The sequence below is a fragment of the Schistocerca gregaria genome, chromosome 7 (assembly GCF_023897955.1).
Source record: "Schistocerca gregaria isolate iqSchGreg1 chromosome 7, iqSchGreg1.2, whole genome shotgun sequence".
NCBI lineage: Eukaryota > Metazoa > Arthropoda > Insecta > Orthoptera > Acrididae > Schistocerca > Schistocerca gregaria.
Window position 1 is genome coordinate 459,754,404 of NC_064926.1, and position 72,089 is coordinate 459,826,492.

General features: G+C 43.7%; 1 non-coding gene across 1 annotated transcript; it reads left to right on the top strand.

The window, feature by feature from the left end:
• The first annotated feature begins 32,710 nt into the window (after positions 1-32,710).
• Positions 32,711-32,785, top strand: Trnat-ugu (transfer RNA threonine (anticodon UGU)). The gene has a single exon. It is a non-coding gene; the product is annotated as a tRNA-Thr (tRNA).
• The last annotated feature ends 39,304 nt before the right edge of the window (positions 32,786-72,089 follow it).

Here is a 72,089-nt window from a genome sequence, read left to right on the forward strand (position 1 = left end):
AGGATTTCTAGCAGCCCTCGTCTTTGTACCTACTTTATCCTCTGCTGCCTTCACTACTACATCCCTCAGAGCTACCCATTCTTCTTCTACTGTACTTCTTTCCCCTATTCCAGTCAATTGTTCCCTTATGCTCTCTCTGAAACTCTGTACAACCTCTGGTTCTTTCAGTTTATCCAGGTCCCATCTCCTTAATTTCCCACATTTTTGCAGTTTCTTCAGTTTTAATCTACAGGTCATAACCAATAGATTGTGGTCAGAGTCCACATCTGCCCCTGGAAATGTCTTACAACTTAAAACCTGGTTCCTAAATCTCTGTCTTACCATTATATAATCTATCTGATACCTTTTAGTATCTCCAGGGTTCTTCCACGTATACAACCTTCTTTCATGATTCTTAAACCAAGTGTTAGCTATGATTAAGTTGTGCTCCGTGCAAAATTCTACTAGGCGGCTTCCTCTTTCATTTCTTAGCCCCAATCCATATTCACCTACTATGTTTCCTTCTCTCCCTTTTCCTACACTCGAATTCCAGTCACCCATTACTATTAAATTTTCGTCTCCCTTCACTATCTGAATAATTTCTTTTATTTCATCATACATTTCTTCAATTTCTTCATCATCTGCAGAGCTAGTTGGCATATAAACTTGTACTACTGTAGTAGGTGTGGGCTTCGTATCTATCTTGGCCACAATAATGCGTTCACTATGCTGTTTGTAGTAGCTTACCCGCATTCCTATTTTCCTATTCATTATTAAACCTACTCCTGCATTACCCCTATTTGATTTTGTGTTTATAACCCTGTAGTCACCTGACCAGAAGTCTTGTTCCTCCTGCCACCGAACTTCACTAATTCCCACTATATCTAACTTTAACCTATTCATTTCCCTTTTTAAATTTTCTAACCTACCTGCTCGATTAAGGGATCTGACATTCCACGCTCCGATCCGTAGAACGCCAGTTTTCTTTCTCCTGATAACGACATCCTCCTGAGTAGTCCCCGCCCGGAGATCCGAATGGGGGACTATTTTACCTCCGGAATATTTTACCCAAGAGGATGCCATCATCATTTAATCATACAGTAAAGCTGCATGTCCTCGGGAAAAATTACGGCTGTAGTTTCCCCTTGCTTTCAGCCGTTCGCAGTACCAGCACAGCAAGGCCGTTTTGGTTAATGTTGCAAGGCCAGATCAGTCAATCATCCAGACTGTTGCCCCTGCAACTACTGAAAAGGCTGCTGCCCCTCTTCAGGAACCACACGTTTGTCTGGCCTCTCAACAGATACCCCTCCGTTGTGGTTGCACCTACGGTACGGCCATCTGTATCGCTGAGGCACGCAAGCCTCCCCACCAACGGCAAGGTCCATGGTTCATGGGGGGGTCGGTTATCGTATGACGATTAAAAGATTATAATTAGTGTTAGTCTGGTTGGGAATTTGGTAAATCTGGTTGGGAATTTGGTAAGTTAGACTGGATACCTGGTGAAACAGTTGCGCAGTAATGCAAGGTTAACTTCCCCACATAGCTCACAGCTTTTAACCCGCTTTTATTGTCTATCAGCACCGCCTTCATAACAAATTAATGCAACAACGTTACAGCATCTCTGTTGTTTAGGCGGCATGCGCAGACTTCTGACTTCGCTGCATTTAGTTAGTCTCCATACTTTTGATATCTACTGAGAGTAAGGCTGGTAATTGCGTCTAAGTTGGCGCTAGCAAATGCTGTAGAGTGCAAGGGCTGCACCTCGGGCAATTTAAAACATCATTCACTATTAAAAGGAACAACACCTTTATTTCAAAATCAAAATTTAAAAGGATTGACAATAACCATTTCGGACTTCAACAAACTTAAGGAAAAAATTTTTTTACCTTACTGTCCAAGAAAACAGTGAGAAGAATCAAACTCTACAGTCCTGAAATTACATGAGCCAACTTTTAACTGTCCAAGTGAACAACAGACGGCCTCAAATACACAGCAACTCTAAATTACATAAAACAATACCAGCTCACAAAGTAAAACCACAGTGAAATAAATTAATAGTATTAAACAATTAAAATACGAATCCATGAAGAAAAGCCGGCTTTACGATTGAAACAAATGAAAGAACCACAGAAACAGTCGTAAACTTACAATCAGAAAAACACTCAACTCCTATTGTGGTCGTGACAGCAGGGCAGCCAAAAAATACTAATTTGGAGAATACAAGCAGCACAAGACACCTGAAATGATGGCTGACTCTTCTGATACATTTGCTGACTGTGCCCAAACATCAAGCTGTTCGACCAAACTGGCCAGCAGCAGTGAACGTCTGCCATGATTGCAAATCAAAATCCAGTATTCAGACTGGTCAAAACACAGCAACACTATACACTATACCAAGCCTGCAAGAAACCAGAGTATGCCTGGAGGCATCTGAATGCAGAAAACAGATTCGATACTAAACAGAGAGTGGAATGGGTAGGTTTCAAAAAAAGTCAGATAAAGCTACAAATAATGGAAATAAAGCAGCTTTAAAATTTACTTCCTACCGTTGATCATTACTGTGACAATAGTTTATTAACAACACTTATGGTGGAATTAAGTGAAAATGTATCAACTAGAGTTGGCCTAAGTGCAATCTGCACCTTGAATTACCTGTTACTGATACTTTCCAGCAGATAACATAGATAACAGTATCATACTTCAAAAACTTCTTTCCTTAGGGACACAATAAATCAATGAGAGCGGTTTCACATAATAGATAGTTATGTGCCCTGTGAAGAATTCCTAATCAAAAGGCAGTTGCTCAAACACCTCTAATAATATTAGCGCTATGAACTAGTATTAGTCTTCAGAGGAGCTTAAACTTCGAAACTTTAATAAGAGGCATTTAAATATCCAAAGGCACACAGAAGTGTGCTCCTTTTTATACCAAAACTGTTTACTGTCTCCAACTTGCTTTCCTTCACCTAATACACGGGAGGGTACAAACATGCTTAAAGCGTCAGACGCTGCAAATAGGCCGTGTTCCAGCACGCAAAGAACCCTAGCGGTGCTCGAAGGAAAACAATTAAAACACACTAAAGTTTTAAAATTAGAAAAAAAAGTAACAGACCGTTTACTCTCATTGTCGAAGAAAGAGCCCCTGTCTTTACTCTCATTGTCGAAGAAAGAGCCCCTGTCTTACCAAGTTTACGCCAGCTCAACATGCAGCTTAAACAACACTCACAAGGAAATCAGCTGCGTCGGCCTCTGTGACGGAGCGGTTCTAGGCGCTTCAGTCCGGAACCGCGCTGCTGCCGCGGTCGCAGGTTCGAATCCTGCCTCGGGCAAGGATGTGTGTGCGGTCCTTAGGTTAGTTAGGTTTCAGTAGTTCTAAGTCTAGGGGATGGATGGTCTCATATGTTAAGTCCCATAGTGCTTAGAGCCATGAAATCAGCTGCAATTGGCCGGCCGGTATGGCCGTGCGGCTCTAGGCGCTTCAGTCTGGAACCGAGTGACCGTTACGGTCGCAGGTTCGAATCCTGCCTCGGGCATGGATGTGTGTGACGTCCTTAGGTTAGTTAGGTTTAAGTAGTTCTACGTTCTAGGGGACTGATGACCACAGATGTTAAGTCCCACAGTGCTCAGAGCCATTTGAACCATTTTCACCTGCAATTGTTTTCCTTTACGTTTAAAAAGAACAGGAATTAACATAGAACATATCTAGTTTCAAACCTCATGTAACAGCTTAAAAGGCACATTTAAAATAACACAGTGAACAGCGCCACGAGTAAAAGTAGAAGCAATTGCAAAGCATGGAGTGAGAGATTATCCACGTACAGTATGCCAACTTCCTAATACGAAGCATTTGACTGTCCAGCTAGCCAAGAAGTAAATCATTGACGTCGACGAAGGCGGAACCAAACTATCTTCTACAACATGGCAACACTCAAGAAGGCGCTGCAGCAGGACCCGTACGAATCCGAGCACTTCACACTGTGGCCAAGCAAATACCAAATCCCACTGTCCGGTTGTACGACGAAGTTCTCCGTGTCTCCATTCACTTCACGTCCACCCTTACACCAGGACTCGCCACCACTCTCCTGACACCTCGAGCAGCCGTAAACCAAAGAAAGCAACTCCTATCGAAAATAGAATCGATACGAGCCGCAACGGCTCAGAGAGTTTCTAAGTCTCTAGCAACATATTTTCTCCTTCCTCGTGTGTTCAAATGATTCAAATGAACTATTTAAATCTAACTAATCTAAGGACGTCACACACATCCATGTCAGAGGCTGGATTTGAACCTACGACCGTAGCAGCCGCGTGATTCCGGACTGAAGCGCCTAGAACCACTCGGTCACAACAGCCATCTTTCTCATGTGTGCTGGTTTGTATGACTATGTCATAGTCACCGCCATAGCAAAACGATTTGCTAGTAGAGTTTTGAATGCCGTTTTGCTATGCTGATGACGCTTGAGGAAAGAGAAAGTATATTCTTCAGTCATAGGAATTATCAGCCAACCGGTTGCAAATAACTGTTTGGTACAATGACGTAGGTTTAGACACCTACTAAGGGCGTCTTCATCAGAATGAAATTTTGGGAAACCGTAAAATTACATTGCGAGAAAGCAATGGTCAGAATTTAGAACAGCTATGATCAAGGCAAAAACAAAATAAAACACGGTCCAGTCTGTCGTTGTTCCCAGCTAGGCATACGTCTCAAAGGCTGGAACGTTGTTTCATTTTGTTTTTGACCTGAGCATAGCTGCTCTAAATTCCGACCATTGCTTTCTCGCAATGCAATTTTACGGTTTCTCAAAATTTCATTCTGATGAAGAAACGCTTAGTTGGTATCGAAACATAGCCAGCGTAACAAACAGTTATTTTCAACCGGTTAGCTGTATAATTCCTATGTTTGAAAATTATGTACGGTTGCTGAGAAACAGCCATGTTTAAAACTGTAGGAAAATATACTGCCAAGAGATCTAGAAACTTTTAACAAAAGCATGGAGTCTCAGACTAAACGCAGTTAAAGCATTGAAGAAATAGTGTGACAGACTTTCTGAAATTGAAACAGGAGAGAGACTGTTTGCCACACATATCTAAGACTTGATAATGAAGACACTAGAAGTGAAGAGCAGGCATATAAGGCTGGAATATAAATTGCATCACATTTGCTGATGATGAAGATGACATGGTATAAACCTAAAACTTTTCCGTGACGTTTCATATGTGCTTGGAGAAGCCTCAGCAGCTGTACAGTCCAGCCCCCTAAAAAGAAACAGTGTTTAATTACGTGACAATCACGTTTTCAACCACTGTGTAATACAGTATAATTAATTACGATTCCAGTGATACTAATCATAGGCCTTCTGCACAGTTAATTCACAAGTCGATAAACTTTAACAGCAAATTCATACATTAATATCAATTTTCCTCGACCACGTGGATCCACCAATGTGTTTCCTGGACACATGAGCATTCGATGACGAGATTAATAATTTTATTACTTGTTTATCAGCTAGATTCAAAAAAGCCACAAGCAGGCTTAAATCAGTACACTTCGGAACCTCTGCATTCATGTTTGGACTGCAGATATGCCGTTGCGGACTTACGGTTTCTTGTGTGGTCGTTCTCCTGGTGCCATGACAGGCACACGAGCCAAAAGCAGCGGGAAACCTTTTCCGCTGCCCTACACCCCCTTCCCTTCCCACCCATCCTCATATTCTCTCGGAACTCTGCTGTCTCCGACTTTATAAAACCAAGGAGAGCTGCCGAGCTTAGGTAGTATGACTTCGTTACCGATCTTACGGCAACACTGCAGAAGTTGCCGCCATCTTTATTTGACATGGACACGCTCCCGTCATCTTGGAAACAGTCTTGTATAAATACAGATCAGCATAAGATATGTCGTGTCACGATTGTACGGTCGTGCACATTTCGCCCGCCTTTATAACACGAGTAAATAGGTTGCGCCATGAACTGCCGGTTCCACACAATCATCTATGCTGAAGTGTAACAACTGTCGCGCTTCTCCCCTTTGTATCCGTTATTCTCATGGCCAGCCACGTTCTCTCTTATTAGTTATTCCCAATAATTCATCTCGTTTCACTTAATATTACTCGTTAGGGACTGGACAAGCTAATATTTTTTGGTTTATGTGTAGTGTTCCTGTATTATCTTTTCGCACAGAAGAACGGCTTACGGACGAGTAATCTAGAATTGTGGGTTGACGTCATTGCACAATGTAACTCAATTACCTGGCACTTATCCTGTTCTTGATTATCAATTTACACTGAATCATTTAACTGTTTATCTGTTAATTGTTGTTATCTTACCCTCTGTCCCTTTTTACTACCATTTATTCTGGTAACGGAAGTACAGGTAGTACGAAAATGAGTCCGATGTCTCAATGGTCAGCGAAGGCACGTATGAATTCTTTTACTCGCTAGCAGAGAAATTGTAACAGTCAGGACACCTGATTCGTTTACTCAGTTTCCATTTCCTTGGAAAAAAACTATATCTCTTCAAAGAACACCGTCCAGGCTTTAAGAGGAACTGCAATGGCACGGAATGAAAATCAACACAAACAAAACTAAGGTGATGAGAGTAACCGGCAAATAAGATATGAAAATGAAAACAACAAAAGGTCAAAATGAACAGGTTGAACAGCACAGACATTAGGGGGGACATGCTAACAAGTAACTCGACGAATAAAAAAGATATAGGATCAAGGTTTTCAACGACAAATCAAGTTTACCAGAAAATTAGGCTGAAGTTAAGTAAAAGGTTGGTTAAATGCTTCGTACGCTACGTTTCTCTGTACGGCTACGAAAGAAGAAGAGAGATACAGATGAAAGTGAAGAATTCGAGATCAGGTTTTGGAAGAGAATGGAGAAAATAAAACTGGAGGATAAAGTGAAAAACAGTGAAGTAAGGATCAAAGAACTCTTCCGAACATGGCTAAGAAAAAGAAAGCAAATTGGGTGGGACGTGTACTGTGAGGGAAGCTGTCGTACAGTGGAAGCACAAAAAAAAAGAGGGATGATTAAGAGTAAAAATGCTGAATGAAGTTAAAAATGAAAAATTGCGAAGCAGGAGACCTGGACCGGAATCAGATGGAGACAATAACGGTGTCATGAGCCTGACAATAGGCGGAATATGGTGATGATGAAATATCCCGAGTAGAATGTAACAGACCCGCGCCACATCTTCCAGGAGACAAAACAGAGATCTTTTACTGCTCTAGCAGTACGTAATTATCTTCATAGGATCAATTTGGTCCCTAGGATTCCATAACCAACAACAGTATAGACCCTCGAACATTGTGGTACGCGTGAGAACACTTGAAATGGAACCAGGGCCAGTGGCGTCGAGGTCTTTTCATCGCCGAGTTCTGGATTTGTCAGAGACCAGGCTGGAATAGGCGACAGTTACCAAAGTACACCTCAGACATGACGGCCCACTTCTTTATTAGCGATGCGCTGTGATCAACGCTTTCTGTCAGTATCAAGTGGCGAAGTCGGCCATCCCTCATCGCTATCGACGGTAATTGTACAGTGTAGGGATTTGACCCTCCAACCTATTTTGCAGCCGGCCGCTGTGGCCATGCTGTTCTAGGCGCTACAGTCTGGAACCGCGTGACCGCTACGGTAGCAGGTTCGAATCCTGCCTCGGGCATGGATGTGTGTGATGTCCTTAGGTTAGTTAGGCTTAATTAGTTCTAAGTTCTAGGGGACTGATGACCTCAGAAGTTAAGTCCCATAGTGCTCAGAGCCATTTGAACCTATTTTGCAGCACTAGAATAAGGATTTTGAAGATGCATTTGTCTTTTAAGATTTTATACGTCAGCACACAATGACCAATTTGTAAGCAGGAGATAGGGATCTGCAGAAGGAAGTGGTTTGGAGTATGTGACAACGTGAACCCTTTTGATCAAGTTAGCGACAAACCAAAACTTGCAGAATGTCGTTGCAGGTTTGCTCCTCACACAGTGGATGTCTTCAGGAGGGGCGTCGCCGAAGAGTGAAACAGGCTTGATGAACAAAATCTCGACCACCTTGTGACAACATGCCAAAGAATATCCAAGTAAGTAATAATAAGCTGTGTAGAGAAACACAAAATAGAAAGTTATGTACCCAGCGGCAGATTTGGATTTTTCACATGTGCAAAGATGCGAACTTTCGAACCGACTGCCCAAATATTTATTATTGTTTTGTTTGTTTGTTTGGTTGGTTCGGGGGAGGGGCCACACAGTGACGTCATCGGTTCCATCGTGTTAGGAAAGGATTCGAGAGGATGTCGGTTGTGCCCTTTCAGAAGAACCATCCCGGCATTTAACTGAAGCGACTTAGGGAAATCACGGAATATCTGTATTAAGCAAAACATTAGATCACAATCTTTCATTTATTATCGCCTTCATTTTTCCTGTTCCCCAATGTTTTAGATGAGTTTCCTTGGAAACTGTTAAGAACAGGACACATATTCAGATGTCGTTTCTTGTTCAGAATCACTAATACTATCTGCCCTCAAAGCATGTACTTGTCCTCCTGACTCACCCTTTACACTAAAGGTGATATACTTGTTAATTACTACTCCTTCTGTAACGAGTTACACGTAAGGAAGAAAGGGATACCAACACAAAGGAGTCAAGTTTGTTTTCAGGCTGATGTTTATTTTAATGACCTTAAAACTAGTTTGTTAAACATTATACCCAAAACAACAGAATAACCAAACAAAACTTTACAACGAGCCAGATAAAGCGATAATCTAGTTGAGTGCCTAAAACTGCAACTGACATACAACTTTTTTGTTGTATATCTGCCATATACATATTTGAACTTTGGCGAATTAACAAATGGCTCAAATGGCTCTAAGCACTACGGGACTTAACATCTGAGGTCATCAGTCCTCTAGACTTAGAACTACTTAAAGCTAACTAACCTAAGGGCATGCTCGAGGCAGGATTCGAACCTGCGACCGTAGCAGCAGCTAAGTTCCGGACTGAAGCGCTTAGATCCACTCGGCCACAGCGGCCGGCAGCGAACAACAGTTTTCGGCAATAATCACACATACACATTCAAATTTTGCCAATAATCTGTAAAATAATGTTATATTTAACCATGAATTCTGTTAGCCTCAGCAATACAAAATTTTACTTTTAAAACGTAGGCCAAACAACTGGATACTATCGCACAGACTCCATGAGCACAACAAAGACAGTTCACAATTCAGCACATTGGCACCAATCCTTATCGTCTGTAATTCTTCCTGCCTTTTACGGAATTTTCCTACTTAATGAACTTTATGTATCTTAGAGTTGTCTGTGAACAGTATCAGTCAGCTAACAGCGCTAACTACAAGTGTGTCGTGAAGCGCAACAGACGCTAGTTTCCGTTGAGCACATCGTATTGAGTTCTATACACAAGAAGGTTCACTACAATCGCACACTTGTGTGGTGTTACGTCTTTTGTTACTAAGTTATTGTGTGGAAGCGTATCGGGAGCTTTCCAGAGGTCAACATTGAAAGTATTGACCTGAGAGAAGCAACCTGCGGCCTTATGTATACGTTGAACTAGTGGTGCCAGCAGAATCTCCCACAACCTCAGATAGCCGAATCCATCCTGGAGAATCTTCATCTTCAGAAAGTGTAAAATGTGTTTCATTGTTGTACAACGTATCGCTTCCACGGTTTTACGTCTACTGGTATAAGAAGCTCTAACTGTGTTACGCAGTCAGTACAGAATCCGATAGACATTCCACAACGTCCAATGAGCTCCGGCCTCAGTACACTTTAGAAGACATTGACTCTGAAATCTTCAGTCTCTACATTTGTTACCTCTGCGTCTGAGCTTAAGTAAAGCAACGACCTTGCTGAAGTATTCTTCCTTTACACAGTTTGGGAAGAATGAATCATGAACTACGCCTTTACATAATAATTTTCCGTTCCAGTTTCTTTATCATGAATAAGTTATTGGGAAGTTGATTTCGCCCTGTTAGCTGATTGTTTTGTGTACTCGACAGAGAAAACACTGCTTTAGAGTTTACGGAATACTTGTCTCATTGCTATATTTATGCATTTATCGTTTTAATGCCTATAATGTTCGAATACATCACTAGTAGCGTGCTGCTTGAAACAGTCACATCAATTAAATATCCAGGTGTACCGTCGCCAAGCAGTATGAAGTGGAATGAGGACGTTAGGTTCGAACATTACGCAAGTATTGCGGATACGCTTAAGGAACTCAAACGGGAATCACTAGAGGGAATGCGACATTCTTTTCGAGGAGCGCTATTGAGAAAATTTAGAGAAGCGGCATTTGAGGCTGACTGCAGAACGATCCTACTGCTGCCAAAGTGTATTTTGCTCAAGGACCGGGAAGATAAGATAGCAGAGGTAAGGGCTTGTACCGAGAGATATAAGCATATAGACAGTCGTTTTGTCCTCGCTCTGTTTGGAACAGGGAAGAAAATGGTTGGCAGTCTTACAGGGTACCCTCTCCGCCACGCGGGATTAGCCGAGCGGTCTTAGGCGCTGCAGTCATGGACAGTGCGGCTGGTCCCGGCGGAGATTCGAGTCCTCCCTCGGGCATGGGCGTGTGTGTTTGTCCTTAGGATAATTTAGGTTAAGTAGTGTGTAAGTTTAGGGACTGCTGACCTTAGCAGTTAAGTCCCATAAGATTTCACACACATTTGAACTTTTTTTTTTTTTTTACCCTCTTCCAGGCAGCATACAGTGGTTTGTAGAACCGCATTGTTTAGTAAATATGCGATGACGCACTTACTATACCTCCTAAATAATCTACTCATGCCCTTATTACACTAAAGTTTTGGTAATTTTAAATGTACAAAGTTTCTCTATTGTGTATCTCACAGTACTGGGTGATTCCAAAGACTGAGAACGAATTGGAGCAGCTGATAGAGGAGACGAAATACAACAAGTGTAGCATGGGAAACTATGCTCTTAGAAGTAATCTGGAACAAGTGAAAGCTTTTGACTGTCAGGAACAGCGAGGGCAGTGATTCGTCATTAAATGTTTCCTAAAACACATTCAGTTCCGGAACATATTTTTCGAGAAAATTTGGACAATAAACTTACGACCCAGTGGTAATGAGGTCAACGAATATTTGAATGGGAATATTGAGAAACCATACGTGTTAATTTTTTGACAATACTGAGTTACCTACGATTTTGGATTTCAAGCATATAGGCCGATCACGATGTAGTGAAACATATGTTCTGGCATTTTCTGTGTTGTTATACAGCCATTGTATCAACTAAATCGAAGAGAAACCTCCACATTTACAAAAGATATGAGCTTTCTCAAAATTTTATTTTGCCATCAATGTTTTAAACACAGAGAATAATCGATATGAACCTGTAAATGACAAGAGAATGGACGACCATGGTGATTTCTACAATGCCTTCCAAAGGAAGAAACCGTCCACAACTTCTATATTGACGTATACTATTGGTCAACGTGAGTCAAGGAATGAACCATGTGTGGTGTATAATTCCAAACAGAATGGAAAATAGTCATAATTTGAAGGTTTCTAACACGGCTGTCAATCAGCGATTGTTGTATAACACAAAATTTTGAAAAAGACAGCCCTCAGTCGCGAACACAAATAATTTGTAACCTAGGTTTCGGTGTCACAAGGGACACCTTCTTCGGACGAAATTAAAACTAAATGTTACAGCATAACGTACCAAAAAATACGAAAAGTGCGGTCACACCTTACAGCGTCAGAACTTCATGATGTTTCACTTTAGTGTTGACTGTAGCAGAGGAAACATAGCAGCCCCTAATAGCTTGCACCTCTGTTGCATTTTATTTTAATTCCATCTGTCGCTGTAAGGTATGACCGCAGCTTTCGTATTTTTTGGTACGTTATGCTGTAACATTTAGTTTTAATTTTGTCCGAAGAAGGTGTCCTTTGTGACACCGAAACCAAGGTTACAAACTTATTATGTTCGCGACTGAGGGCTGTGTTTTTTCAAAATTTTGAGTCATAATTTGGTTTATTTTTGTTTATATTAACAGTAAAATATGAGTTAAGTAACGATTTACGGTTGTTGTTGTTGTTGTCTTCAGTCCTGAGTCTGGTTTGATGCAGCTCTCGATGCTACTCTATCCTGTGCAAGCTGCTTCATCTCCCAGTACCTACTGCAACCTACATCCTTCTGAATCTGCTTAGTGTACTCATCTCTCGGTCTCCCTCTACGATTTTTACCCTCCACGCTGCCCTCCAATGCTAAATTTGTGATCCCTTGATGCCTCAAAACATGTCCTACCAACCGATCCCTTCTTCTAGTCAAGTTGTGCCACAAACTTCTCTTCTCCCCAATCCTATTCAATACCTCCTCATTAGTTACGTGCTCTATCCACCTTATCTTCAGTATTCTTCTGTAGCACCACATTTCGAAAGCTTCTATTCTCTTCTTGTCCAAAGTAGTTATCGTCCATGTTTCACTTCCATACATGGCTACACTCCAAACAAATACTTTCAGAAACGACTTCCTGATACATAAATCTATATTCGATGTTAACAAATTTCTCTTCTTCAGAAACGCTTTCCTTGCCATTGCCAGTCTACATTTTATATCCGTTCTACTTCGACCATCATCAGTTATTTTACTTTCTAAATAGCAAAACTCCTTTACTACTTTAAGTGTCTCATTTCCTAATCTAATTCCCTCAGCATCACCCGATTTAATTTGACTACATTCCATTATCCTCGTTTTGCTTTTGTTAATGTTCATCTTATATCCTCCTTTCAAGACACTGTCCATTCCGTTCAACTGCTCTTCCAAGTCCTTTGCCGTCTCTGACAGAATTACAATGTCATCGGCGAACCTCAAAGTTTTTACTTCGTCTCCATGAATTTTAATACCTACTCCAAATTTTTCTTTTGTTTCCTTTACTGCTTGCTCAATATAAAGATTGAATAATATCGGGGAGAGGCTACAACCCTGTCTCACTCCTTTCCCAACCACTGCTTCCCTTTCATGCCCCTCGACTCTTATGACTGCCATCTGGTTTCTGTACAAATTATAATTTACGGTTATGTACTACAAAATATGTTTACGAAATGAATTTTGACTTAACGTCAAGAAAATGCGTTGTGGTTGTCTACAGTGCATTGGCAGTCCTCTCTCTACATTCATTTCAACGAAAAATAAGAAAGCAGGAATTTGACTCGATACTTTTTACGTACCTACATGAAGTTTTACAGATGCGAAATAAGATTACTGTCTAGAAAAAGATAAATCTTGAGACCAGTTTGCGCACAGGTCGCGCACGAATATCCGTCCAGTGAATTCGACATGACGCACATTGTTCTTCGCAGAAGGCCCTGCGATGCTGGAGCCGTCTATGACGTCACCAGCTGTATACATGACGGTTACTCACGGAAATGCGGACGTTAAGTTATCCGCGGATTTGTGTGAAGACCAGCGGGCGAGCAACGGCTGAGCAACGCTACGCTAATCGCTGTGGAGGAGTTGCCTGGTGAAGGGATGGGGGGGGGGGGGGGGGGGGGGGAGGCGGGGGGCAGCGGCCGGGTTAATTAATCAAGACCGGCCCGACAGCTATTGTGCAGTTAGGACCTGCTCGGCCGGCCGCGGACGGCGGGAAACAAAAATGGCGAAAGAGAGAAATAATCCCCTGTACCTGTGGCGCGCCACGGCTCATTGTCCATATCTTAGCCTCAACAGATTGTCCGTGTTGAGATATATATAAAAACTTTAGTAATCCTCCTGCCCGCTTCACTTTTTCTGTATTTTTTGTATGCGTGCGTGAGTGAGCGTGTGTGTGTGTGTGTGTGTGTGTGTGAAGTAACAACTGGAGGACCGGTTGGCCGGGGACGAACGCGCGTTGAATAATATGAAGGACGCAATAATATTCATACGGCGGCGCTGCGCTGCGCTTGGCGATCGCCAGAGGTGACCGTGTAAAATGCAAATCCGCGGTGCCACAGTGCGGATGCATTGTCCAGGGAGCCGGACACTGCAACGCGTCCGTAGTCCGTGGATTCGGTGGCGCCAATCGTTCCTCTTTCAAAAACTTCCATTATCGTCATAATTCCTTCAACCGTCACCATTTGCGTTTCCCATAAGTCTCTTCCAGTCAGTGGAGTCCGACTGCAGCTTAATCCTTCACAAATACAGTCCACTCCACATTACGTTACCGCGTAGTTCTTCGCATAATATCCTTCGATTGCAGCCATAATCTTGACATCCTTCAGTCCTCTTTCGTGTTTTTCTCCTTTATTTCAATTGGTATACTTCAGTCACCCCTTTATCGTATCTAAATTACGGATTCTTCTAAGTTCTAATTCTATTTATAATTCTTACCTTTCCTTTTATAATTTATTTGTAAAAGGCAGGCACATAATCCGTTTCACTTTAGTCGTCTCGTCTGGTATTCTTCAGTCATCCGTTTCTCGCCTGCAGCCTACGTGAACCTCCTGCGATCTACTTTGGCCTACAATTCCCAATTCCATCACCCCTCTGACGTACGGGTGAAGAGCTCTAGTATTCCACTATTAACGATTCCCGTGCATAGTCCCAGTGACCGTAGTGACTATTCAAATCTCCAACATAAATCGATGAGTGCGCCGTAATTGTGAGAACATCCAGTGGCCACAGCTCATTTGGTAGGTTGTAAATATTATTTATAATGGTCCCCTCCACCTGTGTGGAGACATAATGGATCTCATTTTCTGTATTTGTCGAAATGAGACGAACAAGCACGATATTGTTCCTTACATAGGTGGCAACACCATACACTCTGTGATATGTAGCACCCATAAGATCACAGCGATGAACCATACCTTCCTTACGCAAGTCTTCCACAGTTAGAGATGTGTTTTCTGGAGTAGAACTACTTCAGTATCGTTGTCTACAAAGAGTTTAGAAAGGTACTCGCTTTTAGCTCGGCTAACGTCTTCTACGAGGGTCACTCCAAAAGAAATGCACACTTTTTTTTTTAATCCATCTTTTATTCTACATGTTTCAACGTTTTACGGTGTGTAGATACATCGTTTAGGAACAATATTTTCATTTCTCCACATAATTTCCATCCCTCTCAACTGCCTTACGCCATCTTGGAACCAGCGCCTGTATACCCGCACGGTAAAATTCTGAACCAACCTGCTGGAGCCACTGTTTGGTAGCGTGCCCAATCTTCAAACCTTGTTCCACGAAGAGAGTCTTTCAGTTTCCCAAAGAGATGATAGTCACATGAAGCCAGATCAGGACTGTAAGGCGGGTTCAGTGTTGACCATCCGAGTTTTGTGATCGCTTCCGTGGTTTTTTGACTGACATGTGGCCGTGCACTGTCGTGCAACAGCAAAACATCCTGCTTTTGCCGATGTGGTCGAACACGACTCAGTCGAACTCGAAGTTTCTTCAGTGTCGTCACATATGCATCAGAATTTATGGTGGTTCCACCTGGGATGATGTACACAAGCAAGAGTCCTTCGAAATCGATAAACACCGTAGCCATAACTTGTTCAGCAGAAGGTCTGCTTTTGAATTTTTTTTTTCCTTGGGTGAATTTGCATGATGCCACGCCATTGATTGCCTCTTTGTCTCTGAAGAAAAATGATGGAGCCATGTTTCATTACCTGTCACAATTCTTCCAAGGAATTCATCTCCACCATTCTCATACTGTTCCAAAACTTCGCTGCATACCGTTTTTCTTGTTTCTTTGTGAGCCACTGTCAACATCCTGGGAACCAACCTGGCACAAACCTTTCTTAACGCCAACACTTTCAGTATTCTACAAACACTTCCTTTTCCTATCCCAACGTAGCGTGACAATTCATTCACTGCGATGCGTCTGTTAGCAGTCACCAATTCGTTAATTCTCTGCACATTGCCAGGAGTGTGTGCAGTACGAGACCTGCCGTTGCAAGGACAATCCTCAATATTGCCGTTCCCGCTTTCATCATGCTTGCCCACCGACTAACTGTACTGCGATCGACAGCAGCATCTCCTTACACCTTTTTCAACCTCTTGTGGACGTTTCCCACTGTCTCACTTTCACAGCACAGGAATTCTATGACAGCACATTGCTTCTGACGAACATCAAGTGTAGCAGCCATCTTGATGTCATGCTGTGAGGGCGCCACTCACGGGAACAGGTTGAACTAAGTTTGAAAACAGGCAGGAAGGATGCATCTACACAATGCAAAACTTTCACACATGCATTATGAAAACTGTATTTTTACAAAAAAAAGTGTGCATTTCTTTTGGAGTGACCCTTGTATGTTTAGATGGCATACTCAGATTGATTGGCCTCGTCTTTTAATCAGTTGGTCCTGGAAAGGTTCATTTTTTAAAGCTTTTTGATTTTGATTTGTCTCCATATTTGTAGCCAGGAAATCCAATATATGGTCTGGCTGCCCATTCGTTCTAGCTCTTGCATGTAGAACAAAGGATCTCGGGCGAGCGGAGACAATTCCCACAGAAGACGTAGCCGTTATGAGCGCCTATTTTAGAAATAGGAGACTTAAACCCAGTACAAGTAAAACTGAAGTATGTACATTACATCTGATAAACAAATAAGCTAACGCGTAGTTCAGAGTGAAACTTAGTGGAAACACTCTTTGTATATCAAGTACCCTAAGTACTTTGGAGTCACCCTTGACCGCACCCTTTCATATAGAAAACATCTTGAAAATACTGCTGCCAAGATAGAAACTCATAACAATACTATTCAAAAATTGTATGGAATGACATGAACGGGTCCAGCAGATACCTTGCGCGCATCATCCATTGCGCTGGTCTTCCCAGTAGCCGTTTATTGTACCCACGTATGGCTAAACAACTGCCACGCCAACTTCATCGACGTCCAGTTGAACGTCACTATGCGATTAATAAATGGGGCAATCCGACCAACACCGATTTATTAGCTTCCTCTGCTGAGCCAACTTCTATCCATCCACAGTGCGCAGCACCGAGACCTTGCTTAGGGAATACCGCAAGCTACACGAGAACCTCGAATTACCCATACAGGAAGACAAACCTAGTTAACGACGATATAGATTCCGTTCAAGAAACCCACCATTACGGCAAGCAGATCAGCTAGATGCCAGTCATACCGGGATGAGAGATCTGTGGGACAAAGTTGTCAACTTACTGAAAATCATGTAGAGCGTCTGTGGTTCCGAAAGTATAACAGTGATACTGCTGGCACAGAACTCGACAGGAAACTGTGGGTCAAACTGAACAGAGCTCGCACTGGGCATGGACGATGCGCAGATTCTCTTTACATATGGGGCGCTACAGATCTCCGGTTTGTATCTGTGGGGCTGCAAAAGCGACAATCAAGCACATTAGCGATGAATGCTCCTTGAATACTTACCAGGGGGATTTGAGCGACCTCGGGACAGCTGTTGATATGACTTTTATATTGATTAGGAACCTAGATACTGACATTTAGTTAGTCTTATATCTAGTCTCCTAATTTCATATTCTTGTTATATACGGTATTACTAATATTATATACCTGCAATTTTAAACTGCATATTAGCCATACAAATAAATAAATAAAATAAAATGATTCCCGTGTAATGTGTTGTGTCCAGAAAAGAGCACTGTGTAGTTGTGAGTGCATTATGTCGGCAGTACGTGAACTCCAACATGGGTCAATTGTTACTGCTCGTATGATGGGCATGTATTCGAGAGAGTCGAAATGTTCGGTGTTTCAAGAGGCAACGTATCTAAGATTTATACCGCATATAGTGAAAGCGGAAAAACATAATCCGCTAATTCACAACTTGGGCGAATGTGTATGTTGAGTGACGGTCATTGAAGAGGGCTGTGACGAAAAGTAAGAGGACGGCAGCTGCAAAAGTCTGCACAACTAAATGTCGCACTCGCGCACCCTGTCAGCACCAAAGCAACAAGAAGGGAGCTCCATAAGCAGGGAATTGCAGTGCCATCTGGAAATCCAAAGACACTCATCAGTGACGCAAGTGCTCCCATCAGGAAAACTGGTTGCCGAACCCATAAAATCTGGACTGTGGAGCTATGGAAGAAAGTCATTTTGTCGGACGAGTTCTTGTTTCATACTGTTTCCAATTTCCGGTTGAGTTAACGTTGCAAGAATGAAACATGGCGGGCTTTCGGTGAATATTTGGGCAACCATATCGTGGTGTTCCATGAGCGCCGTGAATGCGCTGCACGGTCGCATTGTTACTAAGGGTTATATGACCATTTTATCTGACCTGGTCCATCCCACAGTACAATGTTTGTTCCCCTGTGGTGTTGCTGTGTTCCGAGACGACAGGGCCCCCACTCACACAGCACGCATCATCCACGGCTGGTGTTGTGAGTACGACAATGAGTTTTCGCGGTTCTCCTGGCCACCAGTCAGCAGATCTCAATATTATTGAGCCTTTGTGATCTACATTGGAGAGATGGGTGCATGGCCGCTACACCTCCGTCATTGTTACCTTAACGTGCCACTACTCGTATTTTGCAGGAAGAATGATATAAGATTCCCCTTAAAACCATACAGGACCTGTATTTATTCATTCCGAGACAACTGAAAACAATTTTAAAAGCCAACATTTGTCCTACACCTTATTAGATATGGTAATATACCAAGTTTTTGCTGTTTCCTTTTTTTTAACCCTCTGTGCGTCAAACATAAATTTCCTCAACTCGATTTCTTTACTGACAGAAGGGGCCGAAAGTAACCTTACTCGATTTCTTCTATGAAATGCACATTTTTCTTGAACTGAGACAACACAGGAGCAGAATTCACACAAACGCAAACAACACTGCTTCGAAATACACTTTCGTATGATTAACATTTTCACTTTTTTGTCTCAGACGTTCATGGTACCACGTAGGTGAACTGATGTTGACACTTTGACATGTTCATGGATCAGATTGCCAAATCTAGTCGAGGCTGAACCGCAATAGGACTGACTAATGAAGATGTGGGTGCACCTTGAAGAAGTGGGGTTTCCGTCCATCTGCTGACTGTTACTGCGGAACGGAGGAGCAAACAGTAAATGATATTGTTCAGGAGTGCCCACTTCGAGTTTTTGGCGGTGATCTGAGGACTTTACATCAAGTGACTCAAAGTGCTCTTGACTGGTTGCCACATTCGGACATTTCCAATTGATTGTAGATACTTTTGTGTACATGTAAAACCATACGATAAATAAATAAAAACATAATTAATGAGTCACATTCCATTTTCCAGTTTCTGGAGCACCTCTTTCCTTTGAGGAATAGAGAGAGGTTGGGTAAGGGACTTTTCCTGTGTTCGTTAGAAGCAACTATCACATCTTCAATAGGCCACCTAGATGTAAATTTTCCGTTGCTTGCCGAAGTCCATTAGATAAATCATTTTGAAAGGGACATGACTGACTTTCTTTCCCGCCTTCGTCGCCATCAAGCTGCTAAATCTAAATATCTCTGTTTTTTTTTTCTTTGAGGAAACGCCAAAGAAAGATATAATAAAATGTAACACTTACAGACGTCCTTACGATGTTATTTATTATTTGGCTAACATTTTCGGTGCTTCAGCACACCATCTTCAGGCCTTAACTGACGTTGAAGGGGTTAGCTCCAGTCGTCTACACGATTCATCAGTGGCCAACATTTATGAACCGGTTGTAGCAGACTACCTGTAACAACGATGTCGTGTCTCCAACCATACATCCCATGGGGACACAACATCGTTGTTACCGCTACATTGCGAAAACCAGTTCTTAGATGTTGGCCACTGATGAACGATGTAGACGACTGGAGTTAATCCCCTCACCGTCAGTTAAGGACTGCTGTAGCACCGAAATTGGTAGCCAAATAATAAATAACACCGTAAGGACGGCTGCAGGTGTTCCATTTCATTACACAAGTTAACAGTCAAAGTCCGTCAAACCTCCTGTCAGAAGGATGAACATACAAAAACCAAAGGAAGAAGCCAGATGATTTACTGTTCAGTGTGTGGGCCGGCCATTTTATGCCTCTTTCAAGGGATTATGGAAATGTTTTCGAGTTCACATGAAGGCAACTCGGTCCATTAATTCTAGCCAACCGTTGTAACCTGACCGCGCTTAGATGCCCGGCGTTGTACACAGAGCGCACTTCAGCTCAGAATGGACGCAGTCATTCATATGGCACGGATTGTAACATAGAAAGAAGTACCGCAGAGCAAATTACACAGAATCGCTGAGCAACAGCCGCAGGTAACGATAGAGGATTACCTCGTGCCTGTGTGATCATTATCATCAGCCATTTGTCATCCATCGCTGTACGATTGTGGAATTCTCGTATAGCGAACGCGTCTCCTTATGATTCTACACACGCGAACGATGCTGGACCCGGTAGTAACTCATGACTACCACATCTCTACCTGCAGCTCCCCATTCGAAACGTGCATATCCAGAAGGCAATGCACTGCACTAGAGCTGTCGAATTATTGTATCTCACTAATTCGATGTAGTTCATGACAATGAGCACATGTATCAGTTGCCGTCATCCAGTCTTTCTTACTTTTGGAGTCGTTTGAAGCGACCGCTCCTCAGCAAGACGTTTCAACACGGCTGACTACTAGTGTAAGTCGACTTCTTCCTAGTTTTGAAAGGAAGTACTATACGCTTCTGGAGATGGAGGGTTTCGCTAACTCGGTTTAATTATATCTAAGGCGAACCATTTCACCTTCTTTGTGATGTCTCATTTACAAATCAACTGGAATGAAATTTAGTTAGATATATCAGCCGCCTGGCACTGTTGCTGAAAAGGTGTGTACGTATGACGGTAGTGATGAAGATAACATTTTAGGAATCAGTACGAGAATGTTATTGTTCATAAAGCCAGGATTGTTATTCATGACATTAAATAAAGTTGCTGGTGAGACATAGTTTGACGAACAGGGTTTGATGAAAAAACTGCGGTTAATATTAGGTCTAAATTTAAAGAGTTTTCATTGCTTTCCTTCGATTTCTGCGATATCAAGGGGAATCTTAGAGTCGGATTCCTACATTAGTTTTAACTGTTTTAATGCTACTGACGTTGTGCAGGCAAGAAAATACAGGACAACTTCGTTCACATAGGACATATTTCAAAACCCAAAGAGATTCGAATGTTAATAGAGCAGAAAGTGAATGCAAACGTTACGATACATGTACTCCTCTCTACGAAGCATAGATATCACTGATTTAATGATGAAACGATTAGTGTCATGAGGTGGTTCACTAAACATCTGTGAATCTGTTAACATAAAAGAATAATTACAAATATCTATAAAGTGACAGTTTCTCTGTAGATACTATTGGCTAAAAAATTAGAACGTATCGTAACGATTCAGTAATGAAGAATAGGAGGAAGGTGATTTTTCGTCACTGTTTTATCATTGATAACGGCTAAGAAAGTGCGGTGATATTATATTCAATGACCGTTGAGTGCAAGTACACGCGTCAGAGTCTACCATTACTATTCCGCTTGACGAATACGTTGCAAAATAAAATACCCAGAACTGTCAAAATCTGCCTAGGTTAATCCTAAATTTTTTATGCTCAAACAATCGTAAGCTGATATTCGATATATTAATGCCCTAAGAAAGTGCATTGGTGAGCCGCTTAGGTTAAAATTATTGCACTGCCGTAAATTTACAATCACTCTGTACTAAAGAGTATCACGAGTGTGAATCTGGTTTGCAGGAGACTTCAAACCGCGCTCCTTCACTACATCTCAGTTAAGACCAGCAGCCACTCCACTCATTCATCACACTGTATACCAGTTAGGTTCCTTTCAGAGTATGCTGATACAATAGCTCCATACTTAACAATCATATACAACCGTTCGATTGACGAAAGAACCGTACCCAAAGACTGGAAAGTTGCATAGGTCACACCAATATTCAAGGAAGGTAGTAGGGGTAATCCAATAAATTACAGGCCCATATCATTAATGTCGATATGCAGCAGGATTCTGGAACATATACTGTGTCCGAACATTACGAATTATCTCGAAGAAAACGATCTATTGACACGCAGGGAATACGGATTTAGAAAACATCGTTCTTGTGAAACACAACTAGCTCTTTACTCACTCGAGTTGTTGAGAGCTATTGACAAGGGATTTCAGATTGATTCCACATTTCTAGATTTCTAGAAGGCTTTTGACACTGTACCACACAAGCGGCTTGTAGTGAAACTGCGTGCTTATGGAATATCGTCTCAGTTATGTGACTGGATTCGTGATTTCCTGTCAGAGAGGTCACAATTTGTAGTAACTGACAGAAAGTCATCGAGTAAGACATAAGTGATTTCTGGCGTTCTCCAAGATATTGTTATAGGCCCTTTGCTGTTCCTTATCTATATAAAAGATTTGGAGACAATATGAGCAGCCGACTTAGGTTGTTTGTAGATGACGCTGTCGTTTATCGGCTAGTAAAGTCATCAGGAGATCAAAACAAATTACAAAACGATTTAGAAGAGGTATCTGCATGGTGTAAAAATTGGCAACAGACCCTAAATAACGTAAAGTGTGAGGTCATCTACATGAGTGCTAAAAGGAATCCGCCAGCCGCGGTGGTCTCGCGGTTCTAGGCGCGCAGTCCTGAACCGCGCGACTGCTACGGTCGCAGGTTCGAATCCTGCCTCGGGCATGGATGTGTGTGATGTCCTTAGGTTAGTTAGGTTTAAGTAGTTCTAAGTTCTAGGGGAGTAATGACCATAGCAGTTGAGTCCCATAGTTGCCTGAGCCATTTGAACTATTTTAAAAGGAATCCGTTAAACTTCGGTTACACGATAAATCAGTCGAATCTAAAAGCCGTAAATTCAACTAAATACTTAGGAATAACAATTACGAACAACTTAAACTGAAAGGAACAGACAGAAGGCTAACCAAAGATTGTGCTTATTGGCAGAACACTTAGAAAATGTAACAGATCTACTAAAAAGACTGCCTATCCTACGCTTCTCCGTCCTCTTTTAGAACACTGCCGCGCGGTGTGCGATCCTTACCAGATAAGATTGACGGAGTAGATAGAGAAAGTTAAAGGAAAGGCAGCGCTTTTACTATCGCGAAATAGGGGGAGTGTCACTGAATTGATACAGGATTTAGGCTGGGCATCATTAAAGGAAAGGCGCTTTTCGTTGCGACGGAGTCTTCTCATAAAATTTCATCACCAACTTTCTCCTCCAAATGCGAAAATATTTTGTTGACGCCGATCTGTATAGGGGGAAACGACCACCGTAATAAAATAAGGGAAATCAGAGCTCGCGCGGAACAATATAGGTGTTCGTTTCCACCGCGAGCTGTACCAGATTGGAATAATAGAGAATTTTTGTGAAGGTGGTTCGATGAGCCCCCTGCCAGGTACTTAAATTTGATTGGCAGAGTATCTATGTAGATGTAGATTTAGATGCAGGAGAGTGATCCTTAGGTCAACCTCTGACTTGACGTTGCCATTTATTTTCTTTGCAATGGCATAGACAAGACATTAACTTTCATGTACACTCCGTCTTCAGGCCACGAGTGGTCTACCGAGATTATCCGACCGCCGTGTCATCCTCAGCGGAGGATGCGGATAGGAGGGGCGTGGGGTCAGCACACCCCTCTCCCGGTCATTATGATGGTATTCTTGACCGAAGCCGTTGCTATTCGGTCCAGTAGCTCCTCAATTTGCAACATGAGGCTGAGTGCACCCCGAAAAATGGCGACAGCGAATAGCGGATGGATGGTCACCCATCCAAATGCCGGCCACGCCCAACAGCTCTTAACTTCGATGATCTCACGGGAACCGGTATATCCACTGCGCCAAGGCCGTTGCCCTAACTTTCATGTGCGCATTTCTTATTTATTTACAAGCTGCTTTCTTTCAGCTGTTACATCGTGTGGCATGAGAACAAGTAATGGCCCTCAACGCCGTTAGTGCAGTTTAGGACAAACACGCTGGATCACCTCGCGCTGAACAATTACAGTACATAGACTGCCGGAGAAAAATTAGTACACCTGGGAAGACGACGTCGATTTTTATAGGATGTCGGGGGTTGTAGATGTGGTGATAATGGTTTCAGCCTCGTTCGCCAACAGATATCGCAGTGTTATAGCTACCAGACCGCCATCTGTGTCTTAATGGGGAATGCTCACAGCCAGAAGGCTCGTTGAGGGGTAAACGTGTGAAGCACGCAGGCAACGACGCCATGGACACTCACTCCCGCTTCATACAGCCAACTGAACGAGTTTTGAAGAGCTCAAACTGTGGCCTTCCGAGTGGTGGGATGGTCCTCTCCACAGAAATTGGGCGTGCTGTGTCAATTGTGCAACGCTGCTGCTATCAGTGGTCACATGGACATTCAGATACCTGTATACGAGGTTCTACATCTACATCTACATGACTACTCTGCAATTCACATTTAAGTGCTTGGCAGAGGGTTCATCGAACCACAATCATACTGTCTCTCTACTATTCCACTCCCGAACAGCGAGCGGGAAAAACGAACACCTAAACCTTTCTGTTCGAGCTCTGATTTCTCTTATTTTATTTTGATGATCATTCCTACCTATGTAGGTTGGGCTCAACAAAATATTTTCGCATTCGGAAGAGAAAGTTGGTGACTGAAATTTCGTAAAAAGGTCTCGCCGCGACGAAAAACGTCTATGCTGTAATGACTTTCATCCCAACTCGTGTATCATATCTGCCACACTCTCTCCCCTATAACGCGATAATACAAAACGAGCTGCCCTTCTTTGCACCCTCTCTATGTCCTCCGTCAATCCCACCTGGTAAGGATCCCACACCGCGCAGCAATATTCTAACAGAGGACGAACGAGTGTAGTGTAAGCTGTCTCTTTAGTGGACTTGTTGCATCTTCTAAGTGTCCTGCCAATGAAACGCAACCTTTGGCTCGCCTTCCCGACAATATTATCTATGTGGTCCTTCCAACTGAAGTTGTTCGTAGTTTTAACACCCAGGTACTTAGTTGAATTGACAGCCTTGAGAATTGTACTATTTATCGAGTAATCGAATTCCAACGGATTTCTTTTGGAACTCATGTGGATCATCTCACACTTTTCGTTATTTAGCGTCAACTGCCACCTGACACACCATACAGCAATCTTTTCTAAATCACTTTGCAGCTGATACTGGTCTTCGGATGACCTTACTAGACGGTAAATTACAGCATCATCTGCGAACAGTCTAAGAGAACTGCTCAGATGTCACCCAGGTCATTTATATAGATCAGGAACAGTAGAGGTCCCAGGATGCTTCCCTGGGGAACACCTGATATCACTTCAGTTTTACTCGATGATTTGCCGTCTATTACTACGAACTGCGACCTTCCTGACAGGAAATCACGAATCCAGTCGCACAACTGAGACGATACCCCATAGCTCCGCAGCTTGATTAGAAGTCGCTTGTGAGGAACGGTGTCAAAAGCTTTCTAGACGTCCACGCAGCACAGGCGCCCGCCAGGTTTACCGTATTGTAAGGGCGGCTGTGGCAATCACACAGCTAACAGATCACAGAGAAGGTGGCCAGGGAGCCCATATGTGTCAACACGAACTGTAGCGAACCAGTTATTAGCCGTAGGGCTACGGGTACGCGTACTTACAGCCCGTCTTTCACTCCCACCAGTGTCGACGCGCACGGCTCGACTGGTGTCGTCAGAGGACCACTTAGAAGATGGAATGGCGCGCCCTGGTCTTCAGCGATGGAAGCAGATTCTGCCTGCACCCAAGTGGTGGTCGACTGGGCGTACGACATAGTCGTGGTGAGTGTTGCCTCATCGGGTGCATTCGTGCAAGACACACAGGCTCCACGTCAGGCTTAGTCAGTGGCGCAATAAGCTACAACTCTCGTTCACCATTTGATGCTTCTGGAGCGGACGCTAACCAGCACTTGGTACATGTAGAATGTTGTTAAATCCGTTCTTTTACCATTCTTGCAACAGGAAGCTGATGTACCAACAGGATAGTGCTCCCACACACACTCACCGCCGGTAAAACTCAACGCGCTCAGCTTCCATTTCCAGCACGATATCCAGACTTGTCTCCAGTCGAGCATGTGTGGGATATGATTGCACGAGAAGTGATTCGGGCGACTTGTCAATCAACAGTTCTTACCGAACTACGTGGACAAGTCGAGCAGACGTGGCATATCGCATACCAGGACAGTATTCGTCATCTGTACGTTCGACTGGAGGCCAGAATCAGCGCCTACATTGCCGCTTGTGGGGGGCTACACCACCCATTAATATGAGTGTTTTACCTTGAGTAGATTCCTGGTACCTCAGAACCGCTTACGGTTCAAATAGCTCTGAGCGCTATGGGACTTACCTGATGAGGTCATCAGTCCCCTAGAACTTAGAACTAATTAAACCTAACTAACCTAAGGATTTCACACAAATCCATGCCCGAAGCAGGATTCCAACCTGCGACGTAGCGATCGCGCGGTTCCAGACTGTAGCGCCTAGAACCGCTCGGACATCCCGGCCGGCAGAACCGCTTATGCTATCGATATCTAAACGTAATCATTTTATGTACTCCATATACACTTGAAAGGTCTCTGAGTACTTCATCGCTGCAAAAGTTTTTAAATTACCTAATTGTTCACATGCAAGCCCTCAATTACATTTGCATTGAATATATTTTATGCTCCTAGATTTCCATCCATCTCATTACCGCCTTTGTGAAAGTACATATAAATGTATTTTTCGTGTTTCCATTGATAGCTAGTAGTATGGAACTTGCTGTCTGCTACTATCAGTCTGGCCAGCTTTGGGTGTTCATTCAAAGCAAAGGGGTTGGAGCCTTCTGCGTTGTCCCTATCAACAGTCGGTAGGTTGGTACCGGAAGCAATCCCTTTGGTCTTTCTGGCTACCTGCGGAGATTCGTCGTTCTCGGGGGTGCTTAAGCACTGGACGCTGGGCAGTCAGTGAGTGTGGTCGGTAGCTTAAGACTGAGATTAGAGCGATATGTGTCTTCAGGCTGGCTGAAGTAGTATAGGTGTACTATGCTCCGTGGAGTCAAGCTGTGCTCACCATTGGGTACCTCCAGTCCCGCACCGTGTCTACATCTACATCTACGTGATTACTCTGCTATTCACAATAAAGTGCCTGGCGGAGGGTTCAATGAATCACCTTCATGCTGTCTCTCTACCGTTCCACTCTCGAACGGCACGCGGGAAAAACGAGTATTTAAATTTTTCCGTGCGTGCCCTGATTTCTCTTATTTTATCGTGATGATCATTTCTCCCTGTGTAGGTGGGTGCCAACAAAGTAATTTCGCAATCGGAGGAGAAAACTGGTGATTGAAATTTCATGAGAAGATCTCGTCGCAAAGAAAAATGCCTTTGTTTTAATGATTGTCACTCCAATTCACATATCATGTCTGTGACACTGTCTTCCCTATTTCGCAATAATACAAAACGAGCTGCCCTTCTTTGTACTTTTTCGATGTCATCCGTCAGTCCCACCTGATGCGGATCCCATACCGTACAGCTACGCCAGAATAGGGCGGACAAGCGCTGTGTAAGCAGTCTCTTTAGTAGACCTGTTTCACCTTCTAAGTGTTCTGCCAATGAATCGCAGTCTTTGGTTTGCTCTACCCACAATATTATCTATGTGATCGTTGCAATTTAGGTTGTTTGTAATTGTAATCCCTAAGTATGTAGTTTAATTTACAACTCTGAGATTTGTATGACTTATCGGGTAATCGAAATTTAGCTGATTTCATTTAGTATTCATGTGAATAACTTCGCACTTTTCTTTATTCAGGGCCAGTTGCCAGTTTTCATACCATACAGATATCTTATCTAAATCATTTTGCTAGTCGTTTTGATCATCTGACGTTTTTACAAGACGGTAAATGACAGCGTTATCTGCAAACAATCTAAGACGACTATTCAGATTGCCTCCTATGTCGTTAATATAGATCAGGAACAATAGAGGGAGTGTAACACTTCCTTGGAGAACGCCGGATATTACTTCAGTTTTACTCGATGACTTTCCGTCTATTACTACGAACTGTAACCTTTCTGACAGGAAATCACGAATCGAATCGCACAACTGAGGTGATACTCCGTAGGCACGCAGTTCGATTAGAAGACGCTTGTGAGGAACAGTGACGAAAGCCTTCTGGAAATCTAAAAGTCTGGAATCAATAGCACGAATTACCTCACGAGTAGAAAGAGATAGTTGTGTTTCACAAGAACGATATTTTCTGAAACCGTGCTGACTATATGTCAATAAATCGTTTTCTTCTGTTGACATTAGCAGCCAACATTGTGGTTGCGTGGTATACAATATGTGGAGCGTCGATGCTGTAAACACCATTGGCTATTGCCACACTGCACACAAGGGGTTCGCTGTTAGTGCTACCTGTGCGAACCCGGGAGGGTCGCTAAGCACAATAAAGGGATTTTTAATGCAAGTTGCTACAGCCAGTGCGGAATATTATTGAAATTACGGAAATTCTGTATTGACAATGGGCTACAAGGCAACTAAAAAACTGATTGGTGGATAATGTGGTCTTAATACACTACTTGCCATTAAAATTGCTACACCTAGACGAAATGCAGATGATAAACGGGTATTCATTGGACAAATATATTATACTAGTACTGACATGTCATTTCATTTTCAGGCAATTTGGCTGCATAGATCATGAGAAATCAGTACTCAGAACAACCACTTCTGAGCGTAATAACGGCCTTGATACGCCTGCGCATTGAGTCAAACAGAGCTTGATGGCGTGTAGAGGTACAGCTGCCCATGCAGCTTCAACACAATACCACAGTTCATCAAGGGTAGCGACTTGCGTATTATGACGAGCCACTTGCTCGGCCACCATTGACCAGACGTTTTCAATTGGTGAGAGATCTGGAGAATGTGGTGGCCAGGGCAGCAGTCGAACATTTTCTGTATCCAGAAAGGACCGTACAGGACCTGCAACATGCGGTCGTGCATTATCCTGCTGAAATGTAGGGTTTCCTAGGGGTCGAATGATGGATAGAGCCATGGGTCATAACACACCTGAAATGTAAGGTCCACTGTTCAAAGTGCCGTCAGTGCGAACAAGAGGTGACCAAGACGTGTAACCAATGGCACCCCATACCATCACGCCGGGTGATACGCCAGTATGGCGATGACGAATACACGCTTCCAATATGCGTTCACCGCAATGTCGCCAAACACGAATGCGACCATCATGATGCTGTAAACATAACTTGCATTCATCCGAAAAAATTACGTTTTGTCATTCCTGCACCCAGGTTCGTCGTTGAATACACCATCGCAGGCGCTCCTGTCTGTGATGCAGCGTCAAGGGTAACCGCAGCCATGATCTCCGAGCTGATAGTCCATGCTGCTGCAAACGTCGTCGAACTGTTCGTGCAGATGGTTGTTGTCTTGCAAACGTCCCCATCTGTTGACTCAGGGATCGAGACGTGGCTGCACGATCCGTTACAGCCATGCGAATAAGATGCCTGTCATCTCGACTGCTAGTGATAGGAGGCCGTTGGGATGCAGCACGGCGTTCCGTATTACCCTCCTGAACCCACCGATTCCATATTCTGCTAACAGTCATCGAATCTCGACCAACGGGAGCAGCAATTTCGCGATACGATAGACCGCAGTCGTGATGGGCTACAGTCCGTCCTTTATCAAAGTCGGAAACGTGATGGTAAGCATCTTTCCTCCTTTCACGAGGCATCACAACAACGTTTCACCAGGCAACGCCGGTCATCTGCTGTTTGTGTATGAGAAATCGGTTGGAAACTTTCCTCGTGGGAGCACGTTGTAAGTGTCGCCACCGGGGCCAACCTTGTGTGAATGCTCTGAAAAGCGAATTATTTGCATAACACAGCATCTTCTTCCTGTCGGTTAAATTTCGCGTCTGTAGCACGTCATCTTGGTGGTGTAGCAATTTTAATGGCCAGTAGTGTATTTGTTTGAATATGAGCTTTAGATTGAAATACATAGCGAATGGTTGGAATAAAGTCCGCGACCACTGGCCCTCGTGCTTTTGTAACAAGTTACAAATGGTCTATGGTGGTGGGAGCGAGTCGGCGCCGCGGTGACAGCAGGTGGGCGTCGGGGAGCAGAGCAGGGCGGCGCGCCGCCCACGCGAACGGAAGCCGCCCGCTGCTCCGCGGCCGGCGGACAACGGGCCAGGCGGGAGTCTGCATTTAGCCGGCGGCCGGTCGCTTCCTGCGCGCCGCACCTGTCGCGCCGCTGACGGCTCCATCAGTCAGACCGCTCAGCGCCGCCGCCCGCGCGCGCCTGCCTGCTGCCTGCCAGAAACCCGACACCCACTTCCGTCAAGTGGCCACTCCGCGCTCCGCCGGAGAAGCCGAGCGGCTCTCCCAAAGTGCCCTCGTACGGTTCGATACAGAAACCAAACTTAACTCGAGCCGAATGGGCTCGTAGAGACCTTCTCTTCCTGGCATTAATGTGACGAAACAAAATTAAATATACTTATATGGATATGGTGTCAGTACTTTCAGACATGTCCGAAAGAACAGACACCACTGATGACCTGCAGACGTCTAGAGCGAAATTAGAATAATATATTAATACCTTCAGTTGCTGACAGGCGTTGATATGCAGGGTGTTACAAAAAGGTACGGTCAAACTTTCAGGAAACATTCCTCACACACAAATAAAGAAAAGATGTTATGTGGACATGTGTCCGCAAACGCTTAATTTCCATGTTAGAGCTCATTTTAGTTTCGTCAGTATGTACTGTACTTCCTCGATTCACCGCCTGTTGGCCCAATTGAAGGAAGGTAATGTTGACTTCGGTGCTTGTGTTGACATGCGACTTATTGCTCTACAGTACTAGCACCAAACACATCAGTACGTAGCATCAACAGGTTAGTGTTCATCGCGAACATGGTTTTGCAGTCAGTGCAATGTTTACAAATCCGGAGTTGGCAGGTGCCCATTTGATGTGTGGATTAGCACGGGTCAATAGCCGTGGCGCGGTACGTTTGTATCGAGACAGATTTCCAGAACAGAGGTGTCCCGACAGAAAGACGTTCGAAGCAATTGATCGGCGTCTTAGGGAGTACGGAACATTCCAGCCTATGACTCGTGACTGGGGAAGACGTATAACGAAGAGGACACCTGCAATGGGCGAGGCAATTCTTCGTGTAGTTGACGATAACCCTAATGTCAGCGTCAGAGAAGTTGCTGCTGTACAAGGTAACGTTGACCATGTCACTGTATGGAGAGTGCTACGGGAGAACCAGTTGTTTCCGTACCACGTACAGCCTGTGCAGACGTTATTAGCAGCTGATTGGCCTCCACGTGTACACTTCTGCGAATGGTTCATCCAACAATGTGTCAATCCTCATTTCAGTGCAAATGTTCTCTTTACGGATGAGGCTTCATTCCAAAGTGTTCAAATTGTAAATTTTCACAAATAACATGTGTGGGCTGACGAGAATCCGCACGCAGTTGTGCAATCACGTAATCAACACAGATTTTCAGTGAACGTTTGGGCAGGCATTGTCGGTGATGACTTGATTGTGTACCATGTACTTCCACCTACGCTCAATGCAGCACGTTATCATGATTTCATATGGGATACTCTACCTGTGATGCTACAACAGGTACCTTTACAAGTACCACACAACATGTGGTTCATGCACGATGGAACTCCTGCACTTTCGGTCGAAATGTTTGTACGCTTGTCAACAACGGATTCGGTGACCGATGGATTGCTGGAGGCGGACCAATTCCATGGCCTCCACGCTCTCCTGACCTCAACCCTCTTGACTTCCATTTATGGGGGCATTTGGAAGCTCTTGTCTACGCAACCCCGGTACCAAATGTAGAGACTCTTCGTGCTCGTATTGTGGACGGCTGTGATACAATACGCCATTCTCCAGGGCTGCATCAGCGCATCAAGGATTCCATGCGACGGAGGGTGGGTGCATGTATCCTCGCTAACGGAGGACATTTTGAACATTTCCTGTAACAAAGTGTTTGAAGTCACGCTGGTACGTTCTGTTGCTGTGTGTTTCCATGATTAATGTGATTTGAAGAGAAGTAATAAAATGAGCTCTAACATGGAAAGTAAGCGCTTCCGGACACATGTCCACATAGCATATTTTCTTTCTTTGTGTGAGGGGAATGTTTCCTGAAAGTTTGGCAGTACCTTTTTGTAACACTCTGTATATCAACGGGGACATGTGAAAATGTGTGCCCCGATCGCGACTCGAACCCGGGATCTCCCGCTTACATGGCAGACGCTGTATGCATCTGAGCCACTGAGGGCACAGCGGAGAGTGTGACTGCACGGACTATCTCGTGCACGCCTCCCCACATTGTCACCTTGTATGTCCACACACACTACATTCGTAGTGTCCCTGCACTCCAGTCCCGGTCGGGGCACACATTTTCACCTGTCCCCGTTGATATTTATCGACACCCGTCAGCTGCTGAAGGTATTAATATATGATTCTAATTTCGTTCTAGACGGCTGCAGGTCATCAGTGGCGTCTGTTCTTTCGGACATGTCGGAAAGAACAGACACCATATCCGTATAAGTATATAGTTCTGGCAATATCGGCCATGACCTCCTGCTTCTGAGCGGCTGCACACATATTACACGAACCCTTACGGGACTTGGTAAGACTGTCTTCCACGAGTAATGAGTGCGTTAGGTAGGGAGACTACGAATGTAGTGTGTGGACATATAAGGTGAGAATGTGAGTCTCGCGAGTAGCGTGGGCGAGACAGTCCCTGCAGCCGCACTATTTTCTGTGCCCTCGGTGGCTCAACTGGATAGAGCGTCTGCCATGTAAGTAGGAGATCCCGGGTTCGAGTCCCGGTCGGGGTACACATTTTCACCTGTCCCCGTTGATATATATCAACGCCTGTCAGCAGCTGAAGGTATTAATATATAATTCTAAGGAAAATTAATGTTCCATCTTCTCTTAACGATGTTGTCATTAGAAACGGAGAACAAACTGGGATTGTGGAGGGATTCATTTGAAGGTTCACAGCCTCGAAGAATTTTCTGAATGTACAAACATTCTGTTTCATTTAATGGAAACATACTGGACTTTTACGACTGACGCACCGAAAGTAAATTTCGTCATTGTTTCTGAAACAAAAGATGGTACACCAGCAGACACAAACAGACACCATAGGGATCCACATCCGTTGCTGGTTCAACTATGGAAGGGGCGTGAGGAGGAATGACGCATGCGCAGAATGTTGAAGAAGAGAGAGTTACAGAAGACCAGCGTGTCCAAGGTTAGTGAGTACATATCACGATGGCAGACGGGTCTGTACAGATTACGTAGTCGCCGATGGAAGTGGGTGCTTTTATCCGGTAAGAATGGGCACGTGGTACTACTATGTCCGTCTGTCATAAATGCCTCCAGACCGCGTATGGTGAAGAAGTCTAGATGTCTTCTTTTTTCCCCTTGAGTTTGATGCGGCCCACCTCGAATTTTCCTGATGTGCCAAACTTTTCATCTCAGAGTATCACTTGAAAACTGTGTCCTCAATCATTTGCTAGACGTGTACGAAACACTGTCTTCCCCTTAAGATTTTACTCTCTCCATCTCCTTCTAGCACTATGGAACTTACTCCCTGATATCTTAACAGATGTCCTGTCAACCTCTTCCTTCTCCTTGTCAGCGCTTCTCCATATATTCCTTTCACCGCCGATTCTGGCAGGAACCTCCTCACTCCTTACCGTGACAGTCCATCTAATTTTCAATATTCTTCTGCTGCACCACATCTCAAATGCTGCGGTTTTCTTCCATTTCGGCTTTCCTACAGTCCACGATTCACCAACATACAACGCTGTGCCTCGAAAATACATTCTCACAAATTTCTTCCTCAAATTAAGGCCTATGTTTGATACTAGCAGAATTCTCTTGGCCAGGAATGACCCTTTTGTCTATGCTAGTGTGATTTATTTTACTGCCTAGACAGCAGAATTCTTAACTTCATCTACTTTGTGACCGCCAATTTTTCTGTTAAGATTCTCGCTGTTGTCATTTCTGCTATTTCTCATTACTTTCGTATTTCTTCTATTATTTACCATTAGAACTGTTCATTCCATAAAACAGACCCTGCGATTTTTCTCAACTTTCTCTGAGCATAGCAACGTCGTCAGCAAATCTTATCATTGATATCCTTTCACCCTGAATTGGCTGGTGTTGCATGTTCAGAGAAGGAAGGCAGAGTGTGGGGGACGAAGATTGAAGTGAGCGAGTCCGGAGCGACGGTCCGGCACAGAGTTTTAATCTGCCAGAAAGTTTCACTGTTGAAATAGATGATCATCTTGTTCCAATAAATTGAACAGCTTCTGGTCTGCGAACAGGAAAAAAATAGTAGAAAGCGATCTTGGGGACGATTAGTTCGGGTTCCAGAGGAATGTAGGAAGAAGTGAATCACTACTGAATCTACGCCTTTCAGTAGATTCAGAGAAAGTGGCTGACATTGCTGCTTTGACATCCTGCAGACACTAGAGGTAAAATACGGGGATCCAAATGTTATCAGCAATATGTGCAGACACCGGACTGCAGCTGTAAGTGTCGAAGGACATGAATTGCACCTGGCCCAGATTACATTGACTGTCCAATGCTACGTCACATCCTACACAAAGGGGAACTGCTGCTGCTCAAAATTTACAATAGTGTATGCACACAAAAGACCCAAATCGACTTGCTATAGATATGTCATGTCGTTCCCGTCCAAAAATCGGCAAAAAGATGTGATAAACCCGAGTCATATCGGCCTGTCACATTACTGTCATGCTCGGCGAAGGTAATGTAAAGGATTATTAAGCAACGCTTAGAATGACCGTGTGAAAAAAGGAAAGTATTACCGGAAAACCAACTTGGATTTCGAAAAGGAGAAGTGACGACTGAAATCTTTTAATGGTTAGTTACTGACGTACAACTAAATTTCTCTCGGAATAACAACCTATATGATAGTTGCGTTCAGAGACTTTGTTAAAGCGTACGGCAATGTCTTGTCAGTCTCAGGGGAAAAAAATTGAAAAAACTCCAGGTTCCAAAATCATTCGTGCCTAACGTTGTAAGCTTTCTGTTCGATAACAAGACAATCATTTTGCAACACGGAACTACATTGGGACACAGATAAACTAGCAGAAGACTGCTTAGACTGCTTCAGCAATCAGTCTTGTCTCCCTTATTATTCAATATCTGTACTCCAGAGCTGCTTGACCTCTTTGCCAGTGACATCCAAATATTACAATACGCAGACGACGCATGCATATGTTCCGAAGCTAGTACTCTTCAGTCCTGTCGTTTGAAAACGCATACCGCGCTCATACGTCCACTCTAGTGATATGTAGTCACCATAGGATTCCACTTCTCCAAACAATGCAACTAGCACAACATACGTTTACTTTTGCGAAAACAACTCAGTGTAATGGGATGATATTCGATCCTAAGCTAAAACGGGCTCGTCATATCCGACACATCATTACCAGGTGTGAAAGCTTGCAGTTTCATCAGTTGTACGAGTGAAGTATGGTGGGCTGTGATTGGCGGACAGCAGTCTGTTTATACCGGTCCCTAGTAAAGACACACTTTGGTTACGGACATCTATGCTATGGATCAGCATCAGACAGCATGCTCCGAAGAGTCGACACTATGTAGTATCGAAACCTTACGTGGGGAATTAATGTCCAACGGGTGCATTACTGGCTGAAGCGAATGAACCAGCGTTGAAGTTTCGACGACTATTTCTCTGCAAGAAATTCCTCCTGTGGTTCTATTTCGTCGAATAAGAGCCCCTTGACGAAAATCTCAAGGCATTAATATCCTACTGTGTGTGCCGAAGATGTTGGATAAATAAGCAACTTCCATCCATAGCGGCTGAATATATGGAGATGAAGCTGTAAGGCACTAGGTTTAGAGAAGTCCTGTTCTACCGCACTACAGCGGGCCATACAAAAGGTCGACTCTGCATATTGATGTCAGGATCAATATAACGTGTCAAAACCAGGACTCAGCTAACGCAACAGCAGTGGAATTCCTGTCTCACTTATCACGATGCGTGAGAGGTCTGTACAGATGGCTCCTACTCTACTGAAGGCGCTCGTAGCGCTTATCGGATACCACGAAGCAAACAACAGGACCTCTTCAAGCTGGACCCACACTCCATTATTATGACAGCCGAACGCATTGCCATTTTGGAAATCGTGCTATTCGCATAGGTTTCCACAACAGACATAAGAGTGATCATTTCCTATAGTATGTCAGCCAAACAACTGATAAGAGACCATTATAATATGTTCAAATGTGGGTGAAATCTTATGGGACTTAACTGCTAAGGTCATCAGGCCCTAAGCTTACACACTACTTAACCTAAATTATGGTAAGGACAAATACACACACCCATGTCCGAGGGAGGAATCGAACCTCCGCCGGTACCAGCAGCGCAGTCCATGACTGCAGGGCCCGAGACCGCGCGGCAAACCATTATAATGGTTGTACCAACCCCATAGATAGAGCAATTACAGACGTTGTAATTTGGGTGCAGAGAAACTTTCGCAACATCTTGATGGTATGGATGAAAGGCCACTCTGGAATACCTGCAAGTGAACAAGTAGATGCGCCAGCAAAGCAGGCAGCTCTGAATGGAGCTGTTAAATATAACAGACTCCTTCTCACAGATATGATACCCACGTTAAGAAAGCTGTTGTTCTCGGACTGGCAAGAGGAATGGTCGCGAACGCGTTAAATCAAATGCAGTCTCTGCGCACTAGTTCATCCCACAATTTCATGACTACGTTGTTTAATAACAGGCTGAAATTTAAATACTGGAAGTTCAACAAACACCTCCATCGGCTCAACCTAAGCGCCACACCTCTGTGTATTTTCGGAGAGCAAGAATATCCAAACTGTTTATTTCTTCAATGTCATCGAAACACCTAACACACGAATGTCCTTGCAAGTAATATTGGAGCTCTTGGTCATCAGTTCCCAAGCAGCCTCCAAAGCTTGTTAGCCTCCACCCATGTAGCAATGTATAAGCTACCGTACGAGTTTGTCAACAGTGCCAACATCAAGATATAGCTTCCGCGCTGGTAATCTAGTGTTCCTGGCACTTAGAATGACAGGGGAAGACCAAAGCACAATTAACTGACTATATTCCCACGAGCTTCTGTGCAGAGTATGGAACGCTCAGCCTTTAAATGTATGGCACTATGTACCTCCTACGCCTACGTGTCTTAATACTGGAGTGTCTACATGTGTGGCTATAATTCACAACTCTGGATCTTGTAAACTTTTTTTCTCTTCTACCTAGTTCGTACCTACACACCTACACAAATATTCAATTATCTATCTGTAGCTTTTAAAATAGTTCTCAAAGGACATACAAATAACTTTTTATTGTTCATTTAATTATTAATGTGGAGTGAATGGGGATCATCTTAAATGTGTACCAAAGGTGATTTATCATTCCTTATCGTTACCAATAGAATTTCTATAATATACTACAACTGTGTACCCTGTGCGACTTGCTTAGTCGTCTTCGTATACTCTAATTGCAAATCCTGTTTTACATCAAATCAATCCTTTGTTAATCCTACGATACATCATACGTGGATACGACTTAAAATAATGTCCAACATGAATTGCCAAAACCAATTGTAATATAACATTTCCTGTATGCGGATGGCTGAAAGGAGAGTTCCGAAAGCCTATGACATTCAATCTAGACATTGGGCAAGCAGTAAAGAAAAGCAAGGAGAAATTTTAAAAGTGAACTATAGTTCAGGAGAAGAAATAAAAACTTTGAGGTTAGCCGATGGTATCGTAGTCCTGCCAGAGATGGCGAAGGGCTCGGAAGAGCAGCTGAGTGGAATGAATAGTGGCTCGAAAAAAGGTTATAAGATGAGCAACAACAAAATTAGAATTAGTGTAAGGGAATATGGCGAAATTAAATCAGGTGATGCTGAAGGAACCAGATAAATAAATGAGACACGAAAAGCAGATGAGTCTAGCTATTTCAGCTACAAAATAACTGATAGTGTGCCAAGTAAAGGAGTATATAAAATGAAGGATTACTACAGCGAAAAGAATTTCTGAAAAAGAGGAAATTGCTCAAATATTGTTCTTGTGGTCATCAGTCCTGAGACTGGTTTGATGCAGCTCTCCATGCTACCCCATCCTGTGCAAGTTTCTTCATCTCCCAGTACCTACTGCAACCTACATCCCTCTGAATCTGCTTAGTGTATTCATCTCTTGGTTTCCCTCTACGATTTTTACCCTCCACGCTGCCCTCCAATGCTAAATTTGTGACCCCTTGATGCCTCAGAACATGTTCTACCAACCGGTCCCTTCTTCTCTTCGAGTTGTGCCACAAACTCCTCTTCTCCCCAATTCTGTTCTATACCACCTCATTAGTTACGTGATCTACCAATCAAATCTTCAGCACTCTTCTATAGCACCACATTTCGAAAGCTTCTATTCTCTTCCTGTCCAAACTATTTATCGTCCATGTTTCACTTCCGTACATGGCTACACTCCATACAAATACTTTCAGAAACGACTGCCTGACACTTAAATCTATACTCGATGTTAACAAATTTCTCTTCTTCAGAAACGCTTTCCTTGCCATTGCCAGTCTACATTTTATATCTTCTCTACTTCGACCATCATCAGTTATTTTGCTCCCCAAATAGCAAAACTCATTTACTACTTTAAGTGTCTCATTTCCTAATCTAATTCCCTCAGCATCACCCGACTTAATTCGACTACATTCCATTATCCTCGTTTTGCTTTTGTTGATGTTCATCTTATATCCTCCTTTCAAGACACTGCCCATTCCATTCAATTGCTCTTTCAACTCCTTTGCTGTTTCTGACAGAATTACAATGTCATCGGCGAACCTCAAAGTTTTTATTTCTTCTGCATGGATTTTAATACCTACTCCGAATTTTTATTTTGTTTCCTTTACTGCTTGCGCAATATACAGATTGAATAACATTGGGGAGAGGCTACAACCCTGTCTCACTCCCTTCCCAACCACTGCTTCATTTTCATGGCCCTCGACTCTTATAACTGCCATCTGGTTTCTGCCCAAATATTATGAATACAAATTTAAGTGTTATGAATACTTTGCTGAAAGTACACTCAAAGAAAAAAAAAAAAACGCACCCCTTAGCAGCTATCCGAATGGGACGGAAATCGGTAGATGCGATGTTCATCTACAGACAAACAAATGATTAAAATTTCTGAAAACTTGAATGATTTATTCAAGATAAAGAGCTTCACAAATCGAGCAAGTCAATGACGCGTTGGTCAATCCTCGCTCTTATGAAAACAGTTATTCGGCTTGCCATTGACTGGCAGTTGTTGGGTGTCTTCCTGAGGGATATCGTGCCAAATTGATACGTTAGATTGTCAAAATCCCGGGGTGGATGGAAGGCTCTGCCCATAATGCTCCAAAAGTTGTGAATTGAGGGAGAGACCCGGCAACCTTGCTGGCCAAGTTAAGGCTTGAGAAGCACAAAGACAAGCAGCAGCACCTCTCGTCGTGTGCGGAAGGGCATTATCTTGCTGAAATGTAAGTTCAGGACGACTTACCACAAAGGGCAACAAACCGGGGCGTAGAATATCGTCGACGTATAGCCGTGTCGTTAGAGTGACCCAGATGACAATCAAAGGAGTCCTCTATGAAATGAGATGGCACCCCACACCATCACTGCCAGTTGCCGAGCCGCGTGGTAGGCACTGTCAGATTAGTACCCCACCACTGTCCGGGGCGTCCCCAGACACGTCTTCGCTGATCATGGGCGCTCGGTTCAAAGCGGGACTCTTAAGTGAAAACAGTTCTACTCCAGTCATTGGGTTTTCAGGATGAAGACGTATCCCCAGACAGTTGTGGGATCGCAGCACGAATGTCGCCCGCCATACCACCCGACGAGCACGAGTGATGATCTGTATTACCACTTCATTTGGCGGCATGACTCCTTTGATTTCCATCCGCGGTACTCTTACAGCACAGTGGTACGTCGGCGATATTCTACGCTCCTTTTTCTTGTCCTTTGTTGTAAGGCATCCAAGGCTTACATTTCAGCAAGATACTGCCCGCCCGCACACGGCGAGTGCTTCTACTGCTTGCCTTCCTGCTCGCCAAACTTTACGTTGCCGCATCTCTTTGTAATTGAGAACACCCTTCCCCTGCCACGAAACTAATGTTATCTTACCCCTGGTCAACCAGCTTGCTTTAGAACTTCGGCATGCACTTAAGCATTAATGATTATATTGCAATTACGAAACCGTAATGGGGGATGAACCAACTTCAGTGATACCGAATACAAAGACAGAAAACCATACATGTTACGTGGTTGACCAAGTACATCAACATAGCACAATACGCTAGTGGTAAATGGTTACCATCTTCATATGTGATTCACCCACAGAAAGCTTTGTACAGACGAACAAATATATTTAGGTACTTTGAACATTAAGAGGTCATTTAACATTTCATTCAAAGTACATCACATCGTTACATGGCGATAGGGGAAGCGCTAGAGCAAAGAGACCTCAATTTGTTACAATATAAACTGAAATATTCAAAAACTATGTTTTTTAGTCACAAAACATAATAGTAACACTGCATAATATGTATCTCATACCCACAATGTGCTTAACTGTTTGAGATTTGTGCAGGCAGGAAATACTTCATATTAAAAATAGCTGCCTACCCGGCGTTACCCGGATGTGTAATGTGCTGCGAATACATAGAAAGTTAGATCCCTTATCATTTAGCTACAAAATAGCAGGTCAGCAACTGGAAGCAGTTAATTCCATAAATTATCTGGGAGTACGCATTAGGAGTGATTTAAAATGGAATGATCATATAAAGTTGATCGTCGGTAAAGCAGATGCCAGACTGAGATTCATTGGAAGAATCCTAAGGAAATGCAATTCGAAAACGAAGGAAGTACGTTACAGTACGCTTGTTCGCCCACTGCTTGAATACTACTCAACAGTGTGGGATCCGCACCAGATAGGGTTGATAGAAGAGATAAAGAAGATCCAACGGAGAGCAGCGCGCTTCGTTACAGGATCATTTAGTAATCGCGAAAGCGTTACGGAGATGATAGATAAACTACAGTGGAAGACTCTGCAGGAGAGACGCTCAGTAGCTCGGTACGGGCTTTTGTTGAAGTTTCGAGAACATACCTTCACCGAGGAGTCAAGCACTATATTGCTCCCTCCTACGTATATCTCGCGAGAAGACCATGAGGATAAAATCAGAGAGATTAGAGCCCACACAGAAGCATACCGACAATCCTTCTTTCCACGAACAATACGAGACTGGAATAGAAGGGAGAACCGATAGAGGTACTCAGGGTACTCTCCGCCACACACCGTCAGGTGGCTTGCGGAGTATGGACGTAGATGTAGATGTAGATGTGGTATGTACACTACTGGCCATTAAAATTGCTACACCACGAAGATGACGTGCTACAGACGCGAAATTTAACCGACAAGAAGAAGATGCTGTGATATGCAAATTATCAGGTTTTCAGAGCATTCACACAAGGTTGGCCCCGGTGGCGAACGTACAACGTGCTGACATGGGGAAAGTTTCCAACCGATTTCTCATACACAAACAGCAGTTGACCGGCATTGCCTGGTGAAACGTTGTTGTGATGCCTCGTGTAAGGAGCAGAAATGCCGGCCGCAGTGGTCTTGCGGTTCTAGGCGCGCAATCCGGAACCATGCGACTGCTACTGTCGCAGGTTCGAATCCTGCCTCGGGCATGACGGATGTGTGTGACGTCCTTAGGTTAGTTAGGTTTAAGTAGTTCTAAGTTCTAGGGGACTGATGACCACAACAGTTGAGTCCCATAGTGCTCACAGCCATTTGAACCATTTGAAGGAGCAGAAATGCGTACCATCACGTTTCCGACTTTGATAAAGGTCGGATTGTAGCCTATCGCGATTGCGGTTTATCGTATCGCGACACTACTGCTCGCGTTGGTCGAGATCCAATGACTTTCAGCACAATATGGAATCGGTGGGTTCAGGAGGGTAATACGGAACGCAGTGCTGGATTCAACTGCCTCGTATCACTAGTAGTCGAGATGACAGACATCTTATCCACATGGCTGTAACGGATCGTGCAGCCACGTCTCGATCCCTGAGTCAACAGATGGGGACGTTTGCAAGACAGTTCGACGACGTTTGCAGCAGCACGGATTATCAGCTCGGAGACCATGGCTGCGGTTACCCTTGCCGTTGCATCACAGACGGGAGCGCCTGCGATGCTGTACTCAACGACGAACCTGGGTCCACGAATCGCAAAACGTCATTTTTTCGGATGAATTCAGGTTCTGTTTACAGCATCATGATGGTCGCAACCGTGTTTGGCGACATCGAGGAGAACGCGCATTGAAAGCGTGTATTCGTCATCGCCATACTGACGTATCACCCGGCGTGATGGTATGGGGTGCCATTGCTTACACGTCTCGGCCACCTCTTGTTCGCATTGACGGCTCTTTGAACAGCGGACGTTACATTTCAGATGTGTTACGACCCGTGGCTCTACTCTTCATTCGATCCCTGCGAAACCCCTTTGTTTCAGCAGGATAATGCACGACCGCATGTTGCAGCTCCTGTACGGGCCTTTCTGAATACAGAAAATGTTCGACTGCTGCCCTGGCCACCACATTCTCCAGATCTCTCACCAATTGAAAACGTCTGGTCAATGGTGGCCGAGCAACTGGCTCGTCACAATACGCCAGTCACTACTTTTAATAAACTATGGTATCGTGTTGAAGCTGCATGGGCAGCTGCAACAGTACACGCCATCCAAGCTCTGTTTCACTCAATGTCCAGGCGTATCAAGGCCGTTATTACGGCCAGAGGTGGTTGTTCCTGGTACTGTTTTCTCCGGATCTATGCATCCAAATTGTGTGAAAATGTAATCACATGTCAGTTCTAGTATAATATATTTGTCCAATGAATATCCGCTTATCATCTGCATTTATTCTTGGTGTGGCAATTTTAATGGCCAGTAGTATATTTATTCCACCCTTCCATTAGCCTAACTCAACCTTCCCTCTCCCTGTGTCCATCTCTTCTTCCCCCGTCTCTCTGCCCACCACCTGCATCCCACACTGTCTCCTCCGCCCCTTCTTGTTCCCGCTGTCTGTGCAACTCTTCCTCGCCATTCTCTATCCACATTATCACCCCCACATCAACAGAAGGTTGCTGGTTTTTAGCCCCACAGTATTTCTCTCCGAATAGTAAATAATGTTTGCATCAACTTTGGTTGAATCGATTCAAAGGTTTAGGAGGGGCCTACTAGCCACGGCCTTGCCCGCGAACGCAATTGCTATACATATTCCATGTACACTTAACATGCTTCTTTCATGTTTGTTCATATATTACACCTGTATCTTTAGCGCTCTTCGGCCCTGGAGGTTCGTTTTCTCGCAGCCAGGGTTTATAACGTCATATTTTCTTAAATATGTGTCGCACAATCACATAATTTTGCAGATATATCCAGTGGTATATGTGGATACTGACTGACGAATGTGTTGTAAACAGAATTAGTTGTAAAGCGGAAATAGATTAAAGCGCTATGCACGACGCGGCCATTTTTCATGCAATTCAGCGACGTCATGTCTTCTGAACTATGCCCCTATACATCTCTGCTGATACATCCACTGGCTTATGTCAATACGGTGTGCAAAATTCTTTGTGATTAGAATTGGTAGTCAAGAACTAATAAATTAAAACGTTATGTCTTTGCGGTACGAACATCGAAAAACTTTTTTCCTTTTATTATTTTATGGGGAGCGAGGAGATGTTAGCGAGCAAAAGTCTCGTAGAAGTTTGAAATTATGTGTAAAGTCTGTTGCAAGTCACTAAGTGCCCTTAATTTCAAATACTTGATGAATTTAGTCTGGCTATTTGCTCGTCTTGAGCTACGATACTTCTCAGCCTCACCTCCACTCATTTGAGAGGAAGTTGGTTTCTACCCCCACATCGCTTCTCTCCAGACAATAAGTGATACGTGTACCAAGCTTGGCTCAAATCTATTGAGTGGTTATGAAAAAGATGGAACATGCATACACTGGTGTTCAAAAATGGCTCTAAGCACTATGGGACTTAATATCTGAGGTCATCAGTCTCCTAGCCTTAGAACTACTTAAACCTAACTAACCTAAGGACATCACACACATCCATGCTCGAGGCAGGGTTCGAGCCTACGACCGTAGCAGCAGCGGGGTTCCGGACTGAAGTGTCTAGAACTGCTCGGCCACACCAGCCTGCTTCACTAGTGTCCAAAATCAAAGCAACAAACCGTTATTGACACGTGTTATATCTGATTCACGGTATACTCATACAAAATGTCAATAGATGTACGTAAAATCGTATTCTCCACGGAAGATGTCATTCCGGTCAACGATGACGTCAGGGCACTTACACTATGTGATCAAAAGTGTCAGGACACCCCAAAAAAACATAGGTGCGTTGTGCTCCCACCTACTGCCAGGTACTCCATATCAGCGACCTCAGTAGTCATTATACATCTAGAGAGAGCAGAATGGGGCCTTCTGCAGAACTCAAGGGCTTCGAACGTGGCCAGGTGATTGGGTGTCACTTGTGCCATACGTCTGTACGCGAGACTTCCACCCTACTAAACATTCCTAGGTCCACTTTTTCCGATGTGATAGTAAAGTGGAAACGTGAAGGGACGCGTACAGCACAGAAGCCTACAGGCCGACCTCGTCTGTTGAATGACAGAGACCGCCGACAGTTGAGGAGGGTCGTATTGTTTAATAGGCAGACATTTATCCAGACCATCACACAGGAATTCCAAACTGCATCAACAAGATCCACTGTAAGTACTGTACAACGAAAATATGGGGGACGTGAGAACACTTGGATTTCATGGTTGAGCCACACATCACGCGGGTAAATGCCAAACGACGCTTCACTTGGTGTAAGGAGCGCACGTATTGGATAATTGAACAGTGGGGAAACGTGGAGTGACTAATCACGGTACAAAATGTGGCGATCCGATGGCAGGATGTGAGTATGGGGAATGCTTGGTGAACGTCATCTACGAGCGTGTTTAGTGCTAACAGTAAAATACAGAGACGGTGATGTTAAGGTGAGGTCGTGTTCTTCATGGTAGGGGCTTGCACCCCTTGTTGTTTTGCGTGGCACTATCACAGCACAGGCCTACATTGGACGTTTTAAGCACCTTCTTGCTTCCCACTGTTGAAGAGCAAGTCGGGGATTACGAATGCATCTTTCAACACGATCGAGCAGCTGTTCATAATGCACGGCCTGTGGCGGAGTGTTTACACGGCAATAAAATCTCTGTAATGGACTGTCCTGTGCAGAGTCCTGACCTGAATCCCATAGAACACCTTTGGGATGTTTTGGACAACGACTTCGTGCCAGGCCTCACCGACCAACATCGATACCTCTCCTCAGTACAGTACTCCGTGAAGAATTGGCTGCCATTCCCCAATAAACCTCCCAGCACCTGATTGAACGTATACCTGCGAGAGTGGCAGCTGTCGTCAAGGCTAAGGGTGGGCCAACACCATATTGTATTCCAGCATTACCGATGAAGGGCGCCACGAACTCGTAAGTCATTTTCAGCCAGGTGCCCGGATACTTTTGATCACATAGTGCATCAAACGGGATAATGTTTGCCGGATAGTAACACATCCACAATCACTGTGTATACAGTCACAGACGGTGTAGTACGGGACAAAGAAGACGCCTACCAGACTCTCTGCCGTGAAAGACCATAAGAAGAATGGAAGCAGGACGGTCGCAAACTGGTGTGGCCCGAAGGCTGAACGTGAATCGTTCTGTCGTTTCTCGTATGTGGCGGCAGTTTATAGGGACCGAAACAGAATCACGAAGACCAGGCAAGGCCTACCAAGTGTGGTAACAAAAGGAGACGACCGTTATTTGGCCGTAAGGGCACGACGGTACCGCCTTAATACTGCACAGCAACCGGCATCTGACCTCGCAGCATCCATTGGATGTGTTGTATCGAGACAAACAGCGTACAGAAGGCGTTGGCAGAGTTGCCTTTATTGTTGGAAAACTTCTGTTTGTGCACCTCTTATGCGTTTTCACAGAAGGGGATATCTAGAGTAGAGTCGTCAACATACACCTGGACAGTAGAACAGTTGGCTATTTTCACAGATGAGTCCCGTTTTGGTCTGGAGAGTGATTCTTGGCGCGTTCGCATCTGGAGGGAAGGTAGAACAGGATTTCGGAATCCAAACATTGTGAAAAGAGACCGATATCGAGGAGGATCCCTAATGTTGTGGGCAGGGGTTAAGTTGACAACTCGAAGACCGCTTCATGGAATTTTACGAGTGAATCGACAAGGTTTAACTGCTTTCAGGTACCGCGACGAGCTCTTGAGACCTCACGCGCAGTTGTTGCGAGCTGGTGTGGGCCTAGACTTCGTATCGATGGACGATAATGCTCGACGTCATAGAGTACGGGTGGTTGATGTTTTCTTGAAAAGGGAAGATACTGTACGAATGGCGTGGCCTATTTGCTCTACCGATCTGAATCCTTTAGAGTATTATGGAATGCGCTTGGGAGACAGGTTGCACCACGTCATCATGCACCAACCATTCTCCAAGACTTGCGAGCAGCTGTGCAGAAAGAACGGGCGCTATTGCCTCAGCGTGAGACTGATGACGTCACTCACAGCATGTCCCATCGTTGTCAGGCCTCCATTGCAGCCAGACGTAATAACAAAAGTTATTAACCAGTTGTCTGAATACGTGTGTAAACCCGTTATGTTGGAAGAAACGAAGAACGTTTTTGTCTATCGTTACGCATGTTGCACTTGTTTACGTTCTGTCTTCTTTACACTGTTTCTACTTTACTGTCATTGGCTTAACTGTTTTGTGGGAAAATAAATGCAACTTTGCAAAACTTGCATTTGTTGCTCTAATTTAGGCCGCCAGTGTACATACACTTTTGAAAGATGTATGGATTTTTTATAGTTTTGAAATGAGCTGACAATACGACAAAGGTACAACGCTACTGGAATCTTTTAGAACCCAAAGGCATCTGCTATTTTCAGTTGCCAGAAGAATGGTAGCGAACGACAAAATAGCTCCACGGTTTCACGACAAATTGCAGTCGGTATACTAGCTACCATTCAACATCCATTATATGCTAAGGAGCATAGAGGTACACTAATAATCTACTGTATTTTTTAATCATGTTGTCACACACACACACACACACACACACACACACACACACACACACACAAACACTTGAAACAGATAAACATAGAAATATTTATTTTAAAAAAGAAACGTATTGACAGGAAACAAAACACACTCGAAAGTTCGTAAGCTAGCAACGGTCTAACCATTGTTATAGACATTTAATACAGAGCATTAAGTGTGCACGAGGTCGTCCATCGGAGAAGGAAACGCACGCCGCACATCTGACGCTGCTCGTGTGGGAGTACTGACAGACATGCAAGTGTGAGATGGACACCAATAAAATGTGAGTAGCGCGCATGGTCATCAGAAGAGAGAAGTGTACTCTGAAAAATATTTTGTACTGTAGAAGTGTGCAAGCACAGGAGTAAACTAACTTTTCTAAAAAATTTAACGGCCAGAAAGAATGAATTCAAACGGAATGTGTGTGTGTGTGTGTGTGTGTGTGTGTGTGTGTGTGTGTGTGTGTGTAGAGGAGCGTGCCAACACTAACTAATTATGACCGTAGAGAGATGTCGCGTATGAACATCCAGCAATAGACAGAGAGTGGCGGTCGTCGTATCTGATAACAGTTTAATGCTATCCCCATTCATATGTGGCTATAATTTTAAATGAAATAGCCTGACCCGTAGTAGTGTATGTGTCTGATGAACAGCAGAATTTTTGAGAGATTAATCGCATCTGAGGATCTTCTGGAAATATCGAATTCCGAACAGAAAAAATAGCTTGTGTTGGTTGTATGTAAGACAGACTGTGAAGATTTTAGTTTATGGTGCTGGGATGTCCATCGTCCAAGTCAGGAGGCAGCAATGATTGAAATTCTTCTCCTGTCTCCACACAATGTATATTCAATGAATTATTGTGCCTCTAAGAACTTCTTGTTATTCTGAGCGAATCCCTAAAACTTTTCCCGTACTTGTATTTCGAATTATTAAAATATAAATATCTTGATGCACTCGTGTATCATATGGTTGTATCGTCAAAAATTAGGAAAAGCAACCAACGGGGCTATATACATCTACATGGATACTCTGCAGATCACATTTAAGTGCCTGGCGGAGAGTAATATATAAGAAACATATCTTTAAAAAAAAAGAATTTGTTGAAATGCTCATGGAACTACTAATAACATTCGTAACGGGTTTGACAAAACTTTGTTTAACAACAGTTATCCAACATCTGCATATTTTTATGCAGTAATTAACTAACGATTTTAACGATCTGTGTAATGCTAAGATTACAGTACAACGATTGCTCGACAATAGAAGTATACTTTTTTTTCTTCTCTTGCTAGCATAAATGTTGTACCTTTCAATTATAATACGTCATTGGACAATAGCTACATCGCAGGCGCGCGGAATTAGCCGAACGGTCTGGGCGCCGTAGTCATGGACTGTGCGGCTGGGCCGGGCGGAGGTTTGAGTCCTCCCTCGGGGATGGGTGTGTGTGTTTGTCCTTAGGATAATTTAGGTTAAGTAGTGTGTAAGCTTAGAGACTGATGACCTTAGCAGTTAAGTCCCATAAGATTTCACACACATTTGAACATTAGCTACATCGCAATATTATTCGTTGGTCGTTACGAATGCTGTTTCGCAGGGCAAAGTTCTTACATGATACCGAAAGGAGTTGTTTGTAGGTTTACACATATCAATTTACAGTTTCTGCTGCTCAGTTAACAACCTTTGCTCACTGTTTCAATCTTTATTCACAAAAACGTGTTGCAATACGAAGTCATTTTCATTACTTCTACTTTTACAATTAGTGGTAAAAGTAGCTAGCATGGCTCTAGATCTTCATTTAATATTGTGTAATATGTATATTCAGAATATCACCTGCAGTCAAGATTTGATCTACAAAAGCAGTGGTAAAAATCTAATTCTTTAATTATAACCGCATATCGACACGATTTTTATCAATACTGCATTGCATAAAATGACGAAAGACGTGTGCATCAGTGTGCTAAGAGTACCGTATCTCCACAAACAAATTATACACGACGGAATCAGTATTCAGAATGTTAAAACAATCTACGATGACGTATTACACCCGCCGAGAAAACATGATACTGATAAAACCGTGGTGCTCAGATTTCTCAGCCAGTCAGGAAAAATATCATCATTGGCCATTCTCTCTCTGCTTATAACTTCGAAAGACCAGTAATTTCTGCTGAGTGAAAGAAAAGATAAGTTATGTCAAGCTCAGTCAGTGATGAGCCACCACTTGCAGATGTAAAGTGAAATCAAAAGCCAGATAGCCTCGCCGATGTCAAAGAGCGCGATTTCAGCGTGTGAATTAGAATGAGACAGAATTATCGGCCTCTTGGAGATACGTAACTTAGTTACATTTCGGCTGATTAAAATGCATCGTTACTCCGATAGAAAAGTATGCTGTGACTAGTAATTCATAACTTACGCGTATTTCTAACAATTACTTTCTAAATGTAACAGTAAAAATTCGATTAAACTCTTAATTTGAAGAAGTGAGAGAATATATTAAAAATGGCATTACAGACATCTTTAAACAGCTGGAAGTACAACCAGCATTATCGCTGAAATTATTAGTATTATAAAAGTTCTCAAAAATAAAAGGTGTACTGTTGCTGACTAATTTTTAAACAAACTACTGAAGAACTCTTGCAACTTTGTAAGTAATGGTCTTCGTGATTCATCGTTATGCATCACTAGCACAAGGAATTTTTACAAAAATTAAAATATTACAGTGTAGGACCACTTCACAAGAAATATGACAAGAAAAACTTGAAAAATTATCGGCCAGTTCCTTTACTGGTGTCTTTTTCCAAAGTATTTTAAAAAGTAAAAGTAATGTACTCAACATAACATAGCCGGGTTTGCAAAAGGATTGCCTGGCTGAGAATACTGTTTATACATTCACACACCAAATACTACTGGCCCTCTGTTCGTTATATATGACCTTTTAATAAACATGCATCAAGCAGAGCTGGTACTTTTTGTAGACGATGCTTTCATTATAAGAAATCTTATTAAAGAGGTAAAAACGGAAGGAATTATTATTGATGTTTCTCAATGAATCATTAAGTGTTGCTCTGAAAATGGACTTTCCCTTAATTTTGAGGAAACACACAATTTCAGTTCTGTATAAAAAATACAGTCATACAAACAATTGATATAGTCCATGAATATGAGTCTGTAAACAGGGTAAAATGTTACAAATTTTTGTGTGTACGTATTGTTGAAATCATCAACTGGAAGTCACATGTTACTGAGCTACTCAAATAGTTAAGTTCAGTTGTTTTGTTCTTCGTATTACTGTTAGTTTGTAAACAAAGGAATCAGTATCCTGACTTATTTTGCATATTTACACTAAGTAATGTCTTGTGGATCAATTTTTGGGGTTCTCGTCCCTTACAAAGAGAGTACTGATTGCACAAAGCGATCTGTAAGAATTGTATGTGATGTTTATCCGCAGTCCCCTCATAGCTGTGTCATCAAGGACTCAGACATCCTAATACTAGCTTGGCGCCGCAGCTTCCATCGCGTAGACTATATGGTTTGCACAGATAGTTTTTGTTTTTTCTTTAATCGAATAATTATGTTTTACACAAACTGATACATCTTTTAGGATTTCACGCTGGTTAACGCCATAGAGGCTTGGTTTTTTCCACAAGTACATCTGACCAGAAAGCGATTCTGCTAGTCAGAGGCCTTTGTTAATAGTCTATTTTGAGTTCTTGCGGTAAAAAAATGTAAATGTCGTGTGACTAGGGCCTCCCGTCGGGTAGACCGTTCGCCGGGTGCAAGTCTTTCGATATGACGTCACTTCTGCGACTTGCGCGTCGATGGGGATGAAATGATGATGATTAGGACAACACGACACCCAGACCCTGAGCGGAGAAAATCTCCGACCCAGCTGGGAATCGAACCCGGACCCCATTCTGTCGCGCTCACCACTCAGCTACCGGGGGCGGACAGTTCTTTCGGTGATATTTCCATAAAAACTTTCATCCGCTAACACATATATCTTGAAAAGTCAAATAGCACTTTTGTAGATTTGACTTTAAAAATGTTTTAATATGACGAAATATTTTCATAAAAGTTTTTATCCCATATTTCACCCCCTTAGGGGTAGGATTTCTATGAAACACTGCAACACATACTTTTTCCTGACCGAGAAGTCAAATATAAATATTCTTAAATTTAGTTTCAGAAATGCTTTCGTAATGAAATATCTTCATAAAAGTATTCATCCCCTATTTTTACCCTTAAGGAGTTGAATTTCCAGAAACACTGAACATATTTTTTATTTATAACCGAGAAGTCTCATACCAATTTTCGTTGTTCTGGCTTCAAAATTGCCTCACAGCGACATATTTACAAAAACCTTACATCTGCTACTTCACACTCTCAGGGGTGGAATTTCATACAGCGACTTACCAGACGATGCCTGCTGTATAAAACAGCACCTTCGCCGAATTTCGAGTTTCTATCTTTAGCGGTTCGGGCTGGGCGATGATGAGTGAGTCATTCAAGACATTTCCTTATACATACAGCGTGTTCAAAAAAAGAGTCAAAAATTTTGACAGATGGTAGTACCCACCGAAAAACGAAAAAAGTCTAGTAAACATGGTCTCTAAAATGCATGCCTTAAGAGCTACGAGCACTTGCTTATCTTCGATACTGTGAAACATTTCCCTTCTCCTGCACGTTCTTTGCTTTCCGTATTTTTGCTTTCCGTAGTATGGACCAAAAAAAGAAAAAAAGTTTAGTAAACATAGGCTATAATAAGCATAACTTAAGAGCTATGAGCAATTTTTCAGTAGAAAAGATGTGTTTCGCAGCACATCATAGCTCTTAAGGTATGCATTTTTCTTGGTTTGGTCCGTACTGCTTCTCCCCAAAATACGGAAAGCAAAGAACATGCAGGAGAAGGGATATGTTTCACAGTATCGAAGATAAGCAAATGCTCGTAGCTCTTAAGGCATGCATTTTAGAGGTCATGTTTACTGGGCTTTATTTCTTGTTTCGGTGGGTACTACCACCTCTCAAAATATTCGACACTTTTTTTGAACACCCTCTGTACAGAGTGAGTCACCTAACATTACCACTGGAAACACCTCCCAAACCACTATAAACACGGAATAACCAATTCCGCATACCGAAAGTGAGGAGAGGGGCTGATGTAATTAGTTAATACAAACCATTGAGAAACGCACGGAAGTATGATTTTCAACACATACTTATGTTTTTTCCTGGAAATCTGATATTATTTTTAGAACAACTGAAAAAAGAAAAAATTACTTAATCAGTGCCGTTTCTTACATTGTAAAACGTTTATTACGTCCAGAGTAATTTGTAACGTAAAATTCACGCTTGAGTAACTCCTCTGCAGTTCAGTCATGTGTCTCGGAGAGAACCGAATTAATTACCGATACAGAAAAAACAGTGATTTAAAGTAGGTACAGAAGAGACTTGAACAGCACGTACGTCCACATGATAACATTCAGTCTTTTGAACTGAAGAATACTGTACGGGACTGATTTGTTAGAAGAAAATGTATATTAACATGAGAATTTAGTTAACTTTACATATTTGTTTTTTGTTTTCAATTACCGGTTCAAAGTAGTGCTCATCATTGGCTGCACATATCTGCAATCTTCTGCGTATTGAATGTCTTACACGATGCAGTACATATGGTGTAATGTTGCCACAGTTTGCCTCAATACAATGTTTCATATCCTCTGGGGTTGTACGCACATCACGGTACACATTCTCGTTTAACGTACCCCACAGAAAGAAATCTGAAGGTGTAAGTTCAGGAGAACGGGCTGGCCAATTTATGCGCTCGCCACGTCCTATGAAACGCCCGTCGAACATTCTGTCAAGGGCCAGCCCAGTGTTGATTGCAGAATGTGCAGGAGCACCATCATATTGACACCACGTACGTCTACGCGTTTCCAGCGGGACAATTTCTAATAATGTTAGCAGATCATTTTGTAGAAACTCGTTGTATTTTGCAGCTGTTTGGGTGCCTTCAATGAAGAGAGGACCAATGAGATAGCCAATTTCTACAGACCATACATTTACATTCCATGGTCGCTGTCGCTCTAGCTGTCGAAGTCAGTGAGGATTTTCTACGGACCAGTAACGCATGTTTCGTAAATTCGCTGCACCGTGGTTTGTGAAACCTTCTTCATCGGTAAACAAGTAGAGCTGTAAGGCATTCTCTGTTAATGCTCATTGACACAAATTCACAGAAATTCACTCAATTCTTAAAGTCATTGTTACGATGCTCGCTTATTTCCAAGTCCGTATCGATCTTAGTGCTGAGTTTTCACTCAGACGGCGCTTTGGCGTTAGGCGATAGTTTCCGTGTGTGATCGCTGGCCGGACCTTAGCTGGAGGCGTGTGAGGAGGTAAGAGGTGGCTGCCTCGGCGTGAAGACAGTTCGTCTCGGCTGGGGCTGTTTGCATCTCTACCTCAACTCAACGTTTCACGGACGATCGATTGGTCGAAGAGGTTCAGTGCATGACCTCCCCATCCACCGGACCTAAATTCCTTTAGAATTCTGGTTATGGGGACATTTAAAGTCATAGGTGCACACCCAATCCATCGACAATGTACAGACGTTGCAGGATTATGTGACCTGCGCTTGTGACGCCTTCCGGAAGAAACAATATCCATTTGAAAGAGTGCCTGATAAACTGCGAAGAAGGGCTGAAGGATGCGTCATGATGCATGGTAACCACATAAAGTACTCTCTATAGCATTTGCTTCTAAGTAAAAGATAGATTCGAAAGACAGGGCAGATTGGCACATACGTCGAAAGGTATTCGCTTCCAGACATGCACGGTTCAGTCACATTAATATGACCACCACCTATGTTCGACGTCATCTTGCAATAACCACTCACAGACGGCACATGGAAACACTAGCAGTCGAGGGTATACACGTAGAGGGATGCGGAAGAAATGTAGTTGTTAACTTAAGGACGAAACGGAGGGATTTAATTGACGTCCAGAAGGACATGACGATCTACATCTACATCTACGCGATATTTTCCGCTATTCACAATAAAGTGCCTGGAAGAGGGTTCAATGAGCCACCTTCATGCTGTCTCTCTAACGTTCCAATCTCGAACGGCACGCGGGAAAAACGAGCATTTAAATTTTTCCGTGCGAGCCCTGATTTCTCTTATTTTATCGTGATGATCACTTCTCCCTATGTAGATGTTTGCGAACAGAATGCTTTCGCAATCGGAGGAGAAAATTGGTGACTGAAATTTCATGAGAAGCTCCCGTCGCAACGAAAAACGCCTTTGTTTTAATGATTGCCACTCCAATTCACGTGTCATGTCTGTGACACTATCTCCCCTATTTCGCGATAATACAAATCGAGCTGCCCCTTCGGGCTGAAGGTCTAAGGATTTTCGAAACGGCTAAACTTGTCAACTTTTCGTGTGCCGCCGTGTTTAAAGTATAATTTACATGGTGAAATGGCGCTATCCAAAACCGGCGCTGAAGCGACTGTAATGCACCATGAGATGAATGACAGGGGTGGAAGACAGCTGCAGGGATGTATATGGGCGAATAGACGTGCAACTGTAGAGCTACTGACCGCCCAGATGAACCAAGGGACTTCCAGCAGCGTCTCCTCAACGAACGTTCAGTGCACGTTGCTGCGTATGAGCCTTCACAGCAGCCGCCTTGTTCGTGCACCCATGCTGACTGTAGCAATTGGATGTCCAGGTGGTCTTTCCAGATAAATCACATTTTATGCTCCATCAGACACATGATCGTTGGCTGCCCTGCAACAATCGTCGGAAGTGTCCGGGTCGAAGGAGCGAGCTTTATCGTCTGGGGATACTTTTTCGTGCCATTTCCTGCGTGATTTCGTCATTCTAGAAGGCTGGATGGATCAACACAATTTTGCATCTATCCTTGGGGAACACGTAGTTTGTTTTTCCTCGACACGATGGCATGTACAAGCAGGACAGTGCAACGTGTCACACAGCTCGCAGTGTACGTGCACTTTTCGAAAAGCCTCTGGGATTAGTTTACCGTACTCCCCACCAAACTTCCAGGATTTAACCCAATCGACCACGTCGATCGGGCGGTATGCGCCAAGGATCCTCAACCTGGAAACCTGGCGCCGCTGGCCACGATACGGGAGTAGGCACGGTTCCACATCTCTGTCGCTATCTTCCAGAACCCCATTAACTATCTCCCTGCAGTTACCGCTGCAGTATGTAGTTATTTAGGCTTTTGTCGGGTGGTCACTTTATGTGACTGGTCCATTTATTTATTTGAATTATTTTTACCAATATTACCTATTATACAAACATGTGATCGTTTTTTAAATTCCCTTTATTTAATATCTTAAATAATTATAATAATTTGTTTACTACACACTCCATTGTTGCACTTAAAATTACAGGGTTCAGGTTGTGAAAAAACTGAGGGGTTGGAACAGTCGTTTTAAACATATAGAGAGGAATTAAGTAAACCCAAAGGAGAGAATGAAAAGAAATCGGGAAAAGATTTCGCGTATAATTAACTTGAAGAAGGAACTTACAGAAGAATGAGGAAAGAATGAAACTGAAAAATTTACCGACATTTATACAGGCCGAAATTCATGGGCATGTTAAAAGATTGAAACCAACCATATTAATTAGGCAGGTTGTGGAATTGTTCGAAACTCGTAGTGAAGCTAAATTGAAACACCAAAATGCATCGTTGCAGTAAAAAAAAAATCTGATAGAAACAGATGTAGTAGAGCTTAATGTAACAGAGAGAAAAAATTTTAGGCACTAGTTTCACGAATGGACGCTTGGCCAGGCAGAAATATTCAAGACAACTGGAACAAAGTCCTCTGACTATAGGAAATGAGCTCGATCTAAGACAATGAAAATAATATGGACACACTGAAAAACAACACTGTGAAAACTCCCCTTGTTGTATACTGCGTAGAGTCCAAACGTAAATAATAACAAAAATAGTTGGGTACATGGTAATAGACCTTCTAAAAAAGGAGTAATCCACAGAAATCAGTCGTCTTATAAACACTTGTCTGAAAATTTGAAAAGCGCATGTGCCATGCAATTGAAGTGAGAGCTTCAATAGCATCTAGCTTGATCAATTTTGAGAGCATCATACTTTAAGGGGGACGTTCGTGAAATTGACCGAAACGTAATTTTCCAATTTATTTTTATTCATTTGTAGAACTTCATCAAAATGGGATCACAGAAAAAAATATATCCATACGTAATATACCAATGTATGTATGTATGGATGTACGTTCCACATTTCCTCCAAAGCCACTGGATCGATACTAATCAGAGTAGGTATTCATATCATTTACTGTGTGGAACGACTCATTATGGGGGAAGATCCACTTTGCTATCAAAGGGGTGGGGGTTGGGGCTAAAAAAAATCTTACGCCACGACGAGAGACTACCCAGATTTTATTCATCCAGCATTTTAGATCGAGAGCACTTAGTGACTTGCAACAAACTTTGCACATAATTTCAAACTCTTACAAAATATTTTCTCGCTTACAACCCCCAGAACTTCATGAAAGGAAAAAAAAGTTTATCACGTACTACATTGTCGCTGATAATGTAATAGTCCTGTTGCACCAGGAATGACGTAATGACCCTGTTCGCCAACACATTTAGCAGACAGTACCCACATATGTCGCTGAAAGTAACTGCAATATTATATCACTGTACGACACAGAGAGACGAGAAGAGAAGATGGACAGAGAAAGGTAAGAGGAGGAGACGGACAGAAAGAGAGGGTGAGGGAAGCAGGTATTTACATAGAAAGAAAGAGGACATAGAAAGAGAGAGAGAGATGGAGGAGATGGACAGAGAGAGGGGCGGCACAAGGGTGGGGGGTGGAGGAGGTAGATAGAGAGAATATGGATAAGGAGATGGACAAAGAGAGGGGGCATAGGAAATGAACAGAGGGGGCGGGGCAGAGGAGATGGACAACCGAAATGGAAAAAATACATACCCGTGCTACGTCGGGTGCTCAGTTAGTTATTATTAAAATTCTCGAAATCAACTGCCCGTTCAAGGTAGTGGTGACGACGAGCTCTACTTGGTGCCATGGGCTTAGAGGCATTACCAATTTGTCTCCCCACCCTCCACTTCCCAGAACCGACCCGTGGGTCCGCGCCTGGACCAGCAGAAGAGGGGGCGTGAGTCGCCGTGCCTGGGAGGCAGTGCCCTGGAGGTTTCTCGCAACGTGCAGGGAGGCCGGTTCCCGCGGAAGTCGCCGGCGACGCCGGAGACAATGGAGCAATCAATAGCGTAATGAGAGGACACGGCGCAGTATCTAATTATCGGCGCGGTCAAGCATCCTGCACGAGCGCTAATGGAGACAGGGGGCACTTTCTCCGCAGCCGCACTACAATGCAGTTATCTTTCTCCTCTCTGCCTGCCCCAGGCGCGGCGCTGCCCTTCCTTCAGCCTGTATCATTGTTCATTACGGGCGCGCGGCCGTGGGACACGGAGAGGGCGGCGGAGGGTGAGAGGGCGAGCCTGCCAGCTGGGGAAGAGGGTTGCCCGCTCCTAGCGCCTAGTCTGTCTCCGCCCTCGTCTCGCCACGCCTCGCTGCCCTTCCGCACTCGTACGAACACAGTGCTGCTGTCGCGTCCCCGTTGACACGGGGCGCTCGCGAGATCCCCGTTCTCAGCGGTTCGTGTTGTTATTCCGGAGGCCACCCCGTCGCCACTTGTCTGTTACTGTTCCAGCAAGTGAAACATCAGCCGGTCGCACAGCAGCTGCTACTCGTCTGCGAGAGAGTGGTGCCGAGGACGAAGCAGCTGTTGACGCACGCCAAGCGTGCACTCGGTGGCACGCAATACGGATCACTCTACGAAAGGGGATCGTTTGTTTTCAAAGAGTGACGAGTGGCACTGTCTTACTTTCCCAATGCTGAAAGCAAAACAATAGAGCAAGTATCCTTTCTCGCTCACAGTGTTCAGTTTTCTGTGATTTTGTAATTTACATTTATAGACATTCATAACCGGTATGTGCAATGACCGAGTGAAGTACGTGTGTAAACAGGCCTGTCAGTGACAATCTTATGTAGGGACAAAGAGCGCGACGAGCTTGAAGAACCAAGCACGTTTTGGCTTTGCACAAACGGCCGCTAAACTGGTGAATGGTAGGAAGTTCCGGGAGTGTGACGCTGAAGCGACAATACTCGGTGCCCTCCTTCTACCTGTGGGTGCAGCAGTGACAGTTTGCGTTTCGACAGGCCGTGTAGGAGCTTCGCCTATTAGCACGGGGTCTACCTTCTGCGATGCGTCGTCAACCCGTACCGCTATGCAACTACAGACTTCCCTCCAGGTACCGTAAGTAATAAATGTCTTTCCTTTGTTTACCTCCATCCTCCATTGTTTTAGTATATCTTTGAAAATAAATTGTTCGTGTGAGTTTGGAGCAGACACTCATAAATGTAATTCTGGAATCAGTACCATGTGATACGGAGTGTAAAAGGATTTACTTGTGTGTGTGTGTGTGTAGATTACCACCATTCATGTCATTAGTATGATACGCCGTTGAAATTATTACTATGTTGGATTTTAACCTCGCATTATCTCGTATACATTTGTTGATGCCAGTTCCGGAGTTAAAAGTTTTTGATTTAGCACTACGTTTTGAAATCTACATGCATGAATTTTTGCACTACTGATCTGTCAAGCTTCTGCGGCATGAATGTTGCGATGGATCTCATTCCATTTCAAGAAATCAGTCAAACTGAGTGAAAGCTACGTCCAACAGATGTGAGATAAACCTAACTTCAGCATAGTGTTTCTGACTTGATTATTTGCGTTTGGAACATTATTTACTACGAGATCGTATTGACAACATAGCTTCACTTTCAGGCATTTCCCATAAATTACAGAAATATGATTTTATTTTAAGGGATCCTTATCAATAATAAGCATAATGTACATGCATATTGCGAAACAACTACCAATTAAATTCACCAATGAAACAAAGAAAGGAATTTATCACCTGTACCTGTTGCATTAGGAAACATGTGTCTTTCTTAATCTTCCTTGTCGTTGGACGCTTCATGACATTTCGCTTTTAATTCACATGTTTTCGAGCCAAAAAAGGAGTCGACCACCTAACTACATATTCCATGACTTTACTCAAAATCAGTCGTATGTCACAGTTGCCTTAAATTTGCGTTCGTTAAACTGTCTGCTACTCTACAATTTTTTAGACTTATAAGAAATAGTGTTTCAGCTGTTGTAATCTCTCTTCTAACGATTGATTAATGTACCCTTGGCAACTGTGTTTCTATGCAGCTGGTATTACCACCGTTTACTGATACAGCAGTTGTTCTTTAGTTTTGTCTTTATGGATTCCCTGTATTTTTCCACATATGCGATTAAATATTATAAGTTTATTCTCAGCTTTTTAGTCTCAATCCAAGGAAACGAACTTGAGCACTTGTCCCATAATTGTCTTTTAATGATTACTAAACATTTCACATTCAATATCAATGCCTCTGATGTGGAAATAATTCCAGTAAGCATTATACATGTATTTAAATCTGTTGTGTGCGTGTGTAAAATGATACAGAACCAGTACAGAGATAAAAGTGTTGTTCGTTTCTTTAATTTATCACTGACGTGGTACCACTTTCATTGTAGTATCCGCAACTGATGGCTCTTTGGTCATAGGGAAAGAGCTTCTTCACTCATTAATGTTGTCAGATGCGTTTTCGCACAACACAACGTGATCTTAATCGGTTGGAGAGAGTGGTGCATGGCTCAGTTTCCTGTTTTAGCGGTATCTACGTGGTGTTTCGTATCAGAGATTATAGACCGACGCGGAATTAGCCTCCAGAGGTGCAAGAAATGGCATAACCAATGCAAACACGTTGGTTGATTTATAAAATCAATCAGGATTCAATCCTAGCTTGGCTCACCTGTCTTTCTCAAAAGCTAACGGTCTACGCGTTATTCAAAGCGACCACACCGTGATGAAAGACACTGTGTTCATTTTTTTCTGTTTCTTACGCAAAGCTTGAGGGGATGTACAGAGGCAACACGCTTTTTTATTCTGCATGCTGCTGAAGGTTTTCATTATTATCCTAGAATAATAGTTGAAATAGAAATCTTCTTGGCTTTGTATCAAAACCTTCTGATTTATGTTAATAGACTGTTTAAAAAATCTCTTAAGATTTTTACAAAACTTGTATAAATTACATGGTTTGAAGCCGAGCTTAGTTATGATGAACGATATATTCTTCAAATCTCGTCTTACGGCAGAGCAACAAACGCACTTTCCACGTTGTATTATTTTTCGAAGTGGGTGCGATAAGCAGCCAGCTCCTTTTCACAGCGATGAACCATGTTATTTGCAGTTACGTGCTAAGTCTCTCTCTCTCGCTCTCTCTCTCTCTCTCTCTCTCTCTCTCTCTCCCTCCCTCCCTCCCTCCCTCTCCCTCTCCCTAGCTCTCTCTCTGCTACAACAGCGCGCAAGATGATGCTATACTCTGAGGTAACAAAAGCAATGGGATATCTCCTAATACCGTGTAGGATCTCTTTCTGCCAGCTATAGTGCAGCACCTCGACGTGCCATGGACTCGACAAGTCATTATAAGTCCCCTGCCTCGCGGGATAGCCGCGCGGTCTCAGGCGCTTTGCCACGCTGCGCGCGGCTGCCCCCGTCGGAGGATCGAGTCCTCCCTCGGGCATGGGAGTGTGTGTATGTCTTTTCCTTGGCGTAATTTAGTTTAAGTTAGATTAAGTAGTGTGTAAGCCTAGGGACCGATGATCTCAGCAATTTATTCCCCTAGGAACTCACCACAAATTCCCCTGCAGAAATACACTACTGGCCATTAAAATTGCTACACCACGAAGATCACCTGCTACAGACGAGAAATTTAACCAACATGAAGAAGATGCTGTGATGTGCAAATGATTAGCTTTTCAGAGCATTCATACAAGGTTGGCGCCGCTGGCGACACCTACAACCTGCTGACACGAGGAAAGTTTCCATCCGATTTCTCATACACAAACAGCAGTTGACCGGCGTGCCTGATGAAACGTTGTTATGAAGCCTCGTGTAAGGATGAGAAATGCGTACCATCGCGTTTCCGACTTTGATAAAGGTCGGATTGTAGCCTAAAGGTCGGATTGTAGCCTACCGCGATTGCGGTTTATCGTATCGCGACATTGCTGCTCGCGTTGGTCGAGATCCAATGACTGCTAGTAGAATATGGAATCGGTGGGTTCATGAGGGTAATACGGAACGCCGTGCTGGATCCCAACGGCCTGGTATCAGTAGCAGTCGAGATGACAGGCATCTTATCCACATGGCTGTAACGAATCGTGCAGCCACCTCTCGATCCCTGATTCAACAGATCGGGACGTTTGCAAGACAACAACCATCTGCACGAACAGTTCGACGACGTTCGCAGCAGCATGGACTATCAGCTCGGATACCGTGGCTGCGGTTACCCTTGACGCTGCCTCACAGACAGGAGCGCTTGCGATGGTGTACTCAACGACGAACCTGGGTGCACGAATGGCAAAACGTCATTTTTTCGGATGAATCTAAGATTCTGTTTACAGCATCATGATGGTCGCATCCGAGTTTGGCGACATCGCGGTGAACGCAGACTGGAAGTGTGTATTCGTCATCGACATTCTGGCATATCACCCGGCGTGATGGTATGGGGTGCCATTGCTTACACGTCTCGGTCACCTCTTGTTCGCATTCACGGCACTTTGAGCAGTGGACGTTACATTTCAGATGTGTTACGACCCGTGGCTCTACCCTTCATTCGATCCCTGGGAAACCCTAAATTTCAGCGGGATAATGAACGACCGCATGTTGCAGGTCCTGTACGGGCCTTTGTGGAGACAGAAAATGTTCGACTGCTGCTCTGGCCAGCACATTCTCCAGATCTCTCACCAATTGAAAACGTCTGGTCAATGGTGGCCGAGCAGCTGGCTCGTCACAATACGCTAGTCACTACTCTTGATGACTGTGGTATAGTGTTGAAGCTGCCTGCTGTACCTGTACACGCCATCCAAGCTCTGCTTGACTCAATGGCCAGGCGTATCAAGGCCGTTATTACGGCCAGAGGTCGTTGTTCTGGGTACTGATTTCTCAGGATCTATGAACACAAATTGCGCGTAAACGTAATCACATGTCAGTTCTAGTATAGTATATTTGTCCAATGAATACCCGTTCATCATCTGCATTTCTTCTTGATGTAGCAATTTTAATGGTCAATAGTGTATTTAGCCGTCATAATTGCGAAAGTGTTGCCAGTGAAAGATTTTGTGCACGGACCTCTTGATTATGTCTCATAAATGTTCGATGGGATTCATCCGGGTGGCCAAACCGCTGGCTCGAATTGCCCAAAATGTTCTTCAAACCAATCGCGAATAATTGTACTCCAATGACACGGCGCATTGCCACCCACAGAGATTCCATCGTTGTTTGGAAACATGAACCCCATGAATGATACCTAATGGTCTCCAAGTAGCCGAATATAGCTATTTCCAGTAAATCAAAGGTTCGTTAGTACCAGAGGACCATGTAAACACAGCCCACATCATTAAGTAGCCACCACCAGGTTGCACAGTGCCTTGTTGATAACTTTCACCCATGGCTTCGTGAGGCGTGCGCCACACTCGAAAGCTACCGTCAGCTGTTACCACTGAAATCGGGACACATATGACCAAGATACGGTTTTCCAGTGGTCTAGGATCCAACGGATATGGAACGAGCCCAGGAGAGGCGATGCAGGCATTGTCGTGCTTTTAGCAGAGGCATTCGTCTACCTGCTGTAGACTATTAACGCCAAATTTCGTCACACTGTCCTAGCGGATTCGTTCGTCGTACGTCCCACGGTGATTTACGCATTTATTTTACACAGTGGTGCTTGTCTGTTAGCACTTACAACTCCACGATAATGCTGCCGCTCTCGGTCGTTATTGAAGGACGTCTACCACTACGTTGCCCATGGTCAGAGGTAATATCTGAAATTTAGTATTCCTGGCACGCTCTTGAGAGTATAGACCTCGAAATGCTTAATTCCCTAACGATTTCCGAAACGGAATGTCCCATGAATCTAGCTCCAACTACCATTCCGCGTTCAGACTCTGTTAATTCCTGTTACACAGCCGTAATCACATCGAACTCCTTTTCACATGAAGCACCTGAGTACAAATGACATACCGTCAAATGCACTGCCATTTTTTGCCTTGGTTACGCAATACTACCTTCACCTGTATAAGTGCTTATCGCCATTCCATCACTTTTGTCACATCAGTGCATTCTTCAAAACGTGCCAGTCAAATACTGACAGTGTGAAGAGTTTATTTTACTATATAGTGTAGGAAAAGGCTTTTACAATGGGCATCTGCCGCCCATTTTGCGCATTATTTTACTTTAACGCTGCCAGGTACATCATTATCGCTCGGAACAGAAAATCGAAGTAAACACCAAGCTCCGTTATCATGCACGTAGATTCGACATGTAATTGTAGTTGATGAGGTAGCCAGTCCGAATTCCCGTGTTGTTGTTTAAGTCTGTTTCCACGCAGCTCTTCATGTCTGCGTGACTACTGCGTATTATTTCCATTTGAACCTGCTTCCTGAATACGAGTCTTGATCTACCTTTACTGTTTTAACTCCACTCTTCCATTATTAGGCATTCCACAATTCCTCTTTTTTGCTTCTTTTAGTCATGTTGTGCCCCGAATACCGGAAATGGAAGTGAAAAAAATACCAGTCACTATAGTTTGTTCGCCAAGAAGGAGGAAAGGAAGATGCGCAGATGTCACCATTAGCAGACTGACGTTTCTTATGTTCTTAAACACTTGGACGTGTTTTATTGCGTGGGTGTATTGTGTGTGTGTGTGTGTGTGTGTGTGTGTGTGTGTGTGTGTGTGTGTGTGTGTGCGTGTGTGTGTGTGTGTGTGCATTGAACCGGGCTCTATAAACGACGGAGAGGCTTCGCACCGCCGTAGCCCACAGTGGTTCACAATTCCACAACAGGTTAACAGGCCACAGCAGTCCACCCATCCCACCGCCGCCCCACACCGAAACCCAGCGTTATTGTGTGGTTCGGCCCCCAGTGGACACCCCCCCCCCCCCTCCACCCCGGGAACGTCTGATACCAGACGAGTGTACCCCAAATGTTTGCATGGTAGAGTAATTATTGTGTACATGCATGTGGAGACAGTGTTAGCGCAGCAATCGCCGACATAGTGTACCTGAGGCGGAATAAGGGGAACCAGCCCGCATTCGCCGAGACGGATGGAAAACCGCAGACCGGCCACCACACCAGACATCGACACTAATCTACTGGGCGGATTCGTGGTGGGGACTGACACACCGGCCGGCCTGAGTGGCCGTGCGGTTCTAGGCGCTACAGTCTGGAGCCGAGCGACCGCTACGGTCGCAGGTTCGAATCCTGCCTCGGGCATGGATGTGTGTGATGTCCTTAGGTTAGTTAGGTGTAATTAGTTCTAAGTTCTAGGCGACTGAAGACCTTAGAAGTTGAGTCGCATAGTGCTCAGAGCCATTTGAACCATTTTGAACTTACACACATTCCCGTTGGGGAATCAGCGTGATAGACCGCGCGGCTAGCCAGGCGGGCGTATTGTGTAGGTACAACACGGTGGTGATAGCAACTCATCCGTCTCATGGAACATCGAGCTTACACGTCCTCTTGGCGCCATGTGCCAGAGAAGTAAGCTGTGTTTTTGCACAGGTTCCTCCCCTTGCTTACTTCCCTCCCTATACAGTCGACAACAACTATTCCCATATCTACGTCGACATCTTCATACGCACTCTGCAATGTACGTGGAAGATGGTACCCTGTACCACTACCAGCCATTTCCTCTTCTATCCCCAATACAGTGAGGGAAAACCGATTATCTGTATGTCCTCGTGCGAGCCCTAATATCTCTCTAACCTCGATGGCCCTTGAGCGAAGTGAACCTTGACGGCGGCATAGTCGCTCTGCAGTCAGCCTCAAATCCCGTTTCTGTACATTTTCTCAGTAGTACTCCTTGAAAATAACGTCGCATTCCCTCCAGTGATTAACATTTAAACTCCCGAAATACCTCCTTAATGCTTACGCATTGTAGCAAATTTAGCAGCCTACCCCTGAATTGCTTCGATGGCCTCCTTTAATCCGACTTGGTGCGGATACCAAACATTCGAACAGTACTCAACAATATGTCACTGTAGTGTCTCACATGCGGTCTTCCTTACAGGTGATCCACACTTTCCTAAAATCCTTCGAATAGATCGAAGCTTAGATGCCGATTCTCTAAATTTTCCCAATAGTGCCTTCCTTCCAGTGATCCCCATGTAATTTCCGAAACATTCCCGTAATATCTGAGTGTGGTTCGGACCTACCGGTGAGCCGGCTGAGGTGGCCGAGCGGTTCTAGGCGCTACAGTCTGGAACCGCGCGACCGCTACGGTCGCAGGTTCGAATCCTGCCTCGGGCATGGATATGTGTAATGTCCTTAGGTTAGTTAGGTTTAAGTAGTTCTAAGTTCTAGGGGACTGATGATCTCAGATGTTAAGTCCCATAGTGCTCAGAGCCATTTTTGAACCATCCAATCCTACCTCGGGCATGGATGTGTGTGTTGCCCTTAGGTTAGTTAGGTTTAAGTAGTTCTAAGTTCTAGGGGACTGACGACCTCAGAAGTTAAGTCACATAGTGCTCAGAGCCATTTTTGAACCTATCTGTAACATATCTAGCAATCCACCTCTGAACTGCTTCGTCTTCCTTTAAACCGACTCGAACAATACACAACAGTGGATCGCAGTAGTGCCCTATATGCCGCCTCCTTTACAGAAGTCGACTATTTATTTGTCTTCCCTACTACAATTCTTACATGCTCATTCAATTTCATATCGCCTTGTAACGTTACGCTTAGATATTTAATCGACGTGACTTGTGCCAAGCAGCACACAACTAATACCGTATTCGAACATTATGGGTTTTTTTAACTTACATTTTCCTACATTGAGAGCTAGTTGCCACTCACCACAACAACTAGAAATTTGTCTAAGTCACTTGTATCCGCCTAATCACTCAACGACGACCTCTTCCCGTACACCACAGCTCTATCAGCAAATAGCCGCACGCTGCTGCTTACCTTGTACGGCAGATCATTTATGTGGATAAAAAATAACAACGGTCCTGTCACACTTCGCTGGGGCACTCCTGACGATAACGTTGTCTTTCATGAACACTCGCCGTCTAGGTCAGCATACTGTGTTCTGTTACTTACGAAGTCTGCGAGCCTGGGAACCTGCCCGGGGCAGGATTCGAACCTGCGACCGTAGCGGTCGCGCGGTTCCAGACTGAAGCGCCTAGAACCGTTCGGCCATACCAGCCGGCCCAAAAGCTCTCATCTAACTGGTAATTCACCTGATACTTTCACAGGTTCGGCGCGTCTTCCTGAAGTCGTACGTAGGCAATAGTCATGCGCATGTATTAAATCGTTGTTACTAGCGCTGTTTGGATTAAAACTACGTTCAGTCAATGTGTGCAGGAACCAGTCTTCATGTGCTGTTGACAAAGACATAAAATGTCTGTCGAATAAGAGGTAAAAATTTGCATGATGGTACATTAATACATTTTACAGTGGTCGTCAAATTCACAACATTTTAATTAAATATATACCTTAAAGCACTTGAAATAGGTAGTAATTTTTTTTTAACCAACTAAAATGATACTGAAGCCTTGAGTGAGTCAGGCTTGTTTATTGTGAGTCTGAAGCTCAATTTTTCTGCCTGTGATTCCTTTCAAATGAATATGTTTTTGAAAAGGATTCTGCCTTGGACAAACTTTCTTATTTTTTCAGTCATAATGTTTCAATGAAGTTTCATCGTCGTCAACGGGTTTCCTCTTTTTTTCTATCGAATAAGAGGTAAAAATTTGCATGATGGTACATTAACACATTTTACAGTGGTCGTTACATTTACAACATTTTAACGAAATATATACCTTAAAACACATACAGTTATTAATGTGCCCGCATCTCGTGGTCGTGCGGTAGCGTTGTCGCTTCCCACACCTGGGTTCCCGGGTTCGATTCCCGGCGGGGTCAGGGATTTTCTCTGCCTCGTGATGGCTGGGTCTTGTGTGATGTCCTTAGGTTAGTTAGGTTTAAGTAGTTCTAAGTTCTAGGGGACTGATGACCATAGATGTTAAATCCCATAGTGCTCAGAGCTATTTTTTGATTTATTAATGTAACAATCTGTCGTCTGCAGTATTGCTTAAATTAAGGTACAGTTTGGGATCTGTAACTGCAGGAGTTCTTCATAGTAAGTTCCAAATATTGAACGAAAACCATAAGACTAAAATAAAACATTCCATTGCGACAGATCTAAGTAATATGGTCAAGGTGACTGATACGGGACTGACATCAGATTCTTGCCTCAGTGTCGTAATTAAAACGAACCCGCTTCTTCTCACAGTGAAACTGAAAACATTAGTTTCGAGTTGTAATAATCCAATATTTCATACACTGGTACGCTTTGATCTGAGCGAACTATTACTGACAGCCTATGCCTATCAAAATATTTTGCATCACAGCGCCCCTTTTCTAACACTGGGCATTGTCGAAACACGTAGAAAATGCGTTATCCCAAGTGTTTCCACTTGTGACTCGTGAGTGGCAATTTATAATTATTTCTCACAAAATTTCACCTTTGCTACAATGTCTTTTATTAAATAGTAACAGTTTAGAATGATTAATGTCCATCTTCAGACACTTATGTTGACAGTTACTAACAAATGGCAAAGGATAAGGTACCAGCCTCCGGTTTTACTTCGGCCTCAGCACCTTCATATTGATACTAAAGACTCTTCACATATTCACTCTGGAGGATACAAGCACAGCATATGCCAATCTGCAGTCAAAGCTGTGCTTCCAATTCCTAATAATGAATGCAAACCCAGAAGTTTTTCGTGTGAATGCGAAGGTGACACGGGACAATCAGAATTATAATATGCACAAATTATTGCAATTATCGACGTTGAAATATCTGAAGGTGTAACAATCCTCCGGATCTAGTAGCATTCAATAAACATGTTGGAGCAGAGTTAAGAAATGAACCTAAACATTAACAGTGACTATTTGAGTGCATGGTATAGAATTTGGTATGAGAATGATGTCGTTTGTTTTGAAGCATTGTACTGTATCTTTCATACAGCTTCTGTCATTTCAGATATCCTTAGCGCTAACAGATCGCGGCAACGTCAATTACAGACGCGTCACTGAGCATTCAGGCAGGCGGCAAATTTAATCAAACAAGACGTGACTTGCTAGCTAGTGCGCTCGACGAAAGAGGGCGGGGGAGAAGTTCCCTCCGCGGGGTGCAGATTGATGGAAGGGAACCGAACTCCATGCAATGGCCCCATGTCACGCATTGTCTGTGGCTGATGTTGAATGATCGTTTAGCACAATGGAAATAATAAAGGATGTTTTATGGTGCCAACTAGATTATCACAATAAGAAGTACTTGCTACCAAATCGATTTTGGGTCAACAGTTAAACTTCAATTGTATGATTGAAAAAACAGTTTCTACAACAAAGACAAACAAAGTAAGCTCTTTTATGAGCATAATGATGTATTCTTTATATAGCTCAAATAAATTCCTTCGTAGCACTGTAAAATAGTGTATTCCGTGTGCTATTTTACCACTACATATGAAACTATACATCACTAAATCATAATATGGATTGCAACGTAGGTCCTACATACTACATACATTTCTGAATTGCTTACTGTGGACGTATTACACTGAAGCACCAAAGAAACTGGTACAGGCATACGTATTCAAGTACTGAGATAGGCCGAGCGAGGTGGCGCAGTGGTTAGCACACTGGACTCGCATTCGAGAGGACGACGGTTCAATCCCGCGTCCGGCCACCCTGATTTAGGTTTTCCGTGATTTCCCTAAATCGCTCCAGGCAAATGCCGGGATGGTTCCTTTGAAAGGGCACAGACGACTTCTTTCCCAGTCCTTCCCTAATCCAATGAGACCGATGACCTAGCTGTTTGGTCTCTTCCTCCAAAAACCCCTCAAGTACTGAGATACGTATGTAAACAGGAAGAATACGGCGCTGCAGTCGGCCGCAGTTGCTAGATCGGTTACTACTGCTACAGTGACAGCTTATCATGCATGATTTAACTGAGTTTGAACGTGGTGTTATAGTCGGCGCACAAGCGATGGGACACAGTATCTCCGAGGTAGCGATGAAGTGAGTATTTTCCCGTACGACCATTTCACGAGTGTACCGTGAATATCACGTATCCGGCAAAACATCAAATCTCCGATATAGCTGCGACCGGAAAAAAATCTTGCAAGAACGGGACCAACGACGACGGAAGAGACTCGTTCAACGTGACAGAAGTGCAATCCTTCCGCAAATTGCTGCAGATTTCAGTGATGGGCTATCAACAAGTGTCAGCGTGCGAAACACCCAACGAAATATAATCTATGTGGACTTTCGGAGCCGAAGGCCCACTAGTGTAACCTTGATGACGGCGCGACACAAAGCTTTACGCATCGCCTGGACCCGTCAACAGCGACATTTGACTGCTGATGACTAGAAATATTTTGCCTGGTCGGACGAGTCCCGTTTCAAATTGTATCGAGCTGATGGACGTGTATGGGTATGGAGACAACCTCATGAATCCATGGACCATGCATGTCAGCAGGGGACAGTTCAAGATGATGGAGGCTATGTCATGGTGTGGTGTGTGTGCAGCTGGTGCGATATGAGACCTCTGGTACGTCTAGATACAACTCTGACAGGTGACACGTACGTAAGAAGCATGTCTGATCACCTGCATCCATTTATGCCCATTGTGCATTCCGACGGACTTGGGCAATTCCAGCGGGACAATGCGATACCCCACACGTCTGGAATTGCTTCAGAGTGGGTCCAGGAGCACTCTTCTGATTTTAAACACTTCCAATGGCATCCAAACACCGCAGACATGAACATTATTGACCATACTGTGATGCCTTGCGACGCGCTGTTCAGAAGAGATCTCTTACTCTTACGGATTTATGGACAGCCCTGCAGGATTCATGGTCTTAATTACCTCCAGCACTTCTTCAGACGTTAGTCGCATCCATGCCACATCGTGTTGCGACACTTCTGCATGCTCGCTGGCGCACTACACTATATTAGGCAGGTGTATAAGCTTCTTTGGCTCTTCAGTGTATTACATTCAAATGAAAAAGGTCTACTAATCCCCCGTCCAAACTCAGCAACTTGTTCGGCAAGTAGGAAAGCCCAGGGCTGTAACATGATATGTTGAACAAAAGGACAGGGAGTTCTCCAACAAGAACTGTCATGCCAAAATTTTACAATTGGAAATGGTCAGAAATTATATTATTTTCTGTCGGACATAATTACAGAATTTTTGCCAACAATCGAATCTTCAGAAAGTACGACGAGAAACATAAAAACCAAATAACAAAGACGGAATTTAGAAATCGTTTCTCTTCTACTTGACGAAACATAAATTGAAATAAATATGAATTGCCGGCCGCTGTGGCCGAGCGGTTCTAGGCGCTTCAGTCCTGAACCGCGCGACTGCTACGGTCGCAGGTTCGAATCCTGCCTCGGGCATGGATGTGTGTGATGTCCTTAGGTTAGTTAGGTTTAAGTAGTTCTAAGTTCTAGGGGACTGATGACCAAGAGCCATTTGAACCATTTCTTGAATTAAAATATGGCCCATACGGACAAGAATACAGTGCTTGTAAAGTATATGAGATGCCTTGTTAGACTAACTAAAAGGCGAGTAGTTGGCAAGTGTACAGGTGACATAAACTGCACACAGGGTCTCCTACCACTGCTAGACTCACTGCACTCCTCTTCAGAACATGAAAACAATTTTCTATGTAATTATAATTCTGGATATCATTGTCATTATCGCTGATATGAACTGCCTAAACTACAATCATCCATCATAACTGTGGGTTCTTTGATTGCTCTGGGAAAAGGCTGATCGGTACTACCACATATGAAACATTAGTTCACTTTATTACATGCATTTTAATAAAGTTTACTTAACTTTACTCAGTCGGCTGCCACAGGTGCCTGTCGAATATTTACAAAAGTCTTCTAACAGTGAAGCACTTCATGCACACAATTACAAACTCTTCTGCATCAAATTTTGTATTGTAGGCATCCACAGCCGTAGAATTGAACACTGATAATAAGACCGCATCAGCTGTACGATAATGTTACATTTCTGATCCAACTACACTCCTGGAAATGGAAAAAAGAACACATTGACACCGGTGTGTCAGACCCACCATACTTGCTCCGGACACTGCGAGAGGGCTGTACAAGCAATGATCACACGCACGGCACAGCGGACACACCACGAACCGCGGTGTTGGCCATCGAATGGCGCTAGCTGCGCAGCATTTGTGCACCGCCGCCGTCAGTGTCAGCCAGTTTGCCGTGGCATACGGAGCTCCATCGCAGTCTTTAACACTGGTAGCATGCCGCGACAGCGTGGACGTGAACCGTATGTGCAGTTGACGGACGTTGAGCGAGGGCGTATAGTGGGCATGCGGGAGGCCGGGTGGACGTACCACCGAATTGCTCAACACGTGGGGCGTGAGGTCTCCACAGTACATCGATGTTGTCGCCAGTGGTCTGCGGAAGGTGCACGTGCCCGTCGACCTGGGACCGGACCGCAGCGACGCACGGATGCACGACAAGACCGTAGGATCCTACGCAGTACCGTAGGGACCCGCACCGCCACTTCCCAGCAAATTAGGGACACTGTTGCTCCTGGGTTATCGGCGAGGACCATTCGCAACCGTCTCCATGAAGCTGGGCTACGGTCCCGCACACCGTTAGGCCGTCTT